The sequence below is a fragment of the Notamacropus eugenii genome, chromosome 1, assembly GCF_028372415.1.
Source record: "Notamacropus eugenii isolate mMacEug1 chromosome 1, mMacEug1.pri_v2, whole genome shotgun sequence".
Lineage (NCBI taxonomy): Eukaryota > Metazoa > Chordata > Mammalia > Diprotodontia > Macropodidae > Notamacropus > Notamacropus eugenii.
The window spans coordinates 116464736-116536824 of NC_092872.1; the positions used below are offsets into that span (position 1 = coordinate 116464736).

At 35.7% G+C, this 72089-nt stretch overlaps 1 long non-coding RNA gene across 2 annotated transcripts; it reads right to left on the minus strand.

Moving 5' to 3' along the window:
• Nucleotides 1–12193: 12193 nt before the first annotated feature.
• LOC140505866 (uncharacterized) lies at nt 12194–58673 on the minus strand. Of its 2 annotated transcripts, none has more exons than XR_011967687.1 (6): nt 58472–58673; nt 33990–34092; nt 25077–25184; nt 22771–22982; nt 17619–17729; nt 12194–12614 (listed from the first exon to the last, which is right to left on the minus strand). It is a non-coding gene; the product is annotated as an uncharacterized lncRNA (long non-coding RNA). The 2 variants fall into 2 exon arrangements; XR_011967685.1 differs by having other exon boundaries at nt 58203–58673.
• Between the last annotated feature and the right edge of the window lie 13416 nt (nt 58674–72089).

The following is a 72089-nucleotide window of genomic DNA, read 5'->3' on the forward strand; positions in this document are numbered from 1 at the left end:
TTATTGAGACTGGTGTACTGTTTAGGGAAATACAGGAAACATTTTTGCAGCACCTTGCAAGGACTTGTACATAAACTATTGAGGGAAAATAGAAAGGCTCCAGTCTAATAATAATAGAGACTAGAATTGTGATTCCATTGGTATAACAAACTCTCAGGTCAGGAAAATTTCTATTCCTATGTAGGCTTTAAGACCTATCAAAGCTTCTAAATTTGACTAAAATTTTGAATTAGATATATTTATCAATTGATCCTGTTAATAAGGTATAGGGCTGTTAGTGGTAATTTTTTTTCTCTAAGCCTATAAATATAAGGTTTTAAGTTGTAAGGGAACAAGCCAACCTATGAAAGAAAAGAATTCCCCAATTTTACTACAAGTGGTGACCAAGGCAACAAGGCAGATAAGGTTTTATAGAATTTTGATATTATTTTTGAGAACAATCCAGATCATACCCACTAAACTGTCTTTGGAGCTTGTAAAGTGAAAGGAGTTCTCTACATCCATGAAATGAGTTCCTAAAAAACAACCAAAAACCATAACACACCCTGTTTCTTAGATGTATTAACAGTTCCTCTCAAACTTAAGAGTTTTTGGCCACATAATTCTTGTGGCCGAAATATGCAGAGTACAGTGGGTTTGAGTACATTTTGAGGATACCTGCAGAAAGTTTGATTGAAAGAATGAAGAAATCAAAACAGAAAGCTTTGAATGAGTAAAGCTTACTCCCAAGAATTCCACGTTGTCTATCCTTTGAATCACTTAAGGAAAGAAGCAGAAAAGGGAATTTAAAGGGGAAAGAGGTCCTCTTTCCATCTTTCTCCTGCTGCCTTCATTTCTCTCTCCCTCTCCACAGCATGACTATTTTTCTACGTCTCTTTTTTAAAGCAAGGCAAAAGTTTAACTATTCTTTGATTTGCAGTTCAATTTTTGAAAATCAAGAGGAAGCCCCTCTGCAAAAAAAAAGAACCTTTTAAAGTATTCCTTATCTAGTGAAAGAAGTTTTATATTTAATGTGTCTAGCCCATGTTTCCTTTTGTAAAGTTATTTCCTTTGGAATCCCAATTTTTTTGATTATGCACTCCTATCTGTCAAAATATTTTGACCATGCTTCTTTGACATGTATTTATTTTTAAATTATATATACATCCATTGCTGCATATTATATACATTATGGAACATAAACAAAATGGACATTTAAAAGTATGAAACAATGATCAATGAAATATTTTAAAATAATTTTATTAGCTATGAAAACTTTTTTTATTTTACTAAATTCTTCAAATTTTTTATGAAAGCAATGTGATAACATTTGAAATCCTTAGTTTAATACTAGGTGATGCAATACTTCAAAATCAGGTTCTGAGTTTAGTATATAATAAAGTAGCATAAAAAGAAACCCCCTAAAGATAGATCCAAATAGAAGAAAGAAGTATATCATTGGATGTGTTTGCTAATCATAATATTCATTTTCCATTCTCATATAACTCATTATATAAAAGTTTTTCTTGAAATTTGGCTAGTGAATTTCTACTTTTCCTGATATCTATCTTTCCTAATAGCCTGATAGCCTGATAGCTGGTGGAGGCAGATGTGTAATGATCTCTGGAACTCAGGTCTTAGATATGGAACTTGGTAAGTAGGTGCTACAGATAGACTAATGGAAAGATTCCCAGGTATGACTGAACTCCTAATGATGGATGACTTCTTCATTGCTTCCAACTTTTTCAGTAGATTTGGAGGCAAGGGATAGAGGGAGCCTTCGGAGCAGGGAGGGATCTGAGGGATTCTGTTATTGACTGAACATCAAGTCCACTGAAAGCAGTGGCTGCCACCTTTCCTATATTGGTAGCTATTGATCTTTGCTCCTGTGGTCTTGCCTTCTCTTTGTTACAGTTTCATCTGGGACAGGCATAAGGCTTCTTGTTTCACCTAGGGGTGGAATAATGGAAGTGGGAGTAGGAAGAATAAGAGTCGCTGGCTATTCATTGACTATTCACTCTTACACCTATCTGGGTAGGACTGCATATGGTTGAACATTAAGTGCCTGGGCACATGTATTGGAAAGAAGAAACTGTTGTGTTGCTCTCCTCAGTTCTGATTCTCCATTCCCACACTCTAATGGATTGTCTTGTACAATCGCTGAAGTGTGTGAAATTCACGTTGGCTGCCATAGGTAAAAATTGCTGGGTTTGGAGTAAAGAGAAACCTGGGTTTGAATAATTTAACCTCTTCAGTCTCAGTTTCCCAATTAGTTAAACAGGAAGAATGAGATGAGCACTAGTTATCTCAGAAGATTTTGATGAGAAAAGCATTTTGCAAAACTAGAGCTCTATGGAAACATGTACTATTATTATTGTTACTATTGTTTTCTCTGACAAAGAGGATGATCTTTGCACTGCAAATGACAGAACAAAATGACTATTGGGGAATTGATAATCAAGATAAGTAAAGTGATAGGAAAAGAATACCTAACTGTTTTTTTTATAAATTACAGTCATCTGACCGAGATGAACTACATCCTTAGGTAGGAAAAGAACTGGCATATGTGATAACTGAGCCATTGTCAGAGATATTTGAAAAGCCATATAAAATGGAATTGGAGAAAGGTAAATGCCTTGATGAGAGAAAGTACTGTATCAGCTTGGAAAGCCCTTCATAACCCAGCCTCTTGCTTCCTTCCACTTTCTACAAGAAGTCTTTCCTGATCATCCCTAATGCTAGTGCCTTCCCTTTGAGATTACTTCCAATTCATTCTATATCTGATTTGTACAGTTGTTTGCATGCTGTCTCCTCATCTGACTGTGAGCTCCACTCACTTGTTTTTGTTTTGTTTCATTTTACTTCGTATCCCCAATACAGAAAATCTGAGGATCTTCCCTTCCCAGATTGGTTCTTTTGTGAAAGCAAAAAAAGTCATCTTTTACTTCAATTCTTACCTAGCCTTTAACTACTGAATTGGCCTGGTATCACACAACCTGGGAAAAACCTTATCTTAAAAAGGTCAAGATCTCCCATTGATTCAGGGGCCATTGCCTTAGTCATCCTGACCTATGTTTTGCCACTGGACCCCCAACAACTTTGCAGGAGAGAGAAGGGCTGATGATTTTGCATAGCTCTGCCTCACTTCAATTCAATTCCCTTGCAAATCAAAACATCACACTTATGACATCATTGGTCCTCTTCCAGAAGGAAGGACGAACAACAATCTGTGAGTAGTAGTAGCTACCCCACTGGGGAACCAACTGGTCAGCTCCTGTTGGGCAATGTTGCTATTTCCTCCTCTTCCCCTTTCTCTTCTCCCCCCATCTGTCCACATGGAGAGTCATATCCTCACCTATGGGTGCTCTGCCCAAAAGAATACAAATTTTGATGGCTTGGGGTTTGGGAGCTAGATTTCTTTCTTCTCTACTTCTTTATTATATTGCTCTTGTTTAAATTGGGACAATTAACTCTTTTGTCTGATGTAATTTTTACTTATAATTTCTTGAACTATAGCTCTGAAAAACCAAGCTTTGATAAAACCCATTGGGATTCAAATGAAGCTGCATGACTATGCTTTTAAACCCAAATCACTCTAGCTCTCACTGATTGGCCAATAACAGGTCCCTCACTTGCTCATTGTTTAGGTACTGATGGTCAGAGTGAGTGTAAATAACAATTATTTCTGTTCTGACCAGAAACTCTGAGGGTCTTCCTCTCCCAGAATGACTCTTTTTTGAAGGCAAACTAAGTCATCTTTTACTTTACTTCTTATGTTGCCTTTAACTACTGAATTGGTATTTGCCTCAGTCAAACTGAGACCTGGGAAAGACCTTAACATAAAAAAGCCAATGATCCTGGAACGCATTACCATCCTGAGGTCATTGGTCCTCTTTAAGAAAGAAAAACAAACAGCAACAACATGGCTTCATCAAAAATAGGTGAGGAGACATTAATGAATTTCCTTTTTTTTCTTTTTTAATAGGATTACTAAATTATAAGATGAGGGAAAGACTATGAGTATAGTTCACCTAGATTTTACCAAAGCATCTAATAAAAGTATATTATACACTATTCTGGCAGGGAAGATGGGGAGCTGTGCAGTAGTTGGAAATATTATTAGATGGATTCAGAACTGGTTAAGCAGTCAGATTCAAAGAATAGTTGTTAATGGTTTGATGTCAACATGGAAGGAGATATCTGGCTTAGATTTATACTGTATAATGCTTATCAATGATTTGGATAAAGGAATAAGATACTATGTTCATGAAATCTGAAGATAACATAAACTGGGAGTGATAGAAGTTGAGGATACAAAAAGATTTCAATAAACAAAGATCCAAACAAACATTGGGCTAATGTAATAAGATGACATTTAATAGAGATAAATGTAAATTGTGGTATTTGTATGGAAAAAAAATCAACTTCTGCAGCACAACCTACAGGAGGTAACAATTGTTTTAAAAATGATCTGAATTTTTTAGTGGATGGTAAGCTCAGCAGCCAAAATAGCTACAATGTTCTAAGGCTGCATTAAGGGGCATAACTTCAAGGAATAGGGAGGTGATTAATTTCTACTCTCCCCTCATCAGACCTCATCTCTGGAGTATTAGGTTTTTTGGTTCTAAGTGCCACAGTGTCAGAATGATGCTGATAAGCTAGAAAATGTCAACAAATGGTTGTCCAAGATGACATGAGACTTGAATCCATTTCACATGATCAGCTGTCAATTGACACACCTTTTTCCAGAAACAAAGGTAAGATTTATTTAATCATAGAGTAAGAAATGAAAAAGAAAGAGGGTGGAAAGCATGGAAGGTGACAGTATCTATGAGGCAAAGTGACCTAGATAGACAGCTAAATAAGTTCAAAGCATGATCTAGTGGTCTAGGACATCCTTGCTAGTAAGTTTAGGTAATTTTGCAAGCATATAGTCACCAATTCACCAGAACCAGGGTGGAAATTACAAAGTTGAATAGATTAAATTACCAAAAACTAGATGCATGGATTTTAGAAATTCTGGATAGAGGGCTCTAGTCCAGTTGAGGAGCATGAAGGAGAAGCTTAACAGCAGTGGCAATGCAAATTCAAAAAGTATTAATAGTTGAATGCAACTAGGAAATATCCCTAACTCCTCCTTTATGCATTAGCCCCTGAGAATTAACTATAGAAAATAATCTGTATTAAAACTCTGATGTACTGTAATGGTAAGGGAATTTGAAGATCTTTCCTGCTCCTTAATAGGCCCCTGTGACCTGTTTTGAGCTTTGGACCAGCCCACAGCTGGAGTCACATGAAGCCCATGGGGAGGAGTTTGCTGAATGGTTGGAACAGGAAGGATGGAGCAGGAAGAGAGAATGAGGTGGAGCTGAGAGAGTATGAAATAGAGTTGAAAGAGAGAGGACGCAGAGTAGAGCAGCTAGTGTGAGTGAGAGAGGTGGTAATTTTGCCTGGGGGAGTTTGTTTATGGGGAGGCCTGACAGAGGGAAGGTTTGGGGCTAGCCACGCTCCCTTTATTGGTAATGTGTACAAACTTTGTTGTTTCCATGGTGGAATTGGCTTTCTGGTATCTGAATAAATATTATGGTTTAGTCTTTGAAGAAGAGAATTTTTATTTTGTGAATTTACCTTAGAAATGCACATGCATATCATATCCATAGCAACTGCTGTGGATATTGCATTGGTGTTACAAGTACTTATATCTAAGAATAGGAACTGGACTAGTGACTAGATTTGTGATTTTATCAGCATAGGGGAGGTCCAGGTAAGGTTACCTCCTCTACTAAAGCAGGGTGGCATCTTCTCTGCAACTTATAGTCATATAGTTTCCTAAAGCACTGAGTATGTTACTTGTCCAATGTCTCAGAGTCAGAATGTTTCAGGGGAGATAACTGAACCCAAATCTTCTTAACTTCAAGGATGGCTCTTCCTTTTCTAAGTCATGCTGCCTTTATGTACAGAATAAGACTTATCAAAAAGTCAACATAAAAAAGATATTATGAAAGTCTAAGATTCTTTCAACTGCAAAAGAAATAATAGAGATTTCTTCCCAAAAAAGGTGCATCTTCATCCTCACAATATGGATCATTTTGAAATCAGTAAATTTTTTATGTGAATCATCAGATCATAGATTTAAACTTGGAAAGTACCTAAGGAGCCCATGAAGTTCAATCTCCTCATTTTACAAATGAGGAAATGGGCAAATGAAGCATAAAGAGGTTAAGAGAATTGCCCTGAATCATGAAGCAGCTAGATATCAGAAACAGGCTTCTCACTAAAATCTTCCTGATTCCAAGTAAAGCATTTTATCTGCTATGTTTCCTATTCCCTAGTGAAGAAACACCCTTACTTAGGTCAAAGTGTCCACACTTTAAGTTTCACACATCTCAAATGTAAAATATAGATTTTTTTTTAACTAGAAGGAATGTATAATTCATGAATAATTTGTGTAATCATTCTAAAGGAACACACTTTTCCAGATCTTTCTCCTCTCTGTTAAAAAGAGAAAATTCCATTTCCTTTGTGTGAAATGGTCTACTCAATGACACATCATTAAGTTCACAGGGAGTTTAGTTCCTCAGTCACAGAGATGAGGTGTATTTTTTTCTACAATGGAGGGCTTAATTATCATTATTTTAAGCTGTGATTAAGTTTAAAATAAAATTGCTAGACGCTTCTGTTGTGCAATTAAAAGCAAAGGTCTCCTTTCCCCTGCCATTATTTTTGCCTTCAAATAAAATCCTGCAGATCTAAGAGCTCCTGTTCTTGGCTTAAGTTTATTAAGCCCTGATATGATTCCTTGAGGGTTGAAGATCCTTGTGTTAAACTGCTTACCAAAGGTTTACAAATTGTCCTGACTCTCAAAGGATGATTTTTTTTTCCTGCCCAGCTAGTTCCTCTCCTGCTGTCTCTTAAATCAGAGACTACTGAGATAAAACTGATTAGAAAATAGATTCAAGGCTCTTCAACTCCCAACTTCAAAACGACTAGAAAGGCAAACTGTGGACAGCTCTGACAGAGCCCTTCCCCTCTCCACTTTATTAAAAACAACTTCAAGAAGTGAAAGGCATCTTATAGAAGCTGCTTAAATTGCGTGTTTTTTTTTTTTCTCTGCATCTGAAGATGATCTCAACGCTTCAAACACAACACTGACACACTTGGATTCTGGACTGAACTACTCTGGATGGGGCCAGTTGTTGACACACCTGCAAAGTGACTTCTTGTATATCAGATATGCAACTCCTGGTAACAACAAACTTCATCAAGGAAATAAATACAAGACAAAAATACTGCTATCTAAAGGAGACGAGAAAACTGAAAAATCAATCCTAGCCTTCAACTTATCTAGTAACAGTAAACTTTGAAAACCTTTTCGACATTTGTGTTTCCTTTATGTAATTCACTGAGTCAATGAAGTCACTTTATGTACATTTAAGATTCAGAAATCAAGGCAGTTTCCTGTTATTTGGTATTATTTTCCTTCCTTAGTTTTCATGGCAGCAGAGAAAATGTATGTTGGACTATAAAGTACAAGCATTTTCCAACTTACAAAGGGTTAGTTTTCAGAAATTTTGAAGTGAATTGTTTGGAACAGAAGCTGTGGTTAATCTAGTTTCCTATTTAACCCATGTTGTACCTGAAATACAATACTCAGTCCTGTGGAAATTAATTATCAGGGCTGAATACAATTAAGGGAAAATGCACTCAGAATTTTGCTTTCAGGTGACAGTAATATATTTCCCCTGCAGTCTTGGCAAAAGAAGGAAGATTCCCCTAATTCCCTGCAAACTCCTTTTCACAAGTCAGACACCAGAAATGAGAGCCTTGAGACTTCTACCATTTTGTTTCTTCATGAAGAATTCAAGGTCCTGGGCCAGAACACATAAGAAAGAGGCAGAGAGTAGGGAAAAGGAAAGCAGGTGGACAATTGTGAAAGAGTTATTAGGGACCATTGAGAGAACACTAAGATCAACTTTTCTATGGTTTATTAAATTCGACTCAGGCAAATTGGCTAGGGTGCTATAAGATTAAGTGATGTATCCAGAATTATACCAATAGTAATCACCAAAAGTAAGTTTTGAACTCAGGTATTCTTGACATCAAGACTGCCCCTCTATCGCTAGATCAAACAGTCTCTCATATTAATCATAGAATCTTAAAATTATAGATTAGGAAAGAATCTTAGATTCTTATATCTATATCTAAGATTCTTAATCTTAGAATTATATGGTTACACCTAAACTAAGAGTTGATAGGCAAATCATAGAGATCATAGGATTTAAAGATGGAATGTAATCCAAACTTTCTCATTTTACAGAGGAGATGCAGAAGCATCAAATGGCATGGGCATGGCCAATATTTTGCAAGTATTATACAACAAAGCTAAAAAATGAATATAGATCTCCTGGATCCATATATAGTGCTCAGTACTTTACACTATGCTGACTTTTACACTTAGTGGTTATATGATCCTGATCAAGTTATTTCATTTCTCTGAATCTCAGTTTCTTCATCTTTACATTTTTTTTTAGAAAAGAGAAAGAAATATATTATAAACTTAAACCACTAAGTAGAAAAGTCAGAATTTGAACTCAACTCTCATTACTAGGAGACAGCATAGTGTAAAGGACAATTTTCTTTAACGATTTCTTGTATTATTGTATCGATTCTTTTTTTGATCATAGCTTTCACGTAGTCTGATTATTCTTAGGTTTTCTTGATCTGTTCTACAGATTAGTTGCTTTTCTGATAAGATATTTCACATTCTCTTCAAATTCTTCCTTCATTATACTTAGTTTTATTATTTCATGATCTCTTATAACTTCACTAGCTTGCCTAATTCTAATTTTCAGAGTCATTTTTTCTTTAAGATTCTGGATCTACTTTTCTAGTTGGTTGACTTTCTTTTTTGTATTCTTTCTCCATTGTCTGATCATTTTTTTTAACTTGTAGCAGCTTGTTTTTTGTAATCCTATCTAGTTCTGGAGGGTGGGGGTTGTTGCCTCTGGCCTCAGATTCTCCTTCAGTTTTCCCCTTTAGCTTGGAACTAAAATTAAGAATTCTGCCCTCCTGTAAGTGCCAATAGGCAATAGCATTCTGCCCCACTGCTTTTGCCTCCGTGCATGTACTGGTTCCTTCTTGTCCAGCCCTGAATCTTGGCAACCCAGCTGGGGCTGGCATCTCTTATCAGCAAAGGCTCTCTCAATCTTCCCCAGATCAGACACCAAGCTCCCCACCCTGTCCAGGAGGTAAAAGCTCCTGTGATTGGGGCTGAGGCCAAATCCCAACCCATCTAGCCCCAGGGCTTCCACTTATTATTTCTATGGAACTAATTTGGAGGTCTTTGCTCTTCACAGACACCAAATCTGAGCTATCCCTTCCAGGGTCCTTCTACTTCCAGATTTGACAAACCACGTTTATTCAAGCAATAAGCATTTACTAAGTGCCTAATGTGTGCCATTATCATGAGGCACTATGGTGAAGGTTTGCCATATTATGCCATAAAAATGTAATGGGGCATGTAAGAACCAAGGTATTACAAACTCTACAGAGATAGTGGTGTTTGAGATTTACCAAGGATAGTCTAAATGAAAGTCTTGTGAGAGAGATAAGTTGTAAAAAGGTTTAAAATGGAAGAACTAAAGATATGAGGAGGAGGGAAGAGAAAGACATGAAGGAGGAAGGAGAATATGGATTGAGAACTAAGGGGGTTCTGCTGAGATATGGCTTTTTTTTTTGACATGTTAAATTTAATTTCAAAGTATTTGAATTCAAGTACAGAAATTAAACAACAATTATATATTCATTCATGCCTCATTCTTCTGAAGAAAAAGTTGTAAACATTAGTGCAAAAATTTCTTCTTACAGATTAAAATCCTGGGAAATATTTTACTTCTGAGTTTAGCAGTGGGTTTCCACATGGTCGCATGAGATCAAACAATATCTTCTGGGCATTGAGACTTCAGTGTTCATCAAACATGCAAGCCACAAACATACTTTTAACTGCTCCTTAGATTATGATGGTCTGATGAGTTCATCACAGAAGCAGGGATCAAGGATGGTGGAGACAACCAGACTTTTCCCCATCCTAAAGGATTTTGCGTGGGAAAATTTGTGGTTTAAGTGTTTGCTGTTTGATTTTTGTGATTCATTATTTATTTTGCATTCTGTCTTAAACAATTGTCCTTTATTGTGATGTTATATGTTGAATGTAGGTGCTGGTTCAGTGGAATTTCTAATGGTAAGATTCAGTGGAAATGGGGAATTATGAACTGTGGTTTTGAGTAGCTGATAGACACAGATGTTTTTCAAGAAAATAGAGGAACTAGAGATATTTGACTGGAAGAGAAATGAATGAAGAGGAGAAATTAGAACTGAGTGATAGGATGATAGACTCACACATGGAAGGGAACTTAGAGGTCACTGAATCCAATGACCTCACTTTAAAAAGAAGAAATTGAGGCATGGAAAGATTAAGTGATTTGCTCATGTCTATTGGGATCCAAAAGCAGTATTTAAGCCCAGGTCTTCCAGACTCCATATTCAATGCCGCATCTAGAATACTATTCTGCCTCTGTTGTTCTGGTTGACTCCAGAAGACAGAATTAGGGACAATGGAGAAAAGTTGCAAAGAGACATATTTTGGCTACAGGTGAGAAAATATTTCTTCACAATTAACACTATTCCAATGTGAAATGGGCTCCCTTGGAATATAATGAATCTCTCTTTAAAAGAAACTTCTACAGAAAACCAGATGATCATTCATTTAGCATATTTTAGAGGAAATACTTGCCAATCAATGCATGGATTAGAATGAATGATATCTGAGGTCACTTGACATTCTGTGATTCTCTGTTGATAGAGTCACTGTCACTTCTTTAGCAATAAATGGGGAAAGGAAGTAGTGCTGCTGGGAAAGGGGCCTTTCCTCTACATTCCAACTATTTATATTAAGATAGGATTGTCTGGCCCATGGGCTGCATATGGACAATATTTCCAAGGTAGCCCAAATCAGATAAAAATGTAGTTCCTATCCAATTTTAATGTGTTGATATATTATAAAAAAGAAATATATGTATGCTTTTCTAAGTCAATATGCAGTCCACAGGAATCTTCATGTACAGATTAATAGCCACAGTTTCTTTTTGTCTTCAACACAACTGATGTGTGAGAACTGTTTAAGTCAAATTTATGTAAATTGGAAGATTTCATATAAAAAAGTCAATTCCACAAGCCATGTGAGGAACTGTTTCATTACTTTATAGATATAACTCTTACATGTATCTTGGTTTATACTTAGTATATGTCTGACTTAGATTCACTCAACTACATGGAAATGAGCCTTCTCAGGGGGGTTAGAATGTACTCTGTTATAAAGCAGCAATTACATTTCACATTAACAAGTTTTCCCAGACTTCATATGATAGAGCAACCTTTTGAAGAACTGTAGGTAATATTCAACCACATTTGCATAAAACAAAATAAGTAAATATTGGATTTTACAAGCTACATTTTCAATATTCACTTACTTATTGCATTGAGTGTATGATTGGGTCCACCAGATACTCCTTTTTGAGGATGATACTCTACTGATTTTATCAAGCCCTAGAACACTAAGGTCTTCCTCAGTAAGATACCTGTAATGAGATTGGTTTAAGAATGAAAAATGCCTATTGTCCAGACTATTGCATACAATTGGCTAACCATCAGTGTCTGTGTATATGTGTTTGTATATGTGTACATATGTATCTGTATGGGAATGTAAAGGCATATGTATATGAGTGTAATATATATATATGTGTGTGTGTGTGTGTGTGTGTGTGTGTACATATACACATATATACAGGTGTATATATATATGTATATAAAGCCCATATGCATAGCATTCATGCATATATATAATATATATGCAGGTATGTACATAACAGGCAATGTAATGGGCAGAAAACTGAGCCCAGAAATGACAGAGCAAATAGGCTGGTCTGCACATGGAATTTGCACAGAGATCTTTAAAATATTAAACTTTTCCTTGTTACAAAACAAAACAAAAAAATTGCTTGATACAGATATTCTCCTCGTGAGGATTGTAATTCTTCAAACACCACAATTTCTGAAGAATCAAAGTTTCAGATAACTGAGAGGAAGGAAGAGATGTTTTTAAGGTACAAATAAGCCACAAGATGTTTGGTTTTTATTTTATTTTTTAATTCAACAGGTGTTTATTCTTCTTCCTACCATCATATGATTTTTTAGAAAAACAAGAAAAACTCATTTAACAAGGTTGCATGGTCAAGAAAAAAATTAATTTCCACATTGTCCATGTTCAAAAAAGCATATTTCCTTTTTCATCTCTAATGCCTTACTTCTCTGTCAGGAGGTGGGGTTGAATGGATTATTATTAGTACTCTGGTTAATTATTCCATTGATCAAAGCTCAATGTTTCCAGTTTTGAACTACCTATAATAAGAGACATAAAGCTGATTATCCAGGAAAAGCATAATAGAAACAGAAATACCTTTGTCATGTAAAATAGAATACAGTAGATGGCTGGATAGAGCACTTCCCTGTAATCCACGAGATGTAAAAAGATCTTGAAGAAGGCTTCCAGCAGGTCAGAAAGATACTCCATAGATGATCTGTTGGGAAAGAGGAACAAAAATAGCACAAGAGAAGACTTAGCTGGGCTATAATCTATATCAGTGGAGAGAATATCCATATAAGTGCAATCAAAAGTCCCTTGAAGCATTAAAAAATTCCATTCAGCACCAACACATATAACCACTGTGCATCCACTACTTCCACTAAAGTACATTAACTTCCCTACCTCACCTCTAGAAATAAGACATCCCTCTGGTCTCATCTTGGCATAAGGAAATTCCACCAAGGCACTGAATATCTCAAGCTAACAGTTCCACAATGTTAAAACCATTTTGTCATAGTAAAGTTCTCCATTGATATAATGCATTTATTATTAACAATAACAGAGTAGGTATATTATCCATAATTATAACAATGATGGAATAATAAGAATGATGATGGAAAGACTAACACAGAGAAGACTGTAATCTGCTTTGGTAGAAGGAGTACTTACATTGATAAAAAAGTATGAATCTTTCCAAGTATCAAAGTATAAGAATAATGGGATACCATCTTTATAATAAGGATAAAACTTACATAATTTTCTTTTCAGACTGTTATTTAACATTATACTTGCCTGACTTCTGAAATCTCTATATCATCATCTTAATTTACCTAGAATATTAGGTGATAGTCATATAACCTCATAAGCTACAAAATCTGATTAGGGCTAATATAGATGTGACAGAAGGGTGTTCTCCTCTCATTTCTCCTTATTGTATAGTATTGGCACATATAATTCTCCAGCATGAATGACATTTTCCAAAACATTTCTACATGCTTTATGAAAATATTAATTCATCAATAACTGTTATAAACACATTCTTACATCTTCATATCATCAGACACATAGCAAAAGTCACAGCTTAACCCAACAAGCTAAGATACATTTACTTCTTATATTCTGGACAAAAAAAAAGTTTACATTTCTGTACTTCTTGTGTGATATCTCAAAATTGATAATGATTTTTAGATAGAAATATAGCAAAGTGATAGAGACCTCCTTTGTGGCATATAGTGGTGTAATAATAACTTCACCAAAAATGGTTTGATTTTGGAGGACAATTCCATAGAAGTTTTTCAGTTCCTTCAAGGTATTATGTTTTCATCCCAGGAATACTTCATCTTTTTTTCTAAGATTTGGCTGTGCATTGCTAGTATCTATAGCACTTGAAGGTTTCTAAAACACTTTACAAATACTATCTCATTTGATCCTCACAATGCCAAATATTATCCCTATTTTCCAGATAAGGAAATTGAGGCAGACAAGTTGTGACTTGGCTAGGGTCACACAGCTAGTAAGTGTAGGTAGGATTTGAACTCAGCTTCTCTTGATTCCTGATCCAGCACCTCAGGAACTGTGTCACCTTGTGCTTACATATTGAATTCTTTCCAGTTTGTGGAAATATCAAATCCAGGAATTTCCTATTAGTGGGGGAAAAGATGAGCAATTTGGATACTAAAATTAACTGACATTTGTTATGTTGCTGTAAGACTTTATGGTGTTTTTAGCTTTATATACACTGACTCATTCTAGTCTCTTAAAAATCCTGTGAGCTAAGTAGTACAGGTGTTATGTCTATTTTAGACGAAGAAACTGATGCTGAGATAACTTAAAGGACTTGATCATCAGGCAAGATTTGAACTCAGATCTCTCAACTTTAAGTACAACTCTCTGTTTCTGTGCTCAATTTCTGAATTATTCTCCCTTTTTACCACCTCCTCTTAATATGTCTGGCTTCCTTCAAGTCTCAGATCAATTGCCCCTTCTGTAGGAGACCCTTTCTGGACCCAGTTTTTTGAACCTCCTTCTCTAAGATTCTATTTCTTCTTTTCTGCATGTAACATGGGTATATAACTATTTCCATGTTGTTTCTTATTTTATGAACTCCTTGAAGACAAGAACTGCTTAAGTGTATTTCTTGTTCTTTCAATCCCCATTGAATAACAAAGTGCTTGACATATTATTAGTCATACTGCCTCACAATAGGAGATGTGGTCATGAAGCAGAAGTAAGGTCAAATCCAAGCTCAACAAAGTCTGAGAGAGCTTTGTTGTTTGTTGTTCAGTCATGTCAGACTCTTCTTGATCCCATATGGGTTTTTCTTGGCAAAGATACTGGATTGGTTTTGTCATTTCCTTCTCCAGTTCATTTTACAGATAAGTAACTGAGGCAAATAGGGTTAAGTGACTTGCCAGAGTCACACAGCTAGTAAGTATCTGAGGCCAAATTTGAACTCACAAAGATGAGTCTTCTTGACTCTGGGTCCAGCAAATTCTTTTATTTATTGGTTTATCTTCATTTCAATTAGTTCATCATTCCAACTGGTTGGGATCACTTTGAATCTCAGTTCCGTCTTTCAATGCAATAGTTAAACTAATTCAGTTTTTGTGCTATCCTCGCATTCATCTATTTTTTAATAGATGTGATTAGTATTTGTGATGGAGAAGATATAGAGAGAACTACACCAACCTCTCATTTAGAGTGCTGGCCTGGGCCATGGGTCTGGGATTCATTCATAGGAATGCTGCATCAATATCTATACAAGTCATGGAATATGAACGTTGTGAGTTATTTTTCAGGTCTAGTCATCTGGCCTCTTTCCATCACCATCACCACCACTCCACCAGACAAGTACTGAAATTAATCCTGCTGCCACCAACAGATTGGAATTCCACAAACTTTGATTTCCAGATTTTTCACAAACATGGAAGAAGGATAGGAGCCATTTGGAAGTTTGGAAATCAAGATGAATTTTATAGAAGAATATTTTTTTAATTATATGGATTCACAGAAGTGTGGAGTATTAGAGAATGTTCTAGGTAGAATAGTTTCTGGTAAGATCAATACTGAAAACTGATAACTTCTAGGAGAAGGACATCAATAAGGCAAAGATTCCTAATGGGAAGTCTTACTTTGTCTCATCTTCAGCATAGATCCTTTGAGCATAGATCCAAATTGCTGTCCAGAATGGTTGGATCAGTTCACAACTAAACGAATATTGACTTAGTGTTCCAATTTTCCCACACCTTCTCCAACATTTATCGTTTTCCTTTTTTGTCATGTTAGCCAATCTGATAACTGTGAAGTGGTACTTCAGAGTTGTTTTAATTTGTATTTCTCTAATCAATAGCTATTTTGAGCATTTTTTCATATGACTATAGATAGCCTTAATTTCTTCATCTGAAAACTGCCTGTTCATATCCTTTGATGAATTGACATGTTTCTATCTGTACTTAAAGTAAATCACCTTAGCAACTATGGAATATGGATTAGAGTTGTGGAGAAGTCCTCTAATTCAAAGCTTAGCACTCTTTCCACTGTTCCAAATCTATGCCATTTTTGTGTAACTTATAATTATCACTATTACCCTATTTTAATTAATTATTTTTTAGTTTTCAACATTCACATCCACAAGATTTTGAGTTAAAAATTCTCTCCCCATCTCTCCCCTCTGCCCACCCCAAGACAATATGTATTCCAATTACCCGTTCCCCTAATCTGTCCTCCTTTTTATCACACCCCTCCTTTCTCTCATCCCCTTCCCATCTATTTTCTTGTAGGGCAAGATAGATTTCTATACCCCATTGCCTGTATGTCTTATTTCCAAGTTGCATGTAAAAACATATTTTAACATTTGTTTTTCAGACTTTCAGTTCAAGCATTTCTTCCTTTCTCCCTCCCCTCCCATTCCCAAGGAGAAGGCAAGCAATTTGATATAGATTATAAATGTGTAGTCATGCAAAACTCTTCCATAACAGTCATGATGTGAAAGACTAACCATATTTCCCTCCATTCTACCCTGCCCTCTTTTATTGTATTCTCTCTTTTGACCCTGTCCCTCCTCAAAAGTGTTTACTTCTAATTACCCCTCCTCCCATTTGCCTTCCCTCTTATCATCCCCCCAACCCCTCACTTATCTACTTCTCCCCTGCTTTCCTGTAGCATAAGATGGATATTCGTACCAAATTGAGTGTGCATTTTATTCCCTCCTTAAACCAAATCTGATAAGAGTAAAGTCCACTCATTCCCTTTCACCTCCCTGCTCTTCCCCTTCATTGAAAAAGCTTTTTCTTCCCTATTTAACAGGAGAGATAATTAACCCCCAATCTATTTCTCCCTTTCTCCTCCCAATATATCCCTCTCTCACCCCTTAATTTTATTTTTAGATATCATCCCTTCATATTCAGCTCACCCTGTGCCCTCTGTCTATATGTATGTAATACCTCCAACTACCCTAACACTGAGAAAAGTGTTGAGTTACAAATATGATCTTTCCATGTAGGAATGTAAACAGTTCAACTTTAGTAAGTCCTCTTTCCTGCTTACTTTTTCATACTTCTCTTGATTCTTGAGTTTTAAAGTCAAATTTACTATTTGTTCTGGTCTTTTCATCGAGAATCCCTGAAAGTCCACTATTTCATTGAATGGCCATTTTTTCACCTAAAGTATTATACTCAGTTTTGCTGAATAGGTGATTCTTGGTTTTAATCCAAACTCCTTTGACCTCTGAAAAACCATGTTCCAAGCCCTTCGATCCTTTACTATAGAAGTTACTAAATCCTGTGTTATCCTGATTGTATTTCCACAATCTTTGAATTGTTTTTTCCATGCTGCACTGCACTCTGCTCCCAGCCCAGTGTGATAAGATGCTTCCCTTACGCTGTCTTTGACTGAAGATTTGCTTCATGCAGTCATTCCGTGGGTTCTGCAGCTCCAGAATTTGTTTAGGATCATTTTCTACAGGTATTTGAGTAGGCTTGTGGGGAGAGCACTAGCAAATCTCTGCTTCTACTCCTTCTTCTTGGCTCCACTCCTCACTTTTATATTATTGCTAAAATAATTTGCATTAATGATTCACAGAATCACATGACCTCAGATTTGAAAGAAACCTCAGTGATCATGTAGTCCATCTCCCAAGGAACATGAATTCCTTCTATGACATCATCAAAATGTGGTCATCCTTCAACTCACAGACTCTTGATGAGGGAAAATCCATTACCTGCAGAGGCAGCCCATAAAACTTTTGAAGAAGACTAATTTTTGGCAAAGTTTGTTTTTATTTTTTTCCATAAATCTCTTCTAAGTGTCCATCAGTTGTTCCAAGTCTTTCCTGTGGTGGCAAAACAAAATAGTTCTACTCAACAACCTTTCAAATATTTGATTACTACCATTATGTAAATACCATGTCTCCTCTTCTCCATGCAGAACAACTCTAGTTCTTTCAACCACTCTTCACATGTCATCATTTCTATCTTTTCACCATTCTAGTCACCCTCTCTATGGACTTTCCTCTTTGCTTATATCCTTCCTAAAATGTGATGCTTACAAGTAAGTATAGTACTCCATGTACTCCATCTAAATAAATAGAGTGTAACAGACCTATCATCTCCTTTGTTTAAGATATGATGCTTTTCCTAAGAAGATGACTTTTTGAGTTACATACCGTATTATTGATTAAAAATAATATCTAAAATATAATGCTTGCAAAGAGTTTTACATTTGATTTCCCACATACTACAGTTATTTTGACACCCACCTGCCATATACATACATGCTATTTTTTTCACACACATGCTATTGATAAAGATAATGAAACTGCAGCTCAGAGAAGTTATATGAATTTTCTGTGGTCCCAAATTTAGTAAATATGATAAATGGGATTTGAATCAAAGTCTGCATTGATTCAATATCCAGAGGTTTTAATAATGTACCTCACTATCTCACATATCTCACATCCACTCAAACACCCAGATCTAATTTACATGTTCATATATCAAGGAAGGAAATACTCATTTCTATGTATAAACTGCTTTGTCATTTCAACAAAACATTTACATTACCCATCTCACTTAATCACAGATATGAACCCTCAAACCAAGAGAAGCTCATGTCACATAATCAGTTAGTGGTGAAGAAGAGACTTGAACCCAAATTTTTTCCTCTAAATCTAGTGCCCTTTATAATCAATCAAAATTAAGCATTTATTAAGTACTTACTATACACTAGGACCTCTTGAAAGTGATGAAGATATAAATACAAAGAATAAAATAGTCCTTACTTTCAATAAAATAATAATGAATACAAACATTTATATAAGGCTTTACATTCACAAAGGGTTTTTAAACTTCTATCTCATTTTATCTTCACCACAATCATGGAAGGTATTATTATCCCCATTTTACAGATGAAGAAGCTGAGGCAAACAAAGTTTAAGTGACTTGTTCATGGTCACGCAGCTACTAAGTATCTGAGGGGGCATTTGAATTCAGGTCTTCTTGACTGTCTAATGTTCTATCCACGGTACCATTTAACAGCCTCTAATTTTTCATAATGCTAACTTATCAAATAGGATAATCCATGCAAACCAGTGGAGAGCTAAAAATAGGAGACCTAAAACATTAACCTGGGAATATAGCAGACATTCAAGTGTATTTGTTTTTGTTACTATTACTATTTAGTCATTTTTCAATCATAACTAACTCTTTGTGACCCCTTTTGGAGTTTTCTTCACAAAGGTACGAAAGTGGTTTACCATTTCCTTCTCCAGTTCATTCTACAGATAAGGTGAACAGGGTTAAGTGACTTGCCCAGGGTCACACAGCTAGTAAGTTCCTGAGACAAGATTTGAACTCAAGAAGATGAGTCTTTCTAATTCCAGGCCTGGCATTCTATCCACTATGCCACCTAGCTGCCCTTTCGAGTGGATTTATCAATCATTTATTAAGTAACTACCATGCGCTCTGTGCTGAAGAAAACATAAGACAAAAAATGAAAGAGTGTTTGTCCTCAAGAAGCTTACATTACACTAGATGAAAATAAAATTCCCTTGAATTCCCATATGTATTTTCTGAGAGATAAATAATTTTTTTGGACACAAATAATTCTAGTTTCAGGACTCCTTTAGCTTAAGGGAAATCATAATAGCAAGTCATATAGTGGGAAAAGTATCATTAACTTGTTTGTAACTAAATTGGCATGGCAACTAGAAAGCAAACTTCATAGTTAGAAGCCCCTAGCTTCAAACTGTACCTCTAGCACATACTGCTTGCGAGCAAGTCAATTGTCCATATAATGTACCATGAAGCTAAGACTATATGTTGAAGAGCAGGTGCTGATCTGCATTGGTAGATAAAGTTTCTTCATTGGGAGTTTCTTATACCAATAAAATCACAAGTTTGGGCAAAAAAAAAATACCAGGTAATTCCATATATGGACAGTTGTACACACATAAGAGAAAAGTCTAGGCAAGTACTTGCAAATCTGACTCCTCCATGAAACAAATTCTTTTGGATAGTTTTGGTAGTAATTTTGTGAACAAGATTATGAAAGCCATATAAAAATTTGAAAGGTTGAATTTGTCAACTGCATTCAAAAAGAAAAAAAATTATTGAACATTGCTTTAAATCCTTACTGGATTTCGTTTTTATTTAGGTTTTGTTTAGCTGGGATCTTTTCTAGAACTTTGAGAAATCAAAGCATTAAGATACTGATCTATTCAGTTGAGGAATCTTCTTCCCATTCCCTCTCCCTTCCCCTCAAAAAAAAAAATAAACATGTGGATTGTAGAGCAGGTTCAGAAGCTTCTTGTAAAAGTAGCCAGGTCACCTCTGAGAATTTCTTGGTATCACACAAACAGAAGCAGCTTGTCCAGCTGCTTTGATAACACAGGTGTTATCAAATCTGCAGAGTTGTAAGAATGGTGTGAGAAGTCATTAGGGAAGAGAGAAGGGGAAATGAGACATTTCTCTCCTTCCAGCTGAGGTACTTCTGAGAAAGAAGAAATGCATTTCACATCAAAAGATGATAGGGGCAGAAGATGACACCCTCCCTCTTAGCAAAAAATAAAATGCTCTTTGATGTGAGAGACCACTTTGTTAGATGATGAGATCAGCAGTGAGGACATGTTAGGTGCAAATGTTAGTCTTAGGAAAGAAAACTAATCTTTTTAGAAGTTAACAATTTTAGGAATCTAGAAGTCTAGCAATATGAAACACAAACCTCTCACAGTGAGACAACCTTTTCCCTATTATCTGGCATTCTTCAATCCTCTCTAACTGTCCTAATTGAACTGATTTTCCCAACGAATATGAAGGGATTACCAGATGGTTCAGTGAACAGTGTGTTGGGCCTAGAGCCAGATAAATCTGAGCTCAAATTTGGTCTCAGACACTTGCTCCCTGTGTGACCTTGGGCAAGTCACTTAATCCCTATTTGCCTTGATTTTCTCATCTGTAAATGGGGATAATAATAGTACTTATCTCACTATAAGGATCAAATGAGACAGTAATTGTAAAGTGCTTGATACATAGTAAACACTATATAAATGTTAGCTGATTTCAGTGAAGTGAATTTTTATAGTGAAGGAAATAGGAACAATACAACATGAAGGAATAAAATTTAAAGATCACAGGAACTCAGGATATTTCGCCTAGAGAAGAGAATTGGAATAGGTCATGGTGAGGAAACCATGGAGACAATATAGGTCTCCTCACTCAGTAGATCAGAGTTCCAATCTAGGGACCTGATACCCTAAGGGGGCAGTTTCTCTCCTTCTCTCCATCCCCACAGAGAATAAAATTCCAGAGAAATAATGCACATGGCTTGTGTCTAAGATTCCCCCATATGTGGCTAGCACGGCTTATACAATATATCATAGGAATATCAGGTACAAAGTACCTTTCTAAAAATTTATTTTACCAATAATAAATTATGAATGGCAAAATTATGTTAAAGATTTGGGTTGCATGCAGCAGAATAGAGAATCCTGGATAGACAGATCTGTACAAAGGTAATGGAGTTAAGTCCATGCCCTATTCCCAACAGAAAGGCCATGCAAGGACCTCTTCCAGTGACAGAGATGATTTGGTTCCTTGATGATCTACTAGAAGAAGCTAGGCTTAGCCCCACCATCACTTCATCACTCCTCTCATATGAGAAGAAGGTAACACTCACAAGTGTTCAGATGGCACCAGAAACAGTTGGGTGTTTCACTAACTGGCTACGCAAACTTGGGCTATTTATTTCATCTCTCTGGGACTCCATTTTATCATCTGAAATAGAAGTGAACTACAAGACTTTAGGTCACATGTGGCCTGTAACACTCCTGAGAACAGCTGGAACCAGATTAAAATATAATTGGGAAATATTTTTAAAATAAATAAAAATATAATAAAACATAAATAACATGACATTTTAAAACTAAGTCAATATGTGGTCCACAGGGATCCTTTCAAATGGATGAGCTGCCACTGTTTTTATTTTAGTTTGATACCACTGAACTAGGTGATCAAGATTTAGTTTCTACCAGCTCTGAAAATCCTATGATTTTAAGCCCATTCTTACTGAAATTTCACTCTCTCCTTCTGAGCTGAAAGAGCTAGCTGGCTCTGGCTTTCTCTTTCTCCTGTCTCCTTGAGTTTGTATGGCTATAATAAGAAATGATCCTGACTGAAGGGCACACATAATTCAGTTAATTGCCTCACACTCCAGCACATTGCTATTTAGAGCCGGTCTGTTTCTTTTCATTGTAACAGCATGGAAATAAATAAGCAATTTTCATACATTAGAAAACATAAGCATGCCAGAGCTTAATTCATACTCTTGTGATTAATAATCCAGAGCACCCAGATGAAATACACTCCACCACATAAACACCATTCCATTATACCAGTCATTTAGGTGTGAAATATTACTGAAAGTTGTCTCACTGCTAGGCCTGGGGAAATAGCATCAAATGCTAAGCAATTTGGGGCAGGGGCGGGGGGGAGGTTGTGCTCTCCTTAGCACTGACATTGGGTAGTAAGAAATGGAGTCCAGCTTTTTTCAAGGGGGATTTACTTGGTTTTGTATGAACTCTGAGAATGCTGTATAACTCCAAGCAAATATATTTTCTGTGTCTTGTTTATTAATGGACAGAAAAGCTACCCTGAAAATGAAATTGATTTTATTCACTTAGGATTTTATACTCCATTGCACAATCACAACCCAGCAAATTCTTCATTAAGAGAGATAATTACTTTAATGAAGATTAAATATAATTTAAAATTCACATTCATCTTTATCTACCTAATGCAGGTTGAATCAACCTCAGATGAGGGGTAGGTCGGGGGTGAAGGGCAAGGAAAAGTGGGAAAACCTTTAAATGATCTCACCTGCACAAACAGAGGCCAACCTAAAAGCTCTTGCTTTCTCTCATCCTCTTTTTCTTCATCATAATCCCATCCATCAGTGTCTCTGTCCTCAACTCAATCTCAGTTTTGTAAAGCCAGCTTGTCTATGATGTCTGTCAGAACTTGTAGGAAGGGTAGTAATTAAAACATGAATTACTGTAGTCAGTTGCTGTTGGTTGAATTTGTGTACATGTCTGATTTGAGAAACAAAGAGAAAAATTACAATCAAACATTTGGCAAGTTGGTGAGTAGAAGAATACAATATTTCTCCTCTTCCTGCTAGTCATTTCAACTGCACACTTGATATCAAATAGACCATTATTGTCTGTAAATTGATTTGATTGGAATGATTAATAAATTAATAAATCAATTATGTGTAGGACTTCACAGACAATTTTTCATATAGGAATTTCAAAGCTTAGAATTGCCTAGAATAAAACTTCCTACTAAAATGTCAGTAATAATAATGACAATAAAAATGACAAGTGAAATTTATATAATGTTGTAAGGCCTGCTTAGTGCTTAATATGCACTAATATCATAACAAAATGTGTAGGACCATGGTATAGGTTCCCTTGGGAATGTGATAAATGTTACTAACTAATAATATTAGGTAGTGGTTGAAGTTTAAGAGAAGTGGGCTAAGGAATACAATCCAGAATACGTAGGCAAGTTGTGGTCACTTTATCATTTCTGTTGAGTTAAGTCAGAGATATCTCCATTAAAATATTACTCTGATGCCTCAAGAAGCTAGCGAAGTTATGCTGAGTTTTTGAAAGCCATGTCTGTGCAAGTTCTGATGATACAGCCAAGCTTGAAAAGCACTGAGTAAAAGAGAGAGAAACAAATAAATGGCCAGCAGGACAGGACCTTTTTTGTCCACTGTAGACTGTAGGTCATCCACCAAAGCATGAAGAGTTTTCGTACTTTAATGGGAAAGGCAAAATGCAAATTCTAATCCTCTGACTCAAAATCCAGTGTTATAGCTCCATATTGCTATTTCTATTCAATCCAGTCTCAATACTACTGAGCTTATCCTAATACAAATTCAAGAAAGGAAATACTAATATAAATGAAATCACAGATCTTTGAGGAAAGGCATAAAGAGATACTAACTGGCCCTCAAATATCTCATATTGGTATTAAATCTTTGTATTGAGAAATATTAAATGTAGATGTTAGATTCATTTTTAAGGACTGACTTTAAATGGCCAAAAGTATTTCTTGATTTGTGTTCCCTGAATCTCAGTGGCATTCTATAAGATTTTCAAAGATTGTAACTCATAGGACCAAACAATTCAATTAAACCCTGACACAGCCATACCAGGAATTTTTTTACTCTCAGATAGCAGCACAAAGCATGCTCTTGTTTTTAAATGGGAAACACACTACCCAATATTAGAGGAAACACAAAGACCACTAGAGACTAAGGTGATACTGCTATGTTCAGTCATTTCAGTTGTGTCAGACTCTTCAAGATTCCATTTGGGATTTAATAATTTCATTTCGTTTTATACTACTGCTAAGGAAAGGCGGTAGAGCATGGGGAGGAAGTTAGGATAGTCAAGAATCTCAGCCCAGCCTCTACTTTGGTCTTTTGCAATTTTCACTAACTATTCCATATGCTAAACTCTATTGTTTCTTCACTGCTAAGGAACTACTTAATACTATTAGCACCTCTAAATTCAGCACCCTAGGAAATGTCCTGATTGCCAGTCCTAGTTATAGTTCTAAATGTTCTAACACCTAAGTTGACAGCATCCACTTAAATGTTAATAGTATCAGTAAACCACATATTAGAAACTAGAAGAGAACTTTAAAATTATCAAATTCCCTGGGTATTTAGATAAGGAAACAGAGGTCAAGAGAAGTTAAGGGGCTGACCTAAGGTCACACTGGGAGTAAATGGGAAGGGAAGAATTCAAATATAAGTCCTCTGACTCAAAATCTATTACTATAGCTCCCTATTGCTATCTCTATGAAATTCAGTTTTAATACTAGTGGGCTGACCTAATATACATTCAAGTACTCACCACTGTTCAGAAAATTCAGAGGACAATAAATATTCAAGACAAATTTCAATCTGCCTAATTCCTATGTAAATATAGAATTTCTACTCAGATCAGTTTCCTCCAAAATTTTGCACATGGATAAAATAAACTATTTTTTGTAATTCATCTGCCCTATACTATCCAGCTACTTTAATACATTAAAAGAGACCTATTAGACACCTATCTCACCTACTACATCCTTAGACAAATCATTTTACCTTTCTTCAGTTTCCTCACCTGTAAATGAAGGCATTTGAATATCCTTTCCAACTCTAAAAATCTATGATATTGTAACTAGATGATTTCTGAACATCCTCCAAGGTTTAAACATCTATGATGCTATACCTAGATTAATATAAAGAAGATATTTGATAAATATTTGTTGAATAATGTTACTATGATTCCAATTTTGAGAAGCATTCTTGCTCTAGAAACAACAATACTACTTGTGAAGCCAGGCAAGCTCATTTTATTTTACATTTATTTTGCATTCCCTGTGAATGGGTTTTTATTTTACATTCCCTGTGAATGGGTAACTCCCTAATGCAGCACATTTGCTCAGATAAATGGAAGACTTTGTACTTACTGTCTCTGATTCAAATTTTCCCTTTGTTCCCCTTTGGCTACATGTAACCTCCTGGACCACCTCTTCCATGTTCTTTTCTTGATATGTTCTCCTTCAAACATTTCCTTAAGCATGCACACAAGCTTCTGACCTTTTACTTAATCAGAAGCTTGGTTCTGCTAGGTCACAGCTCCAATTAGAATGAGTCACTTCAGACTGTTATCACTCTTACAAAGCTGAGGGGAGTTTTTAATCATGTGGAAACAGAATTTATTCTTTTGTTTCTCACATAATTATAACAATAATAGCTAGTATTTACATAAGGCTTTAAGTTTTGCTAAGTGCTTTGCAAATATGATCTCATTTGATTCTCACTATGACCCTGAGAGTTAAGTTTAATATTATTCCTGTTTTACAGATGAGGAAGCTGAAACTGAGGGAGGTAAGTGATTTGCCAATGGTCATGCAGCTAGTAAGTCTCTGAGGCAGGATTTGAATTCAGATCTTCCTGAGTCAAAATTCAGCACTCCATTATCCACTGTGTTATTTAACTGCCTCCTAAAATTTGGGGGTGTTTCCTTCATCAGCTTCCAATTATCTGTTTATAAGAATCAATTAGATCATTTAAAATCAGATGTATCTCCACAGTGTTCTACTGAAAACTTAAATCACTTTATTCTGAAAATTATCTAAATAAATCATCCCAATTAAAATATTTTCCAAGAAAGAGTGTTAAAACAGTTACAGTGCTAACAATTTGAATCTATCTTTATGAATATATCATTATGCCAACCATCAGTCCTATTATTTCCTAAAGTCCTTCATTCTGTCCTTGTCCAACACTGTTCAAGTGACTGGGGTGGAAGTTAGTACCCATGCTTCTTTTTTCCATCTTGCTTGTTTCATGACAGTATTTATCTCTTAGTTGCAGCTTTTGGAGATTAACTACAATATCTATTAATAGTTATATGTCTCTTTAAAGTTTCAAGGAGAAAAAATGGGTGATACCTTTTACTAAATCTTGAAAATGAACCTTGGTCCAGTAAAGAAAATTTACAGACTTCATGAATAGCCACAATCTTTAGACTGTAAAGATGCTAATGCTTTTCTATGCAGAACAAATCCATTTAATAAGCAGAACAAGTTGAATGTAACTCTTTAATTGCTTTCTCTAGAGTGATTATCTTCCTATGTCACCTATTGTATAAAGCAGAGATGTTAACAAAAGCACTAACTGGAGGCATTATTGGGAATTAAAAAACAAAGAACCATAAGTTTTCACTAAATATGCCTTTTGTGTCCCCACATGAACTGAATTTGTGTGCTCAAGAAATGGAATGGAAACCTGCAGCCCTACATTGTCAGATGTAAACATCTTCATTAGTTTTTGATGCAGTTGCTGTTAGACTAGATCTATAAAAATGGCAAAGACAGCAACTCATTTGTTATTTCAGGAAAACTTCAAAAAGCAGTCCCTAAACCTTCACTGATCTCTTCTACCAACTTTTCAGGCTGTGTTGCTTGTTGGTAAAATCTGCATTCAAGCACCCTGCCAATTCTGCTTCTCCAAAGAGGGTCTCAAAGGGATGCCAAACTTGTGGTTGTTAACAAGAAACTACACTTTCTGAAGTGAATGCATTAACCTATCTTCAACTTATGGATCTCTTTTCTCAGAACTATTGACTTATCCAGTCCTAAATGTAGTAGAGAGAAAGAGAGAGATAGAGAGATAGAGAGAGAGAGAGAGAGAGAGAGAGAGAGAGAGAGAGAGAGAATCATATAAACAAACTTGCTAAGATGTAGGGTCTATATAGACTAAACTTGAAAGATTAAAATGTGCATGTCTCATAATACCCTTTATTGCAATAAATCTTCCTATGTATATTAGTGGCTAGCTAATTTCAAAATGTTATTTTCTGCACACTGTGGCCATGTTGAGAGAAGGCCAAAGACAGGAAAAAGAAAGGAGGAAAAAGAGAAAGCAACAAACAAATTGGTCAGGAGTGAGATGATGGACAAAAAGCTGAAGGTTTTTTGTTTTGGTTTTTTGTTTATTTTCTTCTTGTCACGACTAAGCTTCGCTGACGTTTAGACTCCAAGTGATCATTGTCAGAGTTATGCTAAAAACCTTTCATTGAATTTTGTGGGGGCAGACAATAGAGTTGACAAAGGTACAAAGCATATACATATTTATCACAGTCTCTAATACGTTGATTCAGGGATATCCTCCAAAAGACCTGGGTCTCCTAAGACCTTTGATTGTCCATAACTCAACCAGTCTCAAGGGAAGCAACTGTCAGAAATGTCATCTTCATTTATGAAGACACCTCAACATTCTCTTCCCTATCCACTATCTATTATCTTCTCTCTGTCTCTAAACATGTGTCTAAGGTAAAATGCTGTTGATAATATATGTCTTAAAGCCTTTAGAAATAAATGGAAAGGTCTGAGAGGAAGAGGCGGGGTGGGGTTGTGAAATGTAAGAAGCCTAAATTCTCCTTGAGTTTTTCAGCTATCTTCTTTTTTCAAGCTATTGACTATATACCTATCTTTCGATAAAAACCAGCTGAAATGCTGATAATATTGGTGCATTGTCACATCCATTTTTTGAATTAGGCACAGAAAGTCATTTTGTTATATTTATATTATTTATTGCCGTTAACTACATCACCAAACAGCTGTTATGCCTGAGACTTAACTACAAATGCCTGCCTTCTCATATCACCTTTCTTTATTCCCCACCTCCTGAATCACTTGTCTTCTCATGTCCCTGGTAATGCCTTCCCTCATTCAATAACATATATTCAATAAGCTTTTATCAGGCAATTTACCTGCAGTGAGGAAGGCATTGATGTCAGGATAGGTATAAAAATCTTTTTTAATTATTTCAGATATTTTTAATTTTAATTTAAAATTATACTTTACTAGAAATGTGAGCTAGGATAGGGGAAGGAGTGAGGAGGAAGTAATATGGCAGAAATACAAATATATGTACTAAAAGGTGAGGAATAATATAGACAAAACAGATATAAAGACAAAGTGCCCTCCAGTCATCACACATCTGCTTTTGGCAAAGGTGATGTGGCAAAAATCTTGTAACCCCTCACCACAAGAGCAGTGACTGGATTGTGCATCTTCTGAAAGCTATAGAGAATCCATGTTCACTGAACACCAAAAGCTCTTACCTCCTCCCCTCACCCCTTTGGTCCCTCCCCAATGGAGATTTTAGAATTAAAATGGCTTCTGGGGAGAGAGGAGACAGTTAAACCATAGCTTTGCTCATACTGTCTTCCATGACTGGAATAGCTTCCTTTCCTCTGTTCAGCTGTTGAATTTCTCATTTTTTTTAAGTTAAATTCAAATGAAAATCTCAGGGAAATTTCCCTAGAAATTAATAATTTTTTTCCTATTCACTGTTCACATGAAATTTTATTTTGTATCTCTCTAATACTCTTACTGTATATTTTTATTAAAGTTATTTATATGTGCTATATAGTTATGTCTACTCATATACTCATATATGTCTACTCCTAGACCATTACTTCAATGAGAACAGATGCCCTGTCATATCTAAACATTTTTTCCACAATGTCTAACATAGTATACATTCAGTTTAGTTGTGTCCAATGCTTCATGACCCCATTTGGGTTTTGTTTTTATTCTGTTTGGGGTCTGTTGTGTTTTGTTTGTTTTTTGGCAGAGATACTGGAGTGGTTTGCCATTTCCTTCTCCAGCTCATTTTAGAGATGAGGAAACTGAGGCAAACAGGGTAAAATGACTTACCCTGGGTAGGACAGCTGCTAAGTGTCTGAGGCCAGATGTTAACTCAGGGAGATGAGTCTTCCTGACTCTAAGCCCAACATTCTGTGCACTGCACCACCTAGCTGCCAAATTCTACATACATAGTAGGCCCTTAATAAATGTTTATTGAATTGACTTTATAAAATGAAAGGGTTTAGATGATTGTATCAGTAAGCAGCCTGACATACACCACGGGCAAGGGAGGTTGGGGGTGGGGGGGTGCTATCACAAATTCTGCTTTTCTAAAAGGAAAGGCAACTTTTGAGGGGTTAACAATCTCCTTTAATCAAGCACACATATCATTCACTCAGTTCAGGAAATCAACAGACAGCATTTCCAAACTGTCTGACATAAACAATACATATATCACAAATCAACAGACAGGTCTAACTGTCTGACCATAGTTGCCAGAGAGGGAAGCACCAACATCTGGGTTTTCAAAGCTAGGGTGCTACTTAGCAGCTTTCCAGACTTTCATCTGGCCATAAAACTTCTTACAAAAACTAAGCCCCAAAGTAAAACCTCACCCTCAGAATATTTATACTGTTAATGTTTAATATAAATTTTAGACTTTAATAAGGGCCAAAGTTTGAATTAAGAAGAGTCTGGACCTAATAGTCTCCTTTGTTTAACTTAGAGGATACCTTTTGATGTCAAGCAAACAAATGGGACTTCCTTACCAGACCCTTCTTCTGGAATCTTAGTGATAAGGCCTGGGTTGTAACTTCAGCTTTTGTCAAACTCTGTTAAGGCCTGTTTAGGACAGGATGTCTGTTATCTGGGTGATGGGACCTTTTCCTTATCTTAAATCACAGAGACATGCTACAGAAAGAAGATGCCCATAGCTTGGGATCATAAAACCCAACTGACACCACTTTGTTTGCAATGTGTTTATCTAAGAGAACTCCTTCCTCATGGCAAAATGTACTTAAGACAGTCAATTTCTGTACTAAGGCAGCCAGTTCTGATCCTGGCTCCATAGCGCTATGTAACTGTTTTCTTTATGAAGAATTGATTGATTACTTAATTAAATTATAAAATGTATGCATTTAGCCTGTTGCCTTTTCTTAATAAGTTTTCAGGTCAACAATACATATATATACATATACATATAATTATATATAAAATATATTTATTTATATATATTGACAGCCAGAGGGCATCCCAGCCCTTGACTACCAGTGCCTCATTAACAAAAGGTGTGGGCCTTCCTACAAATATTCCCTAATCAAACTCCCCTTAATGGGCAGGCCCATTAATGGGTGGGGAAGATTTTTAATCACGTTAACAATACAAAGACATATTTTACTCCTGGTAAAGACTTTTGGTTGATAAAGGCAAGATTCAATCAGAGGCATTTGAATGTACTAAAGCAAACACAGCAAAAGATCTTACTTTCTTGTCCTTATAATTAGATGAGATGATCTCTAAAGTTCATCCAGCTCTCAGTCTATGATCATAGTTTGCATACTGAATTACTGAATTCTAGAACTAAAAAAGATCCTGGAGATGGGTTGGATTATTTTCATTGTAAAGGTAGAGAGGACATTTCTCTCTCCAAGAGGTAGAAAGGTATACAAAGAGAAGCCAACATGTGTGCCATGCACAGGAGTAAAAAGAGTATATCATGAACCTCTTGAAGGGTGGGGCAAGTGGGTGCTGAAATAATTTATCAAATTATAATTTTTGTATTATATAAGCACTAAGTTGTTTCAGCTAAATTTCTTTGCAAATGCATGAAAAGGATTTAATTCTTCTAAGTCCTCAATAGACTTTCAATCCCTCTTGTATATGAGCAAATAAATGTGACTTGCTTTAGTCCCACACCAGCAAAAGCCTCAGCTCTAGATTCAAACTAGTCTAGTTTGAGTATAAAAATTTGTAAAAATAATTTATAACATTAAACTGACCCAGCCCCCATCCCAACAAAGATTCTCACCTTGTCAACTTTGAGTGACCACCCCTTTTCTTTGTCTCCCAGGCCTTTCCATTTAAAACACTGCAATGCTATCTATTGTTCCCTGCAGTCACATTAGAATGACCTTAAGCAAATGTTCTGTAACTCAACAATTCTCTTTCTGTCTGTTTTGAGAAGAAATCTAAAGATTTCATGAAAATAGAGAGAAGAAAATTCTAGATAACAGTGATAATTCATTAATATGAAAACTTATTCATAAAGTGGTTACATGATTTGCCTAAGGTCACATACTTAAATAATGGCAGAGTGGGAATTAGAAACCAATGCATTGGTATTGATGCTGTCAAACCCCAATTTTGAAAACAGAATGTGTTCTAAGAAAAAGAGACAAATGAAATTAGAGAGTGTGTGTCTGTGTTTTAATTTCTCTCAAGCTGACTTGACATGTAATGCACTGGAGTTACAGTCCAAAACTAGGCATTCCTAAAGGGGCCAGTCCAAAATTGGCTTGATTTGGGGATACAGGGTTATATGTCCTTTGAAGAGTAGGTTTCAAGGGGTGCCAGTCCACTCTGATTGGTCAGCACACTGGGAGATGGGCTATATTAAAATGAGGACTTGAGTATGTCACTTAGATTACTTAATCTTGGTATAATACTTGTTCAATAGGGGCTGATATCACCTGCCATCATTCTAACTTCAGAGCAAATACTCATTCTATCAGATCACCCCAAATCTTGGGCTATCTAGGCAGAAGAATCTAACTCCACCCAAACCTGAGTAGGATAAAATCAATTCAGACTTGGATCTGGTTTGAACAGGACTTTATAAAGGGAAGGGGGAAAACTCTCACTGATAAGTAAGATTTCAAATAATTTTTCACAATGGGGATATGATCTGAACCCCCAAAAGGAAAAAAATATTTCTGGGATCTAGACCCCAAAAAGGAAAAGCCCCTGAACTTCCAACATGACCTGGGTCCCTGGTGTTTGCCTGGGGCCCCTCAACTTTCTAGGTCCTTCTCTGTCACCTCCTAATCACCCCAGACTACTTGGTTACTCCTAGATCCTTCCCACAGACTTTTTGATTGTAAGTTCCATCTTGCCCCCCATTAAATTGCTCAGATTCCTTAAGAGTCTGGCCAATGCTCAGATTTGTATTTCAATATTGTCAATACAAGTGTCACAAAGGCACAGATTCTTAAAATCTTGCCCACCCTGCCTGATTCTCTAATAAACCTTATCTCCTTCTGAAAGAAGGCTTGAATCAAATTCATTCAAGGCAAAACTCATATGCCATTTGCCCCTGAATTTCAGAACTCCTAGCACCCCAGACCCTCTATATTTGATAATTATAAAATTAGTGTACTATCTGTTATATATGAATTTTTGTAAATTGTCCCTTATTCACACACCATTTGCACAATTTGGACTATTTATAACTATTGTCAGCACATAAACAAAGGACAAGACTATAGACACAATTATACATATAAATAATAATACTTATAGCTAACATTCTCTTAATGACTCCTATGTGCCAGGCACTGTGCTAAGTATTTCAAAAACAGTATCTCATTTTATCCTCACCACAACCCTAGGATGAAGATGCTATTATGCCCATTTTGTGGATAAGGAAACTGAAGAAAACAAAAGTAAATTGAGAAATACAGTAGAGAAGTATATACATGCATATATACATAAATATCATAGATTATAAGTTACATGTTAAATTAATATTAATCAATTAGTTTTTTTACTTTAAAAATATTTTGTACTTAAATATTTCATATTATATACTTTTAAAGAATAAAAATGAGATTTTCTACAAAAAAAAGCAAGTTCTAAATATAGAAATTTTAAGATTCATATTCCTTCTGTTTTACATGGAAATGGAAATGTTTATTTTATCAGTTTGTTAAATTTAGGAAAAATATATAAAAGGAAAAAAAATGTATGATCTTATATTTGACCATTATATTTGACCTTTCTCTACCCTGGATTACACTAGTCTTTCCATGTATTTAACCTGGAGCTTAAAATTTTCTGAACCACTGATGCAATTCTCTTCTCTGGGTTGTTTCTACAGTATAATTTAGAGGAAAAACATGGAACTTTGAGTTATGAAATGTGGATTTGAATCCTTGATCTGATATTTATTATTTGGATCAGAGATCAAAGAATTAGAGGTAGAAGAAACTTCAGAGTTCATCTGCTTCAACCCCCCTCCCCATTTTGCAGTTAAGGAAACTGAGGCTCAGGGAGGTTAACCTTTGCTCAAGGTTACACAGGTCATAGGCACTACTAATAAATCATCTGCTGTCTCTGAGTTATCTGCCTTGTAATTGAAAGTTTTCAAACATTTGAAAACTTTAACACTATATGTATGTGTATATGTGTGCATGTATTACTGGTGTATTTCTATTTTTTTCCTAGAGATATCTCCCATCAACAAAAACAGAGGAATTTCCACTAACCATGACACTCCATGACCTTTGCTGAACAACTAAGGATATGGAAAGCAAAGCCATCCATGATACTGGTCTCACAAGGATTATTAGTCAGAGAATTTTATTCTCTCTAAGCTTGGCAGGTCAGACAAAAACTGACCTATCTGAAGATGTGCCTGAGCAGCAAGAACAAATGTCATTAAGTTGCTGTTTACTGACAACTAAATGATATGTACAAGGGATAAGAATTAAATCTGGAGACAGAACAAGTATCTTGACTGAGCTCCAGGGCTGAGGGATATTAAATAAGAAAAAACAATAGCACTGTCAAGTCCTATTGTTTAAAACACAAAACTTTTTCCATATGTCCCGAAATGAATAGTTACATGGTATTGGGTTTACCCCTAAGATACTTACAAAGGAACATTGTTTAGCAGCTTTCTGGTTTTATTCTCATCCATGTTGGGAATTTGGTCCTGTTTTCTTTTTCTTGACCCAGACATTTGCACATTGAAAATGACTATAGGAAAAGATGATTATAAAATATTTCACTATTATAATAAAACTGTTTATACAATGTGTTTTGGTTGAAAAATATCTTCCTTACATTTTCTATTTGTATCCTCTGAATAACCTTGTGGAAACAAAATAATGCAAACATTCCTCATCTCCACAGAATTTCTGACAGAAATTTGTGGTAAATGATTCTGATTAATCTTTGTTTTTTCCTTTGGGTTTTATTGCAGAGGTTGAAAAGGGATATTGACAAATTATTTAGGTTCAAAGAACATAATAGATAAATTGTTTCTTAAAATAAAAAAATAAGAATAGCATTACCCCATTCTACAGATGAGAAAATTTAAATTCAGAAAGGTCAGAGGTCAAGTGACTTAGACAAAGCCAAGCCAGTAGAGATTTCCCAACTAGTAGATGGCAGAGTCAAGACTTAAACTTAGATCTATTGACTCAAAAATCACAGGAGAGCAAGGATAAAACTGGAAAGGAATTAGAGATTAGCTAATCTAAACCTATTGTTTTATTCTGTCTTATTGCTTGGTTGTTTGTTTACATATGCATATGATTTACGCATTGCTTTTCTATTTATATTAGAATCACTCCTCAACTAGACTCTTCCCAGGAACTGAAGCCTCATAAAAATATTTGCTCAGCAGCTGCACCTGAAAAATGTGCAAAATTCTACCAAGCAGGAGGAAACATATTTCATTATTTGTTCTTTGGGACCCTCCTGGGTTTTTCAAGTGTTGAGAGTTGGGCCCCATTTTAGTAATCTTTTCATTTAGGTTCTTGTAGTTTTTGTTTATTTTGTTCTTTTGTTCTGCTTGTATCACTCTGAATTGGTTCATACAAATCTTCCTTGGTTTCTCTGAATTTATCACAATCATTATTTTTTACTGCACAATAATGTTCCCTTATATTCACATCCTATAGTTTGTCCATCTGTTCCCTAAAAGTACACATTTAGTTTCTATTTCTTTAGGACTATAAATAAGTGTTTCATGAATATTTTGGAGTATAGGAGGTTTTCTGTGTTTGACCTCCTTGGAACAGAGGTAAAATAATTTGTATACGGTAACTCAAGTAAAAATGAAAGCCAAGAGCTGAATTCCAGTCTCCTGAATACAAATCCAGTACTCCTTCTATGGCAAGTACAAATGTTAGCGATTATTATTACAGCCTACTTAGGAAGACAAAACTAACACATTAAAATAACACAATTAAGCTAAACATTATTGTTCACATTACAAAATACAACAGAGAAGGGGGAGATCAAAGTAGGTGAAAGAAGTCAAGGAATGCTAGATAGATGACATGGGACTTCATATGGGCAGTGAAGACTAAGACTAAGTGTATAAAGCTAAATGAAGAGAGAAAAGAATAAGGTTCTACATGATAAAAACAAAGCAAAAATGAAAGCAAGGCATGCCTGGAGGAGAGTAAAAACACCAACTTGAGTGCAATGAACCAGACACACAGGGAAGCACTGGAAGTTGAGTGAGGTCACATTTTGTAGGGCCTTCAATACTAGGGAAAAGAAGGGAAATTGGGATGAAAGAGAGAATCACTGTAGAGCCTTGAACTGAGCCAAGTGGAGGGAAATGACTATAAAAGTAGTTGTTTAAGACTTATCTCAGTAATGGTTAGATTAGAGGGAAGAAGGATCAAATACACTGATGTCTCTTTCTAACAAGAACGTGGAAACCCTATAATTCAAAGATATGGGTGAAATGAAAGAAATTTATTTTTGAAATCTCAATTATAATAATATCATAAGATAAAAATATCTACAGTATTTTTCTCTTTTCCTTCTGAATAGTGTGTTTAATATGAAAAACAAAACTAGACAACAGATCAGATTATTTCCTGATAAGAGAGGTCTTATCAGAGAGGCAGTATGACTGTGACTTAGGAGGTATTATCTTTAAACCTGGTACCTCACTTATAAAATTAGGTCAGACTAGATAGGCCCTGAAGTTCCTAGACCTGCTGCTATTGTTACTCGGTTGTATCTGACTCTTTGTGACCCCACTGGGGGTTTTCTTGGCAAAAATAATGTAGTGGTTTGCCATTTCCTTCTCTACCTCATTTTACAGATGAAGAAACTTAGGTAAACAGAGTTAAGTGAATTGCCCAGGGTCACACAGTTAGTGAGTGTCCAAGGCCATATTGGAACTTAGGTCTTCCTGATTCCAGGCCTGGCACTCTATGTACTGTAGTCCAGTACAGTAAGATCTATGATCTTATAATCCTGTTATGGATATTTATTATTATAGATCTAGAATCAAAAGAGACCTCAGGGGGCATCTAATTCACCTCCCTCATTTTACAGAGGAATGTGACTTTTTACAGTCACTTCAACTGTATACTACACAGTCTCCTCATCTGTCAAATGGAAAGAGCAAAAACACCTACCTTAAAATGTTATTGTGAGGAACAAAGGAGAATATTATAGAAAATACTTTGTAAAACCTTAAATTGCTACATACATGAGAACTGTTACTGATGTAATTGTTACTCTTTAATTCTCATCAGTTTTACTAGAAGTCATTTATTCCCCAACAGCTTGAGAGGTAGTTCTATCTATTGAAGTTCATTTTCTCTACAAAAGCCTTATGGTGATGTGTAGATGACCTTGAGTTCTCAAAACAAAAGCCCTGGCAAGTCCCACAAAGCTAGCAAGTTGGAAAGGCTTCAAGTGCAGGCCCACTATTGGACATTTTTTTTCCTGTTTTCTGAGAAGCAGCCTAGCTAAATTGGAAGACGCCTATCATCACAGGTTTAACCACTGGGAAAGAATTTTTGGCTGCAGCAACTCATTAAACTATCTACTGAAACATGATTGGTGTGAAAAAGATTTCTTTCAGTGGGTAAAGTACCCATACAGATGAAGCTTCAAATCAGAGAAAACCTGAAAGAATGTTACCTTAGCAGACAACATATCATCTATGCAATTTTCATATTAACTGGCCAGAATGTCTTCATTTTCATTAGTGTTTATGAAATCTATATTTCCCACCAAAGCTTGTACTACCTTTCACCTCAGGATCTTCAAGGATATGAGTATTATTCATTGATAAAGTTGATATTGAGCAGATGAACTCTATCTAATAGACTGAGTTATATCGGATTTTTTTTACATGTAGTTCTGACATGGAAGGACATCATTCTGCCTATAGTTAGGTCATATTTGTGTAATAATAAGACATACCATAATATGGTTCTTCAGTAGCTGAAATTAGTTCATTAATCCCAACAGCATGCATTAAGAAAAGAGTAGTGAAGAAAAATGAGGCCCATTGATTTCTTCAAAGCCACACAGTTAATTTTATTTTGTATAGATGCTTGTGCATTTGTAAAACACTTGTGGCCATAGCCAATTTGTTAATAGTGTTCTTTAACATTGGTTAATGAATGAAAAAGCATTTCTCAACCTCTGGCTATGAACCAAGAGTTGTGCTAACTACTGGGAATATAAAGGGATAAAAGAGACAGTCTCTGCTCTTTAGGAATTCAAGTACTGATGAAGGAGAGAACACATATAGGAAAGGTGAGCCACAAAACAGATTGAAAGGCTCAGTGGTCCTGAAAGTTACAGATCAGATAGCAAGGCAGTAGTTTTTAGGATGAAGCAACAGGGCAGATGACAGTGGCCAGGGTCCTGTAGGGCTCTGTGGTATAGCAGAGGGTAAGATTTGTAGTAAATTTAAAAATCTTTTCAAAGGTGATACTTATCAAGGTAAGATACAAACCAAAATTTAAAATTGCATATAAATTACACTTAATGATGAGAGATACTGAGCACACACTCCAAATAAGTCAAAGACAGAAATACCAATTGTACGTCATCATGTTGGTGGAAGTACTTATTCTGATAGCAAAACCTGCAAACAAAATGACTGAAAACACTTACATATGAATGCTAAATATGGCAATGCATTTGTAATCTCATCAATATGTAGATTCTCTTTAATGATGTATGTGTCAATTCACTATGACTGCCTATCCTGTGGGACTCTTGTTCATCTTCTAAAATGTCAGCTTTGGGGTTGACAACATGCTGGGTTTTACCCATGCCATCTAAAATACTGGAACTCATCCAAGAGTTTACTTGAGGAAATGAATGAAGCACATAAATATACCATCAAGGGGAAAAGGATGAAGAGAGATCAAGAACAGCTTTGCAAAAAAGATGGGGTTTTCTTCAAGTTTTAATGGAGCTAAGTCTGTATGAAAATACATGAAAGTTAATTCACTTCATCATGACTTAACAAGTCTCTCTCTACAAATTTGAAGAAACCTCTTCATGCTGGACTTTGACTCCAGCCCTAACATTCAAATATTAGAAGTACTTTCATTGGCTTGGTGTTCCCAGAACCTCCACTTTTAAGAAGTCAGAGATCAGTGTGGTAGCCTTTGATCCAGCAATACCACTCTTAGGTCTGTATCCATAAAAAAAGGGCAAAGGACCCACATGTACAAAAATATAGAAATTCTTTTTGTGGTGGCCAAGAATTGGAAATTGAGGGGATACCCATCAATTGGGGAATGGCTGAATAAGTTGTGCTATATGAATGTAATGGAATGGTGAGCAAGTGGACTTCAGAAAAACCTGGAATGACTGGTATGAACTGGTGTTGAGTGAAGTGAACAGAACCAGGAGAATACTGTACACAGCAACATTGTGTGATGATCAACTTTGTTAGACTTAGTTCTTCTGAGCAGTGTAATGAGGTAAGGCAATTCCAAAAGAATAATGATAGAAAGAGCTATCCACATCCAGAGAAAGAACTATGGAGGCTGAAGGCAAATCAAAGCATACTATTTTCTTCTTTTTTGGTGTTGTTTTTTGTTTTTTTTCTTTCTTGTGTTTTTTTTTTCCTTTTATTCTAAATGTGCCTTCACAACATGACAAATGTGCAAATATGTTTAATATGATCATAGATGTATAGCCTATATAAGATTGCATGTCATCTTGGGAAGGCAGGGGAGAGAAGGAAAATTTAGAGCTCAAAATCTTATAAAAGCAAATGCTAAAAACTAAAAATAAATACATTTTAAAAATAAAAAGAAATCCCAGACCAGTCATGTCTTATTCCTATCCAGGCTCAACTCCTAATGACTAGGGTATGAGTCCTGGAAACACCTTCCCACCCCCCAACTTCCTTTTAACTTTCCCACATAGATAAGTCTCTCTAGTTAACTTGAGGCATCCACTCATCCCAATAATCCTTTTAACTGCCCTTTCATTGTGGTCCTCATGTCTGCACCTGGCCCCACCCTAGAATGCCATTTCTTGATTCCATCTAGACCCATTCCTTGACCACTGTATATAAGTGTCCATCTTGACCGCATTAGATGGCCCAGATTCTTAAAATCTGGTCAATTACTCAAATTCTTAATATCAGGCCCGCCCCAACTGGTGTTTTAATAAACTCTGTCTCTGACTGAAAGAAGATTTGGGCCTAATTTTTTTGAGGCAGAACCTGCTTCATTTTTCTTTGAATTTTAGAGTTGCGAGTTCCCCTAGACCTCAACACTAACACGGAAGAGGTAACTTCATCTCTATCACCTGTTTCTGATTCCTTTCATGTCCTGTCTTCTCCATCTGAATATGAATTCCTTGAAGTCAAGAACTATCTTTTTTTCTGCTTGTATCTATATTCCCAGTGCTTAGAACATTGCCTGAAGATTTAATAAATATTCATTGACAGAGAAGTGATGAATTTAGGGTTCAGAATGAGACATATTTTTAAACATGGCAAATGAGAGAATCCACTTTGCTTCACTATGTATATTTGTTATGAATTTTTTTTTATTTTCCAATTAACTGAAGGATACGAGGAAGAAAAGGAATATTTCTATTACATAAATAATAAACTTTAAAATGAACATACAACAAACATATTATATCAATTCCATATATGTATATGTACATATTCATTGAATGATATAGCATATCAATACTTACAGGAAGTTAATTAAACAGAGAAATAGACCCTAAAACTCATACACTTAGGGAACTTCAACATGCCCTGTAAGACCTATAACAATCTGACAAACAAAAAAAAAAAAAACAAGAAAAGGGGAAAGAAAAGGGAGGGGAGGCTAAAAGGAAGGGAAGAAGTAGTATAGAGAAAGGGAAGTAAAAGGAAGGGGGACTGAAAGAAAGGAGGGAAGACCAAGGGAGATGTGGTCAAAAATTAAAACTCTATTGTGAAGGGAAAGGGAGGAGGGAGAACTAAAAGCACAAATTGGTGGAAATAGGATGGAAGGAAAGATACAGAGAGTATTCATAACTGTGAATGTGAATGGGATGAACTGTCCCAAGAAAGAGAGGAGGATAGCAGAATGGATTTAAAAAAATAATCAACAATATGTTGTTTACAAGAGACACATTTTGAAATGGGTATAACCATAAGGTAAAGGTGAAAGGTTGGAGGAGAATATATTATGCTTCAGCTGATGTAAAAAAAGCAAGAGTACTGATCCTAATCACAAACAAAGCAAAAACAGAAACAGATCTAATCAAAAGAGATGAGGAAGGAAACTATATCCTGCTAAAAAGCACTATAGACAACAAAGCCATATCATTACTAAACATATATGTACCAAGTGGTATAGCACCCAAATTCTTAGAGGAGATGTTAAGAGGATTGCAGGAAGAAATAGACAGAAAAACCATACTAGTGGAGGACTTCAACCTCCCCTTCTCTGAACTTAATATAACCCAAAAGTAGACAAGAAAGAAGTTAAGGAGATGAATAAAACTCTGGATAAGGTAGATATGATAGATCTCTGGAGAAAATTGAATCGGGATACAAAGGAATATACCTTTTTCTCAGTGGTACATGACATATAAAAAAACTGACTATGTAATAGGGCAAAAAAAAAAATCTCGTGATCCAGTGTAGAAAGGGAAAGATAGTTAATGCATTCTTCTCAGATCATAATGCAATAAAAATTATATGTAACAACAGGCCATGAAAAGATAGATCAAAAATTAACTGGAAGCTAAATAATCTAATTTTAAAAAATGAATAAGTTAAACAGAAAATGATAGAAACAATCAACAACTTCATTCAAGAGAATAATGAGAAAACCTACCAAAACTTATGGAATACTGTAAAAGCAGTTCTTAGGGAAACTTTTATATCATTGAATGCCTACATGAATAAAATAAGAAAGAGGAGATCAGTGAATTGGGCATGCAACTGAAAAAGCTTGAAAAAGAAGAAATTGAAAATCCCCAAGTAAATACCAAATTATAAATACTAAAAACCAAAGGAGAGATTAATAAAATTGAAATTAAGAAAACTTTTGAACTAATAAATGAAACTAAGAATTGATTTTATGAAGAAAACAATAAAATTTAGAAACCTTTGGTCAATTTGATTAAAAAAAAGAAAGAAGGAAACCAAATTACCATTATCAAAAATGAAAAGGGTGAATTCACCTCCAATAAGGAGGAAATTAAAACAATAATTAGAAATGACTTTGCCCAACTGTATGCCCATAAATTTGATAATCTAAGTGAGATAGATGAATATTTTAAAAAATATAAATTATCCAGATTAACAGAAGAGGAAGTTGAATACTTAAATAATCCCATCTCAGAAAAAGAAACTGAACAAGCTATCAATGAACTCCCTATGAAAAATCTCCAAAGCCAGATGGATTTACAAGTGAATTCCATCAAACACTAAAAGAACAATTAATTCCGATAATACATAGATTATTTGGCAAAATTAGTGGAGTCCTACCATATAATTTTTATGATACAAATATGGTTCTGATAGCTAAACTAGGAAGAGCCAAAAGAGAGAAAGAAAATTATACATCAATTTCTCTAATACATATAGATATAAAAAATTTTAAATACAATATTAGCAAAAAGAATACAGCAACTTATCATGAGAATAATATGTTATGATCAAGTAGGATTTATACCAGGAATGCAGACATGGTTCAATATTAGGACAATTATCAGCATTATTGATCATATCAACAACAAAACTAACAGAAACCATATAATTATCTCAACTGATGCAGAAAATGCTTTTGACAAAATGCAACACCCATTCCTATTGAAAACACTGGAGAGTGTAGAAATAAATGGAGCCTTCCATAAAATAATAAGTAGTATCTACCTAAAATCATCAACAATCATTATATGCAATGGGGATAAGCTACATACATTTCCAATAAGATCCGGGATGAAACAAGGAAGTTCATTATCACCATTGTTATTCAATATGGTATTAGAAATGTTAGCTTTAGCAATAAGAGAAGAAAAAGAAATTAAAGGAATTAGAATAGGCAAAGAAGAAACCAAGTTATCACTCTTTGCAGATGATATGATGATATAGTTAGAGAATCCCAGAGAATCAATTAAAAACTACTTGAAATGATAAGCAGTTTTGGCAAAGTAGCAGGTTACAAAATAAACCCACATAAATCATCTGCATTCCTACATATTACTAACAAAGCCCAACAGCAAGAGACAGAAAGAGAAATCTCATTTAAAGCTGTAGTAGACACTACAAAATACCTGGAATTCTGCCTGCCAAAACAAACCCAGGGACTATATGAACACAATTACAAAACACTTTTCGCACAAATATAGTCAGATCTAAATAAGTGGATCAATTGCTCATGGGTAAGCCAAGCTAATATAATAAAAATGATAATTCTACCTAAATTAATTTACTTATTTAGTGCCATACCAATCAAACTACCAGGTAATTATTTTCTAGAGCTAGAAAAAAGTAATATCAAAATTCATTTAGAACAACAAAAGGTCCAGAACATCAAGGAAACTAATGAAAAGAAATGCTACAGGTGGTGGTCTAGCCCTAGCAGATCTCAAATTGTACTATAAAGCAGCAATCATTAAAACCACTTGCTACTGGTTAAGAAAGAGAGGGATAGACTAATGGAATAGGTTAGATACTCAAGACACAGTAGGCAATGAATACAGCAGTCTACTGTTTGATAAACCCAAGGACCCCAGCTTCTGGGATAAGAACTCACTGTTTGACAAAAACTGCCTGGAAAACTAGATAACAGTGTGGCAGAAGCTGGGCATAGACCAAAGCCTGACCCTGTACACAAGAATAAATTCCAAATGGGTGCATGATCTAAGTATAAAGATTGATACTATAAACAAATAAATTAGGGGAACAAGGAACAGTGTATTTGTCAGATTTGTGGAGAATGGAGAAATTTTTCACCAGACAAGAGATAGAGAACTTACTTTGATTACATTAAATTGAAAAGTTTTTTCACAAACAAACCCAATGCAACCAAAATTAGGAGGGAAGCAGAAAACTGAGAAAGAAGGAAAAGGCTCCTTAGCAGCTACCGAGAATCTCATATGGCCAAACAAACACTTCCAAAAGGAGTTTTGCAACTAGTATCTGTGATAAAGGGCTCATTTCTAAAATATATAGAGAACTGAGCCAAATGTACAAAAATACGAGTCATTCCCCAGTTGATAAATGGTCAAAGGATATGAACAGGCAGTTTTCAGAGGAAGAAAGTAAAGCTATCTAGTCATATGAAAAAATGCTCTAAATCACTATTGATCAGAGAGATGCAAATCAAAACAACTTTGATTATCAGATTGGCTAACATCACAAAACAGGAAGATGATAAATTTTGCAGAAGATGTGGGGGACACTAATTCATTATTGGTGGAGCTATGAGCTGATCCAACCATTCTGGAGAGCAATTTGGAACTATGCCCAAAGGGCTACAAAAATGTGCATACCCTTTGACCCAGCAATATCACTTTTAAGACTGTATCCCAAAGAGATCATAAAAGTGGGAAAATGTACAAAAATATTTATAGCAGCTCTCTTTGTGATTGCCAAAAACTTGAAATCAAGGGAATGCTCATCAATTGGGAAATGGTTGAACAAGTTGTGATATATGCATGTAATTGAGATACTGTTGTGCTATAAGAAATTATGAACAAGAAGACTTGTTCAAGAAGACTTCAGAGAGACCTGGAAGGACTTGTATGAACTGAGGCTGAGTGAAAGGAGCAGAAACAAGAGAATTTTGTACACAGCAACAACCATAGGGTGTAAGGAATTTTTTTGGTCGACTTAGCCATTCACAGCAATTCAAGGACCTAAAAAATTCCTAATGGAGTCTTGAGGAAAAATGCCTTCCCCATCCAGAGAAAGGCTATTTTCTCTTCTGTTGTGTTTTGTTTTTGTTCGTTTGTTTCTCATAGTTTCTCAGGGAGGGAGGAGGCAAGGAGAGGGGAAAGAGAGTTAGGGAGAGGGAGAAAATCTAAGACATATGGAAGTGATTGTAGAAAACTGAAAGCAAATAAATAAATTTTAAAAATAAAAGTTAAATAAATAAATATAAATAAATAAAATAAAACAAGAAATAGTCTGTGGAACTCAATTGATTTGAAAAAATTTAGCTGTGGTGTATCTCTGGCAATTATTTAAAGGGAATATATGTATATCTCAGATGTATATAGAACCTTTAAAAAAAGTTGACCATAAGCTAGAGCATAAAAACCTCAAAAACAAATGCAAAAAAAGCAGAGATATTAAACAATTCATTACTAATAACAATAATATGAAAAATTATCATTCAAACTGAAATGGAAACTAAACAAATTAATCCCAAAGAATATGTGGGTCAAAGAACAAATCATAGAAACAATAGATTATTTTCCTCAAATGAAATGACAATTAGGCAATATACCAAAACTTTTGGAAAGCAGTCATTGTAGTCTTAGGGGAATGTTCTTCTATGTAAATAGTTACATCAACAAAAGAGAAGAAATAGATCATTGTTGGTGAATCTATTAACTGGCATAACAAAATAAAAAAGCAATTGGGAATTATGCAAATAAAGTAGTTAAACTATCTACAACTTTTGACCTGGAGATGCCACTCCTGGAATTTGCCCCCAAGGAGGTAACTGACAAAAGAAAAAGGCTCTATGTACACCAAAGCATGCAGAAAAAGTTGTTTTTAAGTGCTGAAAAATATGGTCACCCTAAGTGCTTTTATTTTTTGTACAGTTACACTGATGAAACAAGTCATGTAACTAACATCCAAACAGTGTGGAAGAAAAGTGAAAAACTGTTCAAAGACTGAAATGAACTCCCTGCATATTGCAGCAACTGATGCCAGTCAGGAAAAGAGAACTCATACATTATCTGTGAGACAAGGAAGCAAGACTTTGATGTTTCTTGACAAATACTGTCCAGAAACTGAAGGTACCACAGTATATTACTGTGCTATAAGAAACCATAAATATAATGAATACAGAGAAAAATGAAAAGCCTTATATAAATTAATGAAAAGGAAAATAAAAATGCCAAGAAAATAATATGCACAATGAATTCATATGCATAAATAGGGAAAAAAAGCTATAAAACAATCAAAGTAAATGTTGCAAAGTGACAAAAAAAAGGTTTGTCTCAAAGAAGAAATATGAGAAGTCACCTCCCCTCATTACTTTGCAGAAGATCCAGTTTGGGCAATTACACCTAATGCTAGATTTTTTGGAGGAACTGATTGGTTTTACTGATTTGTTTTTCATCTTCATCTTTTAAAAAAAAGCAAATTCTTTGTTATGAGGGATGGTACTCTTAGAATGAGAGGTGAATAAAAATTTGGGGGTATGGAATTTTACATGTATTTTCTCACTACATATATATATATACATATACATATATATAAAAATTTTGCTGATATTTTTACACTTCTTCCTCTATTTTTTCTTCAAAAATATTACTAGTTCTATATAATGACTTCCTAGGAAGGAGAACAAAAAAGTAATCAGAAAAAAAGTTTAGACATTTAAAGACAAAGAATATCAATCAATTTTTTTTATAAAACAAAAAAGAAAAACTTAAGCTGTGAAAACAAAAGGCATGAGCACAAAACATTTTCAAAAAAGATTGAAAAATTGGACATGCAAGGAATTACAAATCACAAAAAAATGAATCAATAAATAAAATAGGAGCTGGTTTTTAATGGGGAAACTAATAAAACAGACAATCATTAGATAAACTTCTTTTTTAAAGAGAAAGAAAACCAAATTTTTAATGTCAAAAATGGAAGAAGGAAAAGATCTCAACAAATAAAGAAGAAATAAAGGAAATGTTGTCCAATTATTTATTATGTTGACTGGCTACTTATTTACTGCCTCCAAAAAAATTCTCCACCCTCAAAAACATTTCCTTTCATCAATCCATCCTCACCTACTATCATTCTCTCTCTCCTCCCTTTTTTCGCTAAGATTCCTCAGAAATGCATTTATTGTAGGCACCTCTATCTCCTTTCCTTTCACTTTCTTCTGAACTCCTCAATTCTGATTTTGAGCTCATCATTTGACTGAAATTGCTGTCTCCAAAGTTATCAGTGATCTCTTAATTGTTGATTCTCATGACATTCATGAATTCTCATTCTTCTTGTCATCTTTGTAGCCTTTGAAACTATGCTTTGCTCTAATTTCCTTGATATTCTCTTCTTTCTAAATTTCCATGACAGGAAAAACTTCAGTTGCTCATGGGTAGGCTGAGTCAATATAACAAAAATGACAATTCTACCTAATTTAATTTACTTATTTAGTGCCATACCAATCAAACTATCAGATAATTATTTTCTAGAGGTGAAAAAAAATAATATCAAAATTCATTTGGAAGAACAAAAGGTCCAGAATATCAAGGGAACTAATGAAAAGAAATGCTAGGGAAGGTGCCCTAGCTCTAACTAGATCTCAAATTGTATTATAAAGCAGGAATTATTAAAAACCACTTGGTACTAGCTAGGAAACAGAAGGGTAGACCAGTGGAATATGCTAGGTACTCAATACACAATAGTCAATGAATATAGCAATCTACTGTTTGATAAACCCAAGGACCCCAGTTTCTGGGATAAGAACTCACTATTGGACAAAAATTGCTGGGAAAACTAGACAATAGTGCGGCAGAAACTAGGCATAGACCAATGCCTGACACTGTACACAAGAATAAAGTCCAAATGGGTACATGATCTAGGTAGAAAGATTGAAACTATAAACAAATTAGTGGAGCAAGGAATAACATATTTATCAGATTTACGGAGAAGGAAGGAATTTTTGACTAAACAAGATATAGAAAGCATTATGAAATGCAAAATGGATAATTTTGAGTACATTAAACTGAGAAGTTTTTGCACAATGAAACCAAGTGTAACCAATATTAGGAGGGCAACAGAAAACTGAGAAAGAATTTTTGCAACTACTGTCTGTGATAAAGGCCTCATTTTTAAAATATACAGAGAACTGAGTTAAATGTACAAGAATACAAGTCATTCCTCAATTGAGAAATGGTTAAAGGATATGAACAGGCAGTTCTCAGAAGAAGAAATTAAAACTATCTATAGACACATGAAAAAATGCTCTAAATTGAATAGAGAGATGCAAATCAAAACAACTCTGAGACACCACATCACACCTATCAGATTGGCTAACATGACAAAACAGGAAGATGATAAATGTTGTAGAAAGTGTGGGAAAGTTGGAACACTAATTCATTGTTGGTGGAGTTGTGAGCTGATCCAACCATTTTGGAGAGCAATTTGGAGCCCAAAGGGCTACCAAAATGTGCACACCCTTTGACCGAGCAATACTGTCATAGAAATAGGACTGTATTCCCAAGACATCATAAAAATGGTAAAGGGTCCCACATGTACAAAAATATTTATAGCGGCACTCTTTGTGGTGGCCAAAACCTGGAAATCAAGGGGACGCCTATCAATTGGGAAATGGCTGAATAAATTATGGTACATGAATGCAATGGAATACTATTGTGCTAAAAGAAATGATGACCAGGAAGACTTCAGAGAGGCTTGGAAAGACTTATATGATCTGATGCTGAGGGAAAGGAGCCAGAACCAGGAGAACTTTGTACAAAGCAACAACCACAGTGTGCAAGGATTTTTTCTGTTAGACTTAGAATTTCTTTACAATGCAAAGGCCTAAAAAATTGCCAAAAGTCCTTTAAGGCAAAATACCTTCCATATCCAGAGAAAGAACTATGGAATTAAATTGCAGAATGTAGCAGATCATTTTCTTTTGTATTATGTTTTGATTTATTAGATGATTTCTGCCATTCATTTTAATTCTTCTGTGCAACATGACTATGGTGAAAACATATTTAATAGGAATGTAGGAGTAGAACCTATATAAAATAGTATGCCATCTCAGGGAGGGAGGGGGAACAGAGGAGAAGGAAGGGAAAAAAATCTAAGTTATATGGTAGTGATTGTAGAACGTTGAAAATTAAAAAAAGAAAAAAAATAAAGTGACATAGTTATTTAGCAGTAGAATTGGGACTAAAACTTAGCTTCTATATTCAGTGGTTTTTTTCCACTACTACATGCTGTGTTGATGTAGATTACTGTTAAATAACCACAATTAATATATGCCTATAGTATAAAAATTAATTAATTAATTAATTAATTTCCCTGACAGGTTACCCTCTGACCTGTCTGAGAACTCCTCAGTCACTTTTGTTAGATCTTCATCTATATCCCATGACAACTAAGCATGAGTGTCTCACAAGGGTCTGTCATGGGCTCTCTTCTCCTTATATAATATTTTGCTTCATGATTTCACCAGCTCCAATGGATTCAATTATAACTTCTATGTGGTTGATTGTCAGAGCTATCTGTGTAGTTCTAACATATCTCCTAATCTCTGGTCTCACATCTCAAACTGCCTATTGGACATTTCAAGTTGTGTGCCTTAAAGCTAATGAGGGGATCAAGCAGCTGACCTGAATCTCAGCCCTGAGTGGTGACCCTGAGGTAAGGAGGAGTGTTGGCTCAGTAAACCTGGAGGTGGTTGGGGAGAGGGAACCCTACTCACAGATAGTGGGCATTAAAGTTTGTGATTGCTCACAGACCAGGGTGCAGGCCAGGAGAAGAGTAACTCTTCTCCCTTGATTGTGCCACCTTGGAGGAACTGAGAATTTACAAGTCCCTAGAGTATACCCTTCACCTGACAAAGGACTCAAAAGTCCAGGAAAATGTCCCCAAAAAGGAAAAAATATGACTGTAGAAGGTTACTTTCTTAGCGAATGGGTATTTTTCTCCATCCTTTCAGATAAGGAAGAACAATGCATATGATTAGAGGGAGACATCAAAGTCAAGGCTTCTTCATCCAATATCTTGAAAATAAATTTGCAATAGTCTCAGGCCATGGAAGAGTTCAAAAGAGATTTTGAAAATCAAGTAAGAGAGGTGGAGGAAAAATTGGGAAGAGAAATGAGAGCAATGCAAGAAAATCATGAAAAATGAGTTAACAGCTTGCCAAAGGAGACCTAAAAAATTGTTGAAGAAAATAACATCCTTAAAAATAGACTAACCCAAATGGCAAAAGAGGTTCAAAAAGCCAATGAGGAGAAAAATGCTTTAAAAAGCAGAATTAGCCAAATGGAAAAGGAGGTTCAAAAACTCACTGAAGAAAATAGTTCTTCAAAAATTACAATGAAGCAGATGGAAATTAATGACTTTATGAGAAACCAAGAAATAACAAAACAAGAGCAAAGAAATACAAAAATTGAAGGCAATGTGAAATATGTCATTGGAAAAATAACTGACCTAGAAAACAGATCCAGGAGAGACAATTTAAAAATTATGGGGCTACTTGTTAAAAAAAAAAAAATCCTAGACATTCCCTTTCAGAAAATTATCAAGGAAAACTGCCCTGATATTCTAGAAGCAGAGGATAAAATAAATATTGAAAGAATCCACTGATTACCTTCTGAAAGAGATCCAAAACAAAAAACTCCTGGAATACTGTAGCCAGATTTCACAGTTCCTAGGTCAAGGAGAAAATATTGCAAGCAGTCAAAAAGAAACAGTTCCAGTATTGTGGAAATACAATCAGGATAACATAAGATCTAGTAACTTTTCTACATTAAGGGACTGCAGGGCTTAGAATATGATATTCCAGAAGTCAACTGGGATTTTGGATTAAAATCCAGGAACAAGGATTAAAACCTAGAATCACCTACCCAGCAAAATGAGTATAATATTTCAGGGGGAAAAATTATCATTCAATGAAATAGAGGATTTTCAAGCATTATTGATGAAAAAAACTAGAGCTGAATTTAAAAACTGACTTTCAAACACAAGAATCAAGAGAAGCATGAAAAGGTAAACAGGAAAGAGAAATCATAAGGGACTTACTAAAGTTGAACTGTTTACATTTCTACGTGGAAAGATAATATTTGTAACTCTTGAGACTTTTCTCAGTATTTGGGTAGTTGGAGGGATTATATACATATACATAGAGAACAGGATGAGTTGAATAGGAAAGCATGATTTCTACAAAAATAAAATTAAGGAGTGAAAGAGGAATATATTGGGAAGAGAAAGGGAGAAATGGAATAGGGGAAATTATCTATCATAAAATATGCAAGGAAAAGCTTTTTCAATGGAGGGGGAAAGGGGGGAGGTGAGAGGCAAAAAGTGGAGCTTACTCTCATCACCTTTGGCTTAAGGAGGGAATAACATGCACACTCAATTTGGCAAGAAAATCTGTCTTACACTCCAGGAAAGTAGGGGAGAAGGGGATAAGTAGGCTGTGCAGAGGGAATGATAGAAGGGAGGACAAATGGGAGGAGGGAGTAATTAGAAGTAAGCACTTTTGGAGAGGGACAAGGACAAAAGAGAGAATAGAATAAATGGGGGACAGGACAGGATGGAGGGAAATATAGTTAGCCTTCATAATATGACTATTATGGAAATCTTTTGTATAACTACACGTGTATAGCCTATATTGAATTACTTGCTTTCACAGTGGGGATGTGTGGGGAAGGAGGAAGGGAGAGAAGTAGAAACTCAAAGATTTAGGAGCAAATGTTGAGAATTGTTTTTGCATGCAACTGGGAAATAAGAAATACAGGCACTGGGGTATAGAAATCTGTCTTGCCCTACAAGAAAAGTAAGAAGATGGGGATAAGGCAAGGGAGGGGTGTGATGGAAGACAGGGCAGATTAGGGGAAGGGATAATCAAAATGCATTGTGTCTTGATGTGGGTGGAGGGGAGAGATGGGGAGAAAATTTGGAACTCAAAATCTTGTGGAAATGAATGTGAAAAACTATAATTAAATAAGCTTTTTAAAAAATACAAATAAACAAATAAATAAATACTCTGAGGTAAGGTTTTTCTTTGGGACTTACTGATTGAAAGTGTTTGTTTGGCCACTGGGTAGCTACTAAGGAGCCCCTTGACTTTGAAAATCCAAATGTTGGTGCTTCTCTCTCTGGTAATTATATATGTAATTGTCAGACAGTTGGATCTGTTTATTAATCTGTGATTGCTTATGGTCATATAAGTTGGAAACCCTGTCTGTTGGTCTTTATTTCTCTGCTTGTATTTTCTCTGTTGGTATATGTGTTTGATTAAAGTGATTGTTGACCCCTCAAAAGTTGCTTGACTTTTAGAAAAGCAGATCTAAGAACCTGTACAGCAGGCCCTCCTGTGTATGTTGTGGTCCTTGCTGTTAGAAGCTGTCAAACTGAACTTCATAAAGTACAGATCTGGCCATGTTACTCTCTTATTCAATGAACTCTAATAGCTTCTTGTGACTTCCAGGATCAAATATAAAAACCTCTCTTTTGTATTCAAAGCTCTTCATAACCTGGCCCTTTTCTAGCTTGTAATGGTAATTTAAGAGGGGAGAACTTTCATATTCATTAATAGGCCCATGTGACCTGCCTGGGTCACATGACTCTGAGTCACATGGAGGCTGTGGTGGGAGGAGTTTGCTGAAGGGGTGGAACAAGGGGAGGCAGAGCTAGATGAGAGCTGGGAGGAAATTAGTGAGAGCAGTCAAAACTGAAGTATGCAGGAAAGCCTGAAGCTGACTAAGAGAATGAGAAGGGAATTTTTTTTTAAAGAGAAGCTTGTTTGTGAATTAAGGGAGGCCTGCTTGTGATTTTTTTAAGGGACCTGGTTTGTGGGAAGCCTAACAGAGGGAAGGGTTGGGGATAGTGTTGTTCTCTGCATTGTTACTGTGAATAGATTTTTGTTGCTATTTTTGACTTTCTGGTGTCTGAATAAATGTTTTGGTTCTGTCTTCCATGTGGAGAGTCTGTGGTATTTCGTGATTCATAATTGCTCCACAATACTCATGGTTGCCATACATGCTGTGAATATAGCATTGGTGCTACATTGCTTCCCAGATTTCTTATACTTATTTCCCTCTTTCTTTCCTTACACACTCTGTGATTTAGTAGCAATGGTCTTTGTGCTATGCCTTAAGCAAGGTGGGTACAGTGAAGGGGAGCACCATGAAGCTGATGTGGGTTTTGCAATCAAAACTAATCTAATCAGCAAGCTGGTATGCCTGCCAAAAGGAGTGAATGACAGGCTCATGACAATGCAATTGCCACTCACAGGAAAACGTCATACCACCATCATCAGTGCCTATGCTCCCACCATGACAAACCCTGATGAGGTCAAAGAAAAATTTTATGATGACCTAGAGACCCTTATCATCAATGTGCCAAAAGAGGACAAGATTATAATTCTAGGTGACTTTAATGCTAGAGTAGGCTCAGATGACCAGACTTGGCAGGGAATCCTAGGGAGGAATGGAGTTGGAAACAGCAATGATCATTTACTGCTGAAGACTTGTACATTGCATGACCTCATCACCAACAGTGTCTTGCATTTACCTAAACTCAATAAAACTTCATGGATGCACCCTCACAGCAAACACTGGCATCTAATAGATTATGTGATTGTAAGGAGAAGAGACAGACAAAATGTGAGAGTGACAAAGGTAATGTGTGGTGCAGAGTGCTGGACTGATCATAGACTTATCCTTTCCAAGCTAAATACTCACATTCATCAAAAGAGCCACCCCCAAGGCAAAATGACTACCAGAAGAATTAATGTCAACAAATTAGAACTCTTCTCTGAGTGTGAACAGTTTGATGCTGACTTGGAGGGAAAGTTGAGCCAACATATAGTTGGCAACAGTGGAGCAGAAAAGGAGTGGGCAGCTCTCAGATTTGATGTACAGCACTGCATTTGCTCATCTGGATCAGAACACTCACAAACAACAAGACTGGTTTGATGAAAATGATGGAGAAATTCAGAAGCTGCTAAATGAAAAACATGAACTCCACAGGATTTACCAGCAGGATAGTTCATCCACCTCTAAGAAGGCAGCATTTAACTCCATCAAAAGCAAAGTACAAGCAAAGCTTAGAGAGATGCAGGATTCCTGGCTCAATAAGAAGGCAGACGAAATTCAGTTTTATGCTGATAGTGACAATCCAAAGTGCTTTTATGATTCCCTGAAAGCTATTTATGGACCAAAAACTTATGGTGCATCACAACTACTCAATGCTGATGGAACCACATTGATTACTGATAAGGACATGATCCTAGAGAGATAGGATGAACATTCCCATAGTGTTCTCAACATATCATCAACAATCAATGCTCAGGCCATTGACCATTTACCTCAGGTTGAAGTCAGTCTCTCTTTAGATGAACTTCCAACTGAAGAAGAGGTTTTGAGGTCCATTAGGCTCCTTTCATATGGCAAAGCATCTGGTGCTGATTCTATTCCAGCTGAGATTTACAAGGTAAGGGGACCATTGCCCATACAAAAACTGACTGAAATTTTCTAGGTCATATGGCAAGAGGAGGCTATCCCCCAGGAGTTCAAGGATGCCTCCATTGTCCATCTCTATAAGGGTAAAGGGAATTGTCCTGTGCTAATCACAGGGGGAATCTCTCTCTTAGTCATTGCTGGCAAAATTCTTCCTACAGTCCTCCTTAATAGGCTGATCCTCCACCTGGAAGATGGGCATATACCTGAAAACCAGCATGGCTTCAGAAAGGGCCGAGGAACAGTTGATATGGTGTTTGCTGCCCAACAACTCCAAGAGAAATGCCAGGAGCAGAACAGAGGTCTGTATGCAACGTTTGTGGATCTGACCAAGGCCTTTGACACTGTTACTCATGAGGGTTTATGGAAAATTATGTCAAAATTTGGTTGTCCAGAGAAGTTCATCAGTTGTTCAGTTGTTTCAGTCTTGCCTGATTCTTCATGACCCTATTCTGAGGTTTTCTTGACAATGACAGTAGAGTGACTTACCATTTCCTTCTCCAGATCTTTTTACAGAAGAGGAAAATGAGGAAACAGGATTAAGTAACTTCCTCAGGGTCACATATTTAGTAAGTGTCTAAAGCCAGATTAGAACCCGTGTATTTCTGATTCCAGGTCTGATGGTGTATCCACTGCATCACCTAACTATTCCAAACTGACATTTGGAAGAATTATATTAATTATTTAAGTATATTATACTAATTGTTTTAATACAATTCTTTAAGCAAACATCCAGAAGAATTATACTTAAAAACTACAAAATACTTTTTACAGAAATGAAGTCACCAGAGATATTTTGAAGAGATATTAACTGCTTGTGTTTGGGCCATAACAAAATAATAAGCATAACAATACTACCTCAATTAATTTACTTATTCAGATCAATGCCAGTCAAACTAGCAACAGGTTATATTATAAAGCTATAAAAATAATAACAAGATCCATAAAGTGGAATACAATATTAAAAATATTAGAGTAAATATGAAAAATCAAAGTGAGAAGCAAAGGAATCCAGAAGTAACATATCTCCAACTACATGTCAATACTGTAATCATGAAAACTATTTGGTACTGTTTGCCTCAGTTTTCTCATCTGTAAAATAAGCACACCACTACAGTATCTTTGCAAAGCAAATCTAAAATGTAGTCATGAAGAGTCAAATATGACTGAAACAACTAAACAACAAAAAGCTACAAATAGAAAACTTGAAGAGTGGGTAGATTAGGAACATAAGGAGGAGAAGTAAACAAATACCATATCATAGTGCTTAAAAAAAATTCTAAAATATTGTTATCTAATTAATATAAAGTATAATGTGGTTCATTTCCATTAAAACAAAGATTCATCATTCAATAAAAATTGTGGAGAAAACTGAAAAGCAGCCTGGAAGAAATTAGATTTAGACTAATATCACATACCCTACAACACAAGAAGCAAATGGATATTAGCCAAGGAATAAAAGTTCACATCAAGGGACAAATTAGAGAAGCAAGGAAATAAATATTTTTCATAGTTCTGAATGGAGAATAGTTCTTAACCAAATGAGAGATGAAAAGGATCAAAGAGGTAGATTAAAACATTAAAATTACATAAAATTGGAAAAAGCTTGCACAAACAAAATGAATGCGGTTAAAATTAGAAGTAAAACAGATAATTGGACATTTTCTTAAAGAATTTCTCTGATTAAGCATGACATCCAAGATATTCAATGAACTGATTCAAATATTTAAGAGACAGTTCTCAAAAGCAGAGAATTGAACTCTTAACAACTCTAAGTACAAATATGCTTCAAATGAAATACAATAAGAAAAATTTAAATAAAAAATACTCTGAAGTTCCAACGTATACATATCAAATTGGAAAAGAGGACAAAAAGAGAAAAATGTAATTTGTTCAAGGGGTTGCAGGAGAACAAGTGCACTATTGGCATATCTCTGAAATGATTTAGTCATTCTGGAAAGCAGTTTGGAACTATACACACAAAGTCAATCTGTGCATAGATATCTTTTGGCCCAGAAATGGCAGGTCTATATCCCCAAAGAGGTTCAAAAAAGATAGAAAAGACCCATGCAAAAATAGTCATACAAAATTTTTGCTGAAACAGAGAACTGGAAATTAAGGGGGTGGTCAACAATCAAGGGATAATTTGACAAATTATGCTGTATGGTTGTAAAACAATATTATTGAACCTTAAGAAATAAAAGGCATGGCCTTTGCTTAGCTCTTTACTAAATCTTAGATCTGTGACTTTTGTGTCAATAAAGCTCCCAGTGACTCCAGAGAAGATCTAAGTGAATTCATCTACATTTTGAACCAGCCCTACCACTTCTCTCTTCAACATGATGGTGCTGAAACCTGGGAGTCCAAATACAAACTGGAATCCAGTGGTCTTCTCCTAGCCACTTGGATAAGAGATCAGGAAACTGGGGCAGAGAGGAGATAACTTGCTTGAGATTACACAGGCCCATATGATCTGCTTAAATCGCCTAGAAGTCTGGGTCACATGTGGTTGGAGGAGCTTGCTGAAGAGGCAGAACAGGAAGGATGGAGCAGAACCAGGAGGAAGTGAGTGAGTGGGATCAGGTCAGAGAGGAAAGAGCAGGCCAACTGACACAGGTCAACTGACACAGGCCCAAATGACACATTGTGACAGCTGATAGTGAGAAGGCCCAGGCTGAGGGAGGGGAGGTTTGAGATTGGCTTTACCATCAGCTGTGATCATGTTTATTAACTTCTTGGTCACCATGACGGATTTTTGCTTTCTGGTTCTGGGATTTGGATTTCTGATGTCTAAATAAATGCTTTTCTTCTGCCTTCTATATGGAGAATCTTTTATATTTTGCAATTGAGAACTACACTGGCATATTCACAGTCACCAGCAGTGCTGTGGATATTGCCTTGGTGATACATTTGATGTCATGAACAGGATCATAAAGGAAAAATCTTTATTTAGAGGCAGAAATTATTTAGAGGAACACATTAATATCTCAGGGTGGGAGAATTTACCATATTCCCCACTAGGAAGAGAATTGGTTAAAAGCACTGGCCCCTGTGAAAACTGAGAAGCAAGGTTATAGAAGGGGAAACTTGGAGATTTGGAAAGGTTTTTGCAAGGAATACCAATAAGACCAGAGAAGGAGTTGGTAGGAGTAATTAGGAGAGGCTGGATTTTATTAACAGCTTACTGTATTATGTGTAGAAACAGAGATGAGCTACTTAAGGAAAAAATTCACATGGAAAAAAAGTACAAAAGCAGCCTGGGGTAGGGGTGGGGGGTCTTACACAGAAGGAAAGGCTGTTCATTTAGCTCAGAAGAAGCTGAAGGCTAACAACAGAAATGCTCATCTGACCTTTCTACAGACCCAGTCTAGTTGTCACAGTGACAAATAAAGTGAAATAATTTTAGTGGAAAAAGTTTCTCAGTCAGAAGCATGCCCAATAGTGAGGCAGAAACAGGAGAACCAAGGAGGTAACCCAATGTTTAGGGAAATAATTGAGGATTTTACTCAGCAGGAGGTCACAGAAATTTTGAGTCTGTTCACTCAAAGGATGGGAGAAATATTAATATCTTGGATGGTGAGAATCAGTGATGACAGATCAAGAGGAATAGCTATTGATCCTAAAAGACAACATTGCTAGAGAGAGAAGAATAAATAGCCAGTAAATTCAAAATCAGAAAAAATTGACAAGGGAATTGTTTACTGCTCCATTGAGATCAGGGGTAGATTTTAGAAGCATGGATGGCATTCCAACTAATGAACTGTACAGAATGTACCGAGAAAAAGGACTAGATACTAGATGAAATAGAGAAGTAAGAACTGCCTCTACAGATCCTGTTGAACCCTTGTATCCAAGTTTGTTGCACCTTCAGGGAGAATAGGAAGTAGGCCAAACCCCAGAACAGATTTGAATTAGCAGCTTGAGAAATACATGTATTGACCAGAGTAATAGATTCTAATTATCAAGGAGAAATTATTGTAACATTGCAAAATTTAGGTGATGGACTCATGTGGTTTTGAAAAAATGATAGAACAGTTCAAGTGATTATTATTCCTGATGAAACAAGACCGCTTGTGAAAACTTACCCTCCTTCTGAAATAACTAACAGAGGAACTGAAGGACTGGGCTCTACTGATAGAATAAAATTGGGAGCTAAACTGTGGGTAAAATGGAAGCCAGATGACATTCCAAAGGCTGCAGAAATTATAGCAGAAGAGAAATATAACACTATAACTGTTGTTTATTCAGGAGAGGATGATTACGAAATTGTACCCTTAACTCATATTCTACTGTGAATGAGGCTGTGATAGTGGGATTATGTACTCCAGAACCACAGCTGACCCTGTATCTACCCTGCTTCTGGGTATTTTTTCCTTGTTTTGTTTGTTTGTTTGTTTTTGGGCTTTTCATCTGTTAAACTTGTTTGCTAGATTTGTTTCCTACAGGCTTAGTACCTGCAGATGCTTGATCCCTTAAGCAGGATGTCACCTCTTATCCCTGACAGTGATGTGTTATCTCTGGACCTGAAGTCAATCAAACTCCAGATGTGAGCTAAAGAACTGATCTCTCAAATGAGACCTCTTGGGGTAGGGACAGCTCTATATCCAATATTAGCAGGAAGTAGTTGTGGAAGAAGAGACCTTCACCCCCTACCCTAAGATTTTGGGCCCCATTTGTTGAGGGGGAATGATGGGGTACTTGTAATATCAGTTGCCCCACTAACCTATGTAATGAATATGAAAGATCTTGGTGCCAAATGTAATAGCAATTTAAACAGAAAGACCTTTCTCATTAATTAATAGGCCCATATGATCTGCTTAAATTGCCTGGAAGCAATTGACATGGGTCACATGTGGTAGGAGGAGCTTGCTGAAGAGGTGGAAAAAGAATGGTGAAGTGAAACAGGGAGGAAGTGAGTGAGAGGGGTCAGGTCAGAGGGGAAAGAGCAGGCCAACTGACACAGGCCCAACTGACACATTGTGACAGTTGATAGTGAGAAGGCCCTGACTGAGGGAGGGGAGGTTTGAGAATGGCTTTGCCCTCTGCTGTGATCATGTTTATTAACTTCTTGGTCACCATGACAGATCTTGCTTTCTGGTTCTGGGATTTGGCTTTCTGATGTCTAAATAAATGTTTTTCTTCTGCCTTCCAAAAAAAAGAAAGAAATGAAAGGAACAAATTTAGAATAACATGGAAAGACTTAAATAAAATGACATAGAGAAAAGTGAGTAAAACTCAAAGAAAAAAGTACAATGATTATAACATCATAAAGAAAAGTAACTTTGAAATTTAAACTTAAGATCTCTGATTAAGACAATAACCAACTATGACTATGCTTCCAAATTCTTGACAGAGAGGTGATGGACAAGGAGTGCAGCATGAGAAGTACATTTAAAGACAGGGCCAACGTATGGATTTCTCCTTTTACTTAATCATTACTATTTGTTACATTATTGAGCTTGCCTTTTTTCTCCTGGGAGGATGGGGTTGAGTGAGAGGAGGGTAATAGTGTTAGTGATATAAAAATGAAGAAAACAGAAGGCTGTATGAAGAGATAGAGAGCCATGAAGAACATCTTTGGAACATGAGAGTTGAATTTGTTGTATAATCTTTTTAAAGTCACACATAAAAGTGTTTCAGAATTTTTAATGCAATTTTCTTTTTCTCAGAACTATAAAATTAAAATGTAAAAGTTTTTTGATGTTTGTCAAGTTCAGAATAACAAAAATTGAAATACTTCGTGGGATGGGGGAAAAAAGATACGGATTATTCTCCTTATTCAGAAGCACAATTTTTCAGATGGAAAATTAAATTTAAATTAAAACTAGACTTACACACTTCTAACCAATCCATTTATTAGGTCTGATATATGAAATTCTTCATCCCACTGTCTATTTTCTACAAAAGCAATCAACTATAAATAAACAATTAGTAATAGTATTATTGTTCTTAAATTTCTTAGACAAATACTATTAGAAAGAAAATTATAGGAATCACCAAGAAGAAGACCTAACATCCCCTTGTAAATAAAAAAATCAAGTGGATCTGAGATCTCAATTTGTAAGTTTCATTCAACCAATCCAAACAACAGAAATAGAAAGTGTTTTGCAAACCTTCATTTATCCATTTAATGAGTATTTATTAAGAATCTCTAATGTGCTATGTACTGTGCTAAAGTTCTGGGGATACAAAACGAAGATGAAGTGTTGTGCCTCCAAAGAGCTTATTCTACTGAGAGGGAACAACACATATAGGAAAATTAAATAGAAAACTCATATAAAAGAGTTTCTAGGGAAAGGGCATTAACAGTTGGGAACAAACAGGACAATAAAATTCTCTTGCAGGAATTGGCACTTGAACAGAACTTTGAAAGAACCTGTGAATTCTATGAGGCAAAAGTGAGGGAAGAGTATATTTCAGTCATAGGGAGGAGTAGCCTGTGCAAAGATATAGAGCTGGGAAATGGAATATAATTAAAAGCAAAACAAAAACAGGTCAAATTGGATGGACCATAAAAATAGATAGAGGAGAATAATAAGTGATAAAACTAGAAAAATGTAGACCATTTGTAGAGAGCTTTAAAAGCCAAAAAACAAATTATATTCAATCTTAGTGACAAGAGAAGGCTACATGAGATTCTTTTGTGATATGTTCAGACTTGTACCTCAAGAACACTGAATTAGCAGTTGTGGGGGTTGATTTAGAAAGGGGAGAATCCAGAGGCTAGCAAATTAAGGAGACTATTGCAATGATCCAGTAATGATTATTGTACTGTTAGAGGCAGCTAAGTGGCATAGTAGATAGAGCTCTGAGTCTAGAGTCAGGAAGACCTGAGTTCAAATCTACTCTGAGGCATTTACTAGCTATATAACCCCTTGCAAGTTATGATGCGTGATTTCCTCAACTGTAAAATGAGGATAATAATGGGACCTACCTCCTATGGTTGTTCTGAGGATCAAATGAGACAATATTTATAAAAGTGATCAAATAGTATGCAGCAAATAGTAGGTACTATATGAATATTTATTCCCTTCCCCCACCCTTCTCTTTTTTGACAAAATAAAAGCCTGACCTGAGCTAGTAGCTATGTAAGTAGAAAAGCAGGTGTGAAATACACTGTGGAAGTAGAATCAACAAGACTTGGCAACTTGCAAGATGTGAAGGATGAAGGCAAAGAAAGATTTATGTATGTCCTTAAAGTGCTATTTAAATATGAACTACAGTAATTATTATATTTAGTTTTAAGCAAGGAATACCCAGAAACCAATATTAAATGGTTAATGGTAACAGAGTTTGGGGAAAAGTATCACCTCACGTCACTCTTCTTTGAATCTGCTCCTCTGTTTGGTTTTAGGTCCACCAAACAAGATGCCCCTCCCAGAATAAACTCATCACTTCTAATCTCATCACCATACTGCTAACTCAAAACCATTTCCTTCAGACTCTTCTCAATTCTGACTGGTGCCTGGAGGGGGGCATACCAAACTTTTCCAAATGCTTTCCTTTACGGAGGGCAGAACCTAGACTTTCAGATCACTCTACTTTGTATCTGCTATTCTTCCTGGTTTCAACTCCATAGAACAAGATATCCCCTGATGTCTGCCTGCAACCTTCCCAAGTTCCACTTTCCTGCCTTCTTTTGTGTGTTGTCCCCCTCAAAATGACTCAGTAATACTCCACTTAAATATTATATAGTCGGAAACCACTAGTATTTAAAGAAAAGGCTTGTTTTTCTTTCTGTCATGAAAAATTAGTTTTGAGATTAAGCAACATTAAGCTTATTGGATCAGATAAAATATTACTTTCTTAAGTCCAGATATATTCTACCATCAACCTTCCATCATCTTCTGCATTTGCAGAGCTAAAATGAGGACAGAGCCCTCTCTAAAGTCAAAAAGTGAAATTGAAAGGCTTTGGAATGCTTTTTCCAAAGAAATTTAGTGGGCCCCTGTGCAATAGAATAGGCAAAGGCCAACACCAGGACCTACCACTCCTCCACCCCACCCCATGTCTCAGCATAGATAGGGGAACAGGCTGACTATAACTCTGAGAATTACCACATATTCCAGTGTAGTCTCAGGAAAATGCAGAAATAGACCAGACTCAATATACACCAGACATCACTACTAGGACCTCAGCTCAACACCAGGTAAGCTGCCAGACCCCTACATCCTTTAGCAGTATCAGCCACCCCCAATTCCATTGCTCAGTGCAGCACCAGACATAAGGATTCCCTTTGGGCCTCTGGGAAACATCAGTGCAGCACCAGGTAAACAGCCAGAGTCTACAACCCTGGCACAAGAAGGCTGACATGGTGTCCCTTCCACTCTGAGGACAGAGATCAAATTTAAAAGAAAGGGGAAAAAAGAGCAAAAAAATAAAAACAAAAAAAAAAGAATCTGACATTAGAAAGTTATTGTGGTGACAGGGAAGATCAAGACACAAACTCAGAAGAGGACAATATTAAAATACCTATGGACAAAACCCCAAAGAAAAATAGGAAGTGGTCTCAAGACAAGAAAGAACTCATAGAAGAGTTCGAAAAAGGAGCTTAAAACATCATATGAGAGAGGTAGAAGAAAAATTGGGGAAAGAAATGAGAGTCATACAAGAGAATTTATGAAAAAAGAGTGAACAGCTTGGAAAAAAGAAAACAACTGCATAAAAAGTAGAATTGGTCAAATGAAAAAAGAGGTACAAAAATCTACTGAGAACAACTCATTAAAAAGTAAAAATGGCCAAATAGAAAAGGAAGTCCAAAAGCTAACTGAGGGAAACAATTGAGTATGTGGAAGCTAATGACTGTATGAGACATCAAGAATCAATCAAACAAACTCAAAAGAATGAAAAAAATAGAAGAAAATGTAAAATACCTTATCTGAGAAGCAACTGATCTGGAAAATAGATCCAGCAGAGAGATCATTAGAATAATTGAACTACCTGAAAGCCATAATCAAAAGGAGGACTTGGATAGCATCTTTCAAGGAATTATCAAAGAAATCTACCCTGATATTCTGGAACCAGAGGGTAAAATAGGCATTGAAAGATTTCACTGATGACTTCAGGAAAGAGATTCCAAAATAAAAGCTTCAAGGAACATTATAGCCAAATTTCAGAACTATTAGGTCAAGGAAAAATTACTGCAAGTGGCCAGAAAAAAGCAATTCAAATAGCAGGTAGCCACAATCAGGATTACACAAGACTTAGCATCTGAAACATTAAAGGATAAAAGGTCATGGAATATGATATTGCAGAAGGCAAAGGATCTAGGGCTATGATCAAGAAACACCCAGCTGGTGAAAGTAAGAATAATACTTTAAGGGGAAGGTGGGGAATAGTCATTCAATGAATAGAATCCAATGAATAGAAGGGTTTCAAGCTTTCGTAAAGAGAAGAATAGAATTGAACAAAAGATTTTTATCTCCAATATCAAGACCCAAGAAAAGCCTAAAAATGGAAAAAGGGAAAAGAAAACATAAGGGATTCAATGGAGCTGAACTATTTATATTCCTATATGGGAAGATGATACTTCTAACACTCAAAAAATTTTACCAGTAATGATACAGCTAGAAGGAATATACATAGACGCAGAGTATAGGTGTATGAATTTGAGGGACTGACATGCAAAAAAATAATTAAAGGATGAGGAAAAGGAGTACACTGGGTGAAGAAGAAAGGAAGACGTAGAAAGGGGTAGATTATTTCACATGAAAAGGTACAAAAAACCTATTATAGTGGAGGAGAAGATGGGAAGGTGGGCAGTGAGTATCACTTGAATATTACTCTCATCAGTACTGAATCAAAAAAGAAATAATATACATAATCAATTGGATATAGAAATCTTTCTTACCTGACAGGAAAGTAGGGGAGGCAATTAAGCAAAGGAGTGTCAGGGACTGACAGAAGGGAAGGCAGATTGGGGGAGGAGGTAGATAGCAGCAAAACAATGGTAAGGAGGGAAAGGGAGAAACGGGAGAGAGATAACAAAAAGGAGGAAAAACAAGAAGGAGGAAAATATACAGTAATCATAACTATGAATGGGATGGACCCTCCCATAAAACAGAAGTGGATAGCAGAATAGATTGAAAACCAAAATTCTACAATATGCTCTTTCTAAGAATCACACTTAAAACAGAGCGACACACAGAGTAAAGGTAAGGGGCTGGAGCCAAATCTATTATTCTTCAGCTGAAGTACAACAAAGCAAGGGTAGCAATCCTGATCTCAAACAAGCAAAAGCAAAACTAGACCTAATTAAAAGAGAAACTACATCTTGCTAAAGCATAGACAATGAAGTAATATCTATACTAAACATATATGCACCAAGTGATAAATCATCCAGAGTCTTAAAGAAGTTAAGTGAGTTACAGATTCATTACCATATAAAAAATAGCGAGCATTACAAAATATAAAATAGTTCAAAAGCTCACTGAAGAAAATAGTTCTTTCAAAATTAGAATGGAACAGATGGAGGCTAATGACTTTATGAGAAACCAAGAAATCACAAAATAAAACCAAAAGAATGAAAAAATGGAAGATAATGTGAAATATCTCATTGGAAAAACAACTGACCTGGAAAACAGATCCAGGAGAGGCAATTTAAAAATTATGGGACTACCTGAAATCCATGATCAAAAAAAGAGCATAGACATCATCTTTCATGAAATTATCAAGGAAAACTGCCCTGAGATTCTAGAACCAGAAGGCAAAATAAGCATTCAAGGAATCCACAGATCACCACCTAAAAGAGATCCAAAAAGAAACTCCTAGGAACATTGTGGCCAAATTCCAGAGTTCCCTGGTCAAGGAGAAAATATTACAAGCAGCTAGAAAGAAACAATTCAAGTACTGTGGAAATACAATCAGGATGACACAAGATCTAGCAGCTTCTACATTAAGGGATCAAAGGGCATGGAATGTGATATTCCAGAAGTCAAAGGAACTAGGACTAAAACCAAGAATCACCTACCCAGCAAAACTGAGTATAATACTTCCGGGGAAAAAAAATGGTCTTTCAATGAAATCGAGGACTTTCAAGCATTCTTGATGAAAAGACCAGAGCTGAAAAGAAAATCTGACTTCCAAACACAAGAATGAAGAGAAGCATGAAAAGGTAACCAACAAAGAGAAGTCATAAGGGACTTACCAAAGTTGAGCTGTTTACATTCCTACATGGAAAGACAATATTTGTAACTCTTGAAACTTTTCAGTATCTGGGTAGTGGGTGGGATTACACACACACACACACACACACACACACATGCACAGCACAGAGTGAATTGAATAGGATGGGATCATATCTTAAAAAATGAAATTATGCAGTGAGAGAGAAATATTTTGGGAGGAGAAAGGGAGAAATGGAATGGGGCAAATTATCTCTCATAAAAGAAGCAAGCAAAAGACTTTTTAGTGGAGGGAAAGAGAGGGGAGGTGAGAGAAAAATATGAAGTTTATGCGTCACATTCAACTAAAGGAAGGAATAAAGTACACACTCATTTTGGTATGAAAACCTATCTTACAATACAGGAAAGTGGGGGAGAAGGGGATAAGCAGGGTGGGGGGGGATGATGGAAGGGAGGGCAATGGAAGGAGGAAGCAATTTGAAGTCAGCACTCTTGGGGAGGGACAGGATCCAAAGAGAGAACAGAAGCAATGGGGGCAGGATAGGATAGAGGGAAATATAGTTAGTCTTACACAACACGACTATTATGGAAGTCATTTGCAAAACTACACAGATATGGCCTATATTGAATTGCTTGCCTTCCCAAAGGGAATGGGTGGGGAGGGAGGGATGAAGAGAAGTTGGATCTCAAAGTTTTAGGAACAACTGTCAAGTACTGTTCTTGCTACTAGGAAATAAGAAATACGGGTAATGGAGTATAGAAAGTTATCTGGCCCTACAGGACAAAAGAAAAGATGGGGACAAGGAAAGGGAGGGATAATAGAAGAGAGGGCAGATCGGTAATAGGGGCAATTAGAATGCTCTGTGTTTTGGGGTGGGGGAAGGAGACAAATGGGGAGAAAATTTGGAACCCAAAATTTTGTGGTAATGAATGTTAAAAGTTAAATAAATTAATTAAAAAATAAAAATAAAATAAAAAATATAAAATAGATAATTTTCATTATATTAAATTTAAAAGCTTTTGCACAAATAAAACCAAGGCATCAAGATTAAAGGGAAAGCAGAAAACTGGGAAACAATCTTTACAGCAACTGTCCCTTATAGAAGCCTCATTTCTCAAATATATAGAGAACTGAGTCAAATTTATAAGCATACAAGCCATTCCCTAATTAATAAAAGGTGAAAGAATTTGAACAGGCAGTTTCAGATGAATAAATCAAAGCTTTCTATAGGTATATGAAGAAGTTTCTAAATAATTTTTTATTAGAGAAAAGTAAATTAAAACAACTCTAAGGTACTACCTCACACCTATCAGATTGACCAATTTAACAAAAAAAGAAAATGATTAATGTTGGAGAGGATATGGGAAAATTGGGACACTAATACACAACTGGTAGAGTTGTGAATTGATCCAAACATTCTGGAGAGCAATTTGGAACTATGCCCAAAGGGATATAAAACTGTGTATATCTTTGATCCAGCAATGCCACTACTAGATGTACATGCCAAAGAGATCATAAAAAGGGAAAAGGACCTACATGTGCAAAAATCTTTATAGCAGTCCTTTTTATGGTGGCAAAATATTAAAAATTGATGGGATAACCATCAATTGGTGTTTGGCTGAACAAGCTATAGTATATTAATGTAATGAAAAACTATTTTGCAATAAGTGTTAAACAGGCAGATGTCAGAAAATCCTAGAAAGAAATGTATGAACTGATTAGAAGTAAAATGAGCAGAACCAGGAAAACACTGTACACTGCATCAGCAACAATGTGTGATGATCAACTGTGATAGATTCAGCTCTTCTCAGCAGCACAATGATCCAAGACGAGTACAAAGGACTCAAGAAGGAAAATAGTATCCACATCCAGATAAAGAACTAATAGACTCTGAATACAGATCAAAGAATACTTTTTTCACTTATTTTATTATTTTTCATTTTTTTCTCTTCTTGGCCTGTTTCTTCATTCACAACTCTAATTAATATGGAAATATGTTTTACATAATAGCACATGCATAACCTAAAGCAAATTATCTACCTTTTTAGAAGGTTGTTGTGATGGTCTTTGGTTTTTGAAGAGGACCATGACACCAGAGAAATGATGACATGACTTGTACTTGACTTTGTTTTGAGTGAAGGAGGGCTGTGCAAGGTCACCAGCCTCACTTTCTCCTCCTGAGTCATCTGGATCCAGTGACCAGATATTCATCAGGATGACTGGAGACAGCCCAAGATGCAAAGGGAGACCTTGGTCTTTTTAGGCTAAGGCCTTTTCAGGTACTCACTTAAAGTGAGGTAATGCCCATTCAGTGAATAGGTCTCTCTTTAAAAATTACTCAAAGGGATGGCCCCTTTAGTAGAGAGAAAATAATTAAATAAATAAATCATTCTGGGAGGGGCAGGAGCCTCACGGTTGTTGTTTCAAAGAGAAACTGTTACTATTGACATACACTCTAAGACAGGAGGGTAAAAACAACTATTGAGTGGAGGTTGGTCAGGGACCCTTCCTTGTTCAATGCATGAGCTTCAGAGCACATGGGATCTAAGGTTTTAGTGGGGAAAGGAAGGGAAGGGAAGGGAAGGGAAGGGAAGGGAAGGGAAGGGAAGGGAAGAGAAGGGAAGGGAAGGGAATCTAGCCAATGTACCGCAAGTTAACTGGGCAGCTTCTGGCCATGAAAAATTTACCTTCTTTTGGAGAGGAGAAGGAAAGGGAGAGGTAACTGAGTTACCCAGCTAGCTGGGTCCTCATTTAGGCAGCTCAGTCTACTCACACTTCATTTTTGAAGAGGACCATGCCATCAGAGAAACAATGACATGATGTGCACTTGACTTTGTTTTGAGTGAGGGAGGGTTGTGCAAGGCTGTGCTCACTTTCTCCTCCTGAGCCATCACCTCAGGATGGAAGAGGGGAGGGGAAAGAGGGAGGGACAAAAATTTAGATTCAAAATATTGTAAAAATGAATGCTAAAAACTGTCTTGACATGTAATTGAGGGGAAAATGCTATTTTTTTTAAAAAAATGAAGGATGAACAATAAAAATAACCCTTATTTTGGCATATTGGTTTAGGCTTCTTTATTCACATATGACATTATGTCTGTAGTTCTTTAGGGGCTTCATTTAGAGGTTTTTGTAAAAGAAGTCAACAAATGGGAGGGGACTCATCATATCTTTTTTTATAGTAGCTAACCTGCTTGGGCTGAAAGAAAATGAAATGTTGAACTCTTGGGCTTATTTGGATTTGCTTTTTTAATTGCTAAATGCCATCCTGGGAACTGTGCCTAAAATGATAATGAGTCACATTTATGCAATGCCTTTCATCCAGAAGGATGATACCTCACTTATTTCAGAAATGCAGTCACCTCAAAGATGAAATGCAGTAACTGTTTTAGTGTTAAACATTTATTCCATGTCATGATTATACAACGGTACTAGAAACTGTTTGAAACAGAACAAAAAATATTTCAGGAATAAAAATTTCAGGATATACTATATTAAAATATCTGTGATATAACCTACATTGTACTTTTTTTAGATGAGACAAGCATCATTTCAGAACTATAAAGTTTCCTATAAAACCAATCTTGTGTTGAATATAAAATTCCAAAAAGGTGCTACTTCATCAGTGACCAATACATAGCAAATTACAAAAGACTGCACAAATGAATTGGAAAGATTTTACTTCCTTTGGGGAATCATTTAAACGTAAGGATACATCCTTTAGTGAACTGCAGGAGAGAGACTAGCTTATTTCCTCAGCTACCACCTGGTACACATATGGGTGTGTCTGGTGCTTTCCATTCAACTGTGTTGGTTAATAACAGATTCTAGCAGTTAATTTGTTTCAAAAAACATCTATTAAAGGTTGGCAACAAACAAGAGATTATCCTTGAATGTATAAGAAAAAGGCAATGCCCTCACCCTCAAGAAGCCTGTAATCTATTGGGATAGAGGCAATTTCTACAAAGTCAAGTGTAATGCAAGGTGGAATAAAATGAAGGAAAAAGAGAGATCCAGGAAAGTGTTCTAGGAAAAATTGAGCAAAGAGATAACACATCTAAGAGTAGGTCTGAGAATAAAACAAGGCACCATGTATGAGGAGGCACATGAGCTGATACTTAAAAGAAGTGAAAATTTCATGAATGCATTTTAGGCCTGGAAGATAGCTTTGTAAAATCTTTATGATTTTATATTTTTATATTTTACAAAGTAAACACATAAAAATGAAACAATCTCTGCCTTAAAGAAATTTACATTCTAATGGGGGAGATGGCTCATATAGGAGAAAGTTGGCTGGGGAAAGAAAATGTCTGAGGAATGATAAGCTCCATAAAAAAGAATTATGGCATGTCCTTTTTAGGAACAGTAGAAGTGGGGTATTATTTGATTTTGGAATCTAAACAAGAGGAAGAAAGTGTCATAAAGGAGAGGACCTATACATGGGAGAGAAGTAATTAAAGGCAAAAAGTAGCCAAAGACGACTATCACATTTGGAACATTGGGGTACAGAATTTTTTTTTCTCCAGTTCATTTTACAGATTACAAAATTAAGGCAGACAAGGTTAAGTGATTTGCTCAGACTTACACAGCTAGAAAACATTTGAAGTTAGATGTGAACTCAGGTCCTCCTGACCCCAGGACGAGCACTCTATCCATTGCACCACCTAGCTGTCCCTAAGTGATTTAAGAGACAACTAACAGATGAAGTGAATAGACAACTGGACTCGGAATAAGGAAGACTTGAGCTCAAATAGTGACTCAGATATTTCTGTGTATTCCTGTATATTCTTTAGTCTCTCACAACTTAAATATTCTCATCTGAAAAGTGGAGATAATAATAGCATCAGACAGGACATAATACTACAATATGTTGTTTACAAGAAACACATTGGAAGCAGAGGTACACACAGAGTAAAGGTCAAAGACTGGAGCAGAATGTATGATGCCTCCGCTGAAGTAGAACAAAAAGCAGGGGTAGCAATCCTGATCTAATAGATCTCATTAAAAGAGATAAGGAAAGAAACTACATCTTGCTAAAAGGAACTATAGACAATGAAGTAATATCAATACTGAACCTATACGCACGAAGTGGTATAGCATTTTAGAAATGAAATTAAGGGAGTTATAGGAAGAAATAGCAAAACTATACTAATGGGGAACATCTACCTCTCCCTCTCAGAACTAAATAAATCTATAACCAAGCAATAAGCAAGAAAGAAGCTAAGGATGTGAATAGAATTTTAGAAAAGTTAGATATAGTATACTTCTGGAGAAAATCAAATGGGGATAGAAAGGAATATACCTTTGTCTCAGTGGTACATGGTACCTACACAAAAATTGACTACATATTAGGGGATAAAAACCTCACAATTGAATGCAGAAAGGCAGAAATATTGAATGCATCCTTTTCAGATCATGATGCTATAAAAATTACATGTAATAAAGGGTCGTGGAAAGATAGATTAAAAATTAATTAAAAACTATATAATCTAATGATAAAGAATGAGGGGACCAAACAATAATCCATAGAAACAACCTATAACTTCATCAAAAAGAATGACAATAATGAGATGATATGCAAAAATTATGGGATGTAGTCAAAGCAGTTCATAGGGGAAGCTTTATATCTCTAAACGCTTATATGAATAAAATACAGAAAGAGGAGATCAATGAATTGGGCATGCTAGCAAAAAAAGCTAGAAAAAGAACAAATTTAAAATATCCAATTAAATATCAAATTAGAAATTCTTGACATCAAAAGAAAAACTGATAAAATTAAAAAATTATTGAGCTAAAAAATAAAATTAAGAGCTGGTTTTTTGAAAAAATATATAATTGTTTGGCTAATTTGATTTAGAAAAGAAAGAAAACCAAATATAGTATCAAAAATGAAAATGGTAAATTAAACTACCAATGAAGAGGAAATTAAAACAATAATTAGGAACTATTTTGCCCAACTATGTGACAATTAATCTGACAATCTAAGTGAAATGGATGAATATTTACAGAAATATAAATTGCCCAGGTTAATATAAGAGGAAATAAAATACTTAAATAATCACATTTCAGAAAAAGAAATTGAACAATCAACTCCCTAAGAAAAAATGCCCAGGACTAGATGGATTTACAAGTTAATTATACCAAATATTTAAAGAACAATTAATTCCAATAATATATAAACTATTTGGGGACTAAAAGAGAGATAGAATTGAGTTACCCAGCTACCTGGGTCCCTATTTAGGCAGCTCAATCTACTCACAGGTTGTGTTCATCCTTTGTTTTAGAAAAAGACCATGACATCAGAGAAACAATGACATGATCTGCATTTGACTTTGTTTTGAGTGAGAGAGGGCTGTGCAAAGCCTAACAAATTCTTTTTATGATACAAACACGGTGCAATATCTCAACCAGGAAAAGCCAAAACAGAAAGAAAATTATAGACCAATTTCCCTAATGAATATTGGTGTAAATATTTTAAATAAAATTTTAGCAAAGAGATAACAGCAATTCATCATGAGGATATAATATGACCAGGTGGGATTTGTATCAGGAATACATTGGTTTAATGGTTGGTATAATATTAGGAAACTATCACCATAATTGACCATGTCAATAACAAAATGAACAGCACTCATATGATTATCTCAATAGATGCAGAAAATACTCTTGACAAACTACAACACCCAGTCCTATTAAAAACATCAGAGAGCATAGAATTGAATGCATTTTTTCTTAAAATGATAAATAGCATCTATCTAAAACCATCAGCAAGTGTTTTATGAAATGAGGATAAGTTAGAAGCATTTCCATTAAGATCAGGGGTGAAACAAGGATGTTTATTGTCACTACTGTTATTCAATATTGTACTAAAATTGTTAGCTTTAGCAAAGAGAAGAAGAAATTGAAGGAATTAGAATAAGCAATGAGGAAACAAAAACATCATTCTTTGCAGATTATATGGTGGTATGCTTAGAGAATCCTAGAGAACAAACTAAAAAACTACTTGAAATAATTAACAATTTTAGCAACGTTTCAGGATATAAAATAAAACCACATAAATGACTGACATTTCTATATATTATTAAGAAAGTCAAGCAGCAAGAGACAGAAAGAGAAATTCCATTTAAAGTAACTATAGGCAATATAAAATTTTTGAGAGTCTACCTTCAAAGACAAATCCAGGAACTATATGATCAAACTTACAAAACACTTTTCAC